At 35.8% G+C, this 72,089-nt stretch overlaps 1 protein-coding gene across 1 annotated transcript; it reads left to right on the top strand.

Moving 5' to 3' along the window:
* The first annotated feature begins 27,740 nt into the window (after positions 1–27,740).
* Positions 27,741–65,622, top strand: XPNPEP1 (X-prolyl aminopeptidase 1). The gene is made up of 21 exons (XM_070946424.1): positions 27,741–27,792; positions 33,228–33,327; positions 36,762–36,882; positions 37,644–37,707; positions 40,388–40,492; positions 41,182–41,274; positions 42,098–42,241; positions 42,574–42,669; positions 43,502–43,583; positions 44,479–44,689; positions 46,632–46,721; positions 46,890–46,940; positions 47,893–47,951; positions 48,921–48,998; positions 52,358–52,429; positions 57,380–57,440; positions 59,114–59,183; positions 60,040–60,213; positions 60,603–60,679; positions 61,619–61,717; positions 63,984–65,622. Exons 3-21 carry the CDS (start codon positions 36,766–36,768, stop codon positions 64,110–64,112), a joined length of 1,872 nt encoding a protein of 623 aa, XP_070802525.1. The 5' UTR covers positions 27,741–27,792; positions 33,228–33,327; positions 36,762–36,765; the 3' UTR covers positions 64,113–65,622.
* The last annotated feature ends 6,467 nt before the right edge of the window (positions 65,623–72,089 follow it).

Genomic DNA, 72,089 nt, shown 5'->3' with positions numbered 1-72,089 from the left:
TCACAAACAAGGAATTACAATGTGCTTCATTACCCCTAGGATGTACCCAAATTACCTCCAGTGTAAGAACTACTTAGAGGAAGTGTTGAAGATCCAGTTTTCTGATTTTCCATGTTTACAAAAAAAATTGTCTAAGCTTACCCATACAAATCGAATCTAACTAACTAAACAGAATAATGAATTTGCAATTAATTTTTCCATGTATGTATAGAAGGAGAAAACGATTTAGGTTCACCAGAAGCTTTTAGTTAATGCATACACTGTTGTAGCTACAGATGCATACACTGTTGTAGCTACAGAAGGTGGAAGAGGTTTAGCTGTTGGAAAAATACACTTTTAGGATTGCTTGTTGGGAACCACTTTCTGAAACAAATAGTTACATTAAATGTGAGATAAAGAATAGGTGAAACTTTTAGTAGCAGCAACTGCAATTTTAAAATTTAATTTCAAATTGTAAGAGCTAGAAATGTAACTCTGGAATAGGAACCTAATTACTTGTATCAACTATTTAGTACCTTAAATTGACTAATCCTTATCAGTCCTTATAATCCGTCCTTATTGTTCAAATTTGCTCCTTATTAAGTAAAACGTAGTTGGTATTTTCTTCCAATTATTCTGCACCTTAAACTACAATATTATTTTTATACGACAATTTTCAGGATAAAGTTGTTTTCCCCACTCCACCCCTATAAATCAGTACCCAGATCATCTCTCAAATGTAAAAAATTGCTACATTTCAAGTAAATGTAGAATTCTGTATAAGACATTCTTTTCAATGAATAGATTTGTTTCTCCTAATTCTCCTCCTTCCCCCAATACATCATTTGACACTGAAAACACAAAATTATATTATCAGCAAAATATGAAGCCACTCATTTGATACTAGGTTATATGCTCTGTTTTGTCTTAAAATACTTCACCTGATTTTCACTCCAAAGTCTACCAGTGCTTCCTTTAGTTCACCACTTCTCTGAACACACATTTCTTTCAACTGGTACGTGACTGTACTGTCATGTACCATCTGTGGTATTCATTACAGGTCTAGTTTTCTGTGCATTGCCTTGGCAACAAGATTTTACAGCAAGGCACCCGCTTTGAACTTGTCCAGGTCTCTAACAATGTGCACCCAGCATGTTTTACTCACTAAAACATATCAGGTTGCTGTGACAACTGTTCACAATATACAGTATAATCTCACCTCCTTTGCTTTCTATGCTGTATCTTACATTGTTAGCTTTGAGATGATTTCAAGCTGCAGAATGTCAGTTCTTGGTTCATTAATCTTTTCTAAATGAGATCAGTCTTAAATAGTGAAATGCCTAAAGAATTTGAAAGGAGATAACTACATTGTGTGGTCATAAGTTCAATTGATGGGAAGGGAAAGTTCTCTCCAGAGGAATGAGAAGAACCAGAGCTAAAAGAATAAATATTTGGAATCTAATAATGGAATGTAGTATTTTACATTTTTGATAGCATACTTTTCATTCAGCATATGCATTCAAGGCATTTAAAAACCTTTACATCTTGAATGTACACCAGTGTTGGTTTTTCATGGGATTGTTAATGGATTAGCAATTGAAATCTGTGAATACAGAAAGAAAAGCACTAGTTTCTTTCCTTAGTTTTGATTTGAAAGTTACTGTTTCTAATTGCCTTAATGAATTGTATATATTGGACAGAAGATCTAACTTTTCCAGTCACAATGCTTACTTTTAAATCCTTTCTCCAATGTAAACATACTTTTATTAACTTAAAATCTGTCGTTTTCTCCTCTATATGCTTTTCTGTAATAAAGTAAGTAGTCAAGTCAGGAGTTACTCAAAATATCTGGTACAAAAGTTCTTCCATGCATCTAAAGTATTAAATATGAAAAATATTCCAAACCTAACCCTAGCTTAACTTTATGAATCAACCTAAATTTTTAGATCCATGACTGAAGCCCAATTGTAAAATATCTATGCTAGTTTATGCTTGTAATTCCCTTTATTTTCCTAGAAACCTCTCTTTGTGTGTTTTATAAGTGATCCAAAGAATTTAGGATGAATAGTTTTTTTAAAAGAGCTTTCTTTCTTTTCTTTTTTTGGGGGGAACTTCAAAAGGAATTGAGGAATACCAGAAACACATTTTGAAGCAAATTGCATGGTTTTAGCACACTGCACTTTTTCTCAGCCTAAGCAACCTTAAGATGTATGGACTTCAACTCTCAGATTTCCCTAGCCAACGTGCTGGGTTTCTGCCTGTGTCATACTTCCTTGTAGATTATTCCATTCAATTCTTTGTGATGTATTCTATTTCTCCCTCCATCACCAAAGTTTCTGATTGACTACCAGCATTCTGTGTATATGGGCTAATGACCACTTTCTTGAACTGTTTGTAGTAGGCTTTTTCTTACCCTATTTTTCTGCAAACTTCAGATTTCTCAAATTTTCTGATTATCTTTTTTTATGTAAGTTTAGTGGGGTTTTTTTTTTTGATATATAAGAACTGCATTCGTTCAAATATCACCATTAGATTATGATTGTGATTCAGAGTAAGATGTACATTTTTACGTGCATTAGAAGTACATAGAAGACTTGCGTAGAAGACACTCCTATTCACTCCTGAATAGCCTAAACTTCTTAACTATGTCTCTACTGCACAACTTTTCTGGATAAAACTTGATTTAAATTTAGAATGCTGCTGAACTCAGTAGCATATAAATTAAAAAAAAAATAGAGACCAAAATAATGAAGTAAACACAATGTATGTCTGAAAGAAAATATTCAGTAATATAAAATCCTGAAAGGAGCTTGCCACTCCCCATAGCCCAAAACCTAAGAAATGCATCTTTCTTTCTCCTAGAGAGAAATAAAGATACATGTATGGTTTCAATCTTCTACAACAAAGACTGTACAATAATTTTGAGGTTTATATTTTTTGTTTTTTTTCCCTAGTCTTCCTGTGGTTTTATTTACAATAGATTGTACAAAATAAACATGTTTATATGGCTTTCCACTGTGGTCACTTCTTGTACTTTTTTTCCTCCTCCTTCTAATGGTCCCATTACAGTCAAACATTTATTCAAGGGAACATAATTTTAAAGCCAAAATACTGAACAATAGGGAAGTTTGTTTCAAAATGTAACTCAGCAATAAGACAGGATGCAGCATATTTCAAGTGTTGCTTGCGTGTGCAAACAGGAACAGGAAAGAAGCTACAGCTTTTCCTTCTTGCTGAACAAAATTTTCATTATTCTCAGGCAGGAAACATTTATGGCAATGGTATATTTCATGTAGATTTATGTTTTAAACATGTTGCAATGTTCTTAATGTCTTGATCTTAATATGCATTTACTTAAAAATCAATACAAGGAACACTGAGACCTTTGAAACTTAATGCAATCTCTGTTTGATGCTAGAAAAGCCATAGGTTTTCTAAACATGGTTCTGAATATGAGATAGAAAATATATACACCATGGGATCAAACAAAATATGGTAGTCCTTGGAATGTAATGTTGCCTGGCCTGAATAAAAGGGGTTAATTTTTTAATTAGTATGAAATCTAATCCTTTAGAAACCTGAATATATGAACTTGTAGTTACGAACATTGTTTTAAGCTTTGGCACTGTGGCAGGGAATAGCTGCATCTGTGATAACTACCTGACAGATAAAAAGTTGTTGTCATCACTATCTCTCATGCATATATATCTCATACACAGAGAGATGACCCGTAGATTTTGATTAGTTCTTCCTGTACGATTTTTCCCATAACTGGAACTTAAATGGCTGGTTCTGACCTAATATTTTCCTGGCAAGAGTGAATAAAGTTCAAAGCCATATGGCTTTTGCAAGAACAATCCATGGGTAAAAATGGAAAAAACATGAATAAATAACAGTGTGGCATTGATTTCTCTGCTATTCTTTAGATATGTTTGGTCTACAATTCCCCTAAAGCTGGTTGGAAAAACCAGCTTTAGTGCACTGAAATAACTCTGCTCAATGGCAATATGGTCGTGTTGTTTCAAGACTTTGAAAGAGGAAAAGAATGAATGGTGAAAAATGTAAGAAAGCTGGCATAGAGGCAGTACTTTAGTTCTGTGAAGTGCTAAAAACAAACCAAAAAGATGTGAAACTTAAAATATGTAGCTAAGAAAGGATTATCCTGAGAATGTTCAAGCTGTTCTATATTTGATATTTCTGATGAATACATATTTAGCACCAAGAGTACTGAACAGCTGTTTAGCTATCAGTGCTAATCAGCTATTCACATGTCAGAATTAACAAGTTAATAGAGATAATTGGTCTTGAAATCACTGAATAGGCTATTATTAGAAGCATTACAGATGTGCTGTTTTTTATGCAAAATTCCTGTCTCTTGGTACATGTTAATATATCCTGAGCAAAATATAACTAAATTTGAATCATACTATATATTCTAGTGAGAAATTGTGAGAATTACATTTTTGGAATATTGATATTTCTTTTGAATTTAACAGCATTGTCTATTGTTCTCTTAATACATATGCAATACAGTATTTTTATTCAAAATGATATACCTGCGCCATTGATCTGTGAAGAAGCATGTCCACATGAATAATAAAACTAACTAAAGGTAGAAAAATTTGGGTAATTTCCTAGGGTTCCAGCTTGTTGCATCCAAATAAAGATTTCACAACCAACCATGGTTTATTTCTGGCATATGAGTGGTTAAAGACACTAAGTTTGTTAGTTGGAAAGCTGACCGACTGGGTTCAAGGCCCAATATAGCTCCTGTCCTTGTTCTAGTTACTGCCTACCTAGCAGTAGCAGGCAAATGTAAGTAGATAAATAGGTACCACTTCACTGGGAAGGTAACAACGTTCTATCCATTCGGCATATAGTCAAGTTGGTCAACTGACCATGTAAATGTCTATGGACAATGCTGTCTCCTTCGGCTAAGAAAATGAGATGAGCACCATCTCCTAGAGTTGGACACAAATGGACAGGGGAAATCTTTACCTTTATGAGTTTGACAAACCAGGCTCATGCAAATTTTCCATTTATATTTTGCTTGATGTGCTCAGGTGAACTGGGAACATTAAGCATACTGCATATGCAGTATGCTGTTTATTCATTGTGAAATCCAATGTGAACTTAGCCTATATTTCATGGAATAGTTTATTTCAAAGATATGCTATAACTTTATACGACATAGAGTAGATGCTAGAAAGTCAAGGATGGCTTCGGAATATTACTGCTTTGCAAAGAGTAATTATGAAATGCTGCTGTATATAATATATTTGATAATATATAATATTTTGCATATGTTATTACTGTATATAATGCCCTTTAGGTAGAAAGGCAGGTTATATATTACCAAATAAAATTGAATAAATCTCTATTAAAGAAATGAATAGATAACTTTTTAGTCCAGGTAGTAGGAATAGGCAATCTTTTATTACATTTATTGAAAGCTAATTACAAAAGAAGAGGGACTAACATTTTGGTGTGAATGCCTTCTCCTATACCAGTTGCCCCTATTTTGCATCTTATTGATCAAGCTATTGGGTACCTCTACTTGGTTAATGACAGCCTGTGTGCAAGAAGATCATATCATTATATAAAATGACACAAGAGCAAGGAGACCCAGTGTGCTTCCACAGTGACTGGAACTGAGTTGCTCTTTGTATCTGATGGCCTTGTTCCCTGACAAAGGGACTTCTTGAACCTCATCTCAGGGCTGAGGTTGTTCCAAGGCTGTTGTTTATTGTTATTATTTTACAATAAATATCCAGGTTTTTTTTAAAAAAACAATAATACAACAGGAGGTTTGCAAATAGCATATCAAATGTAAGATATAATATAATAATAAACATTATACAGGAAAGCTTGAAGAAGTGTGAAGGAGCCATTGTTATTGTTATTAGATAACCTTTTCAGAAATAAGTAAGGTTTGATTTCATAGATGGAAAGCAATGACTTCCTGATCAGAACAAATAAACTTACAATTGCTGTTATAAATTCTGTCCTGCATTTAGTACAGTATATAGCAGTGGTTCTCAACCTTGGGAATTTTAAGATAGTGGACTTCAACTCTGAGAATTCCCCAGCCAGCCAACCATCATAGCTGGAGAATTCTAGGTACCCTTGCCAGGTGTCCACTATTTGAGCGGACAGTCTGCTTTTTTCACATTATGTTCACTATTTTTTTTCACAAAATAGTGGACATTTTTTTTATTTAAAAGCTTTATGATGAAATGGTACGTAATCTAAAGCTGTACAGTCTAAGAGAATAAGGATAGGAGAATCACATTTTGTCTTTTTTTTCATAAATTAGAATGAGACAAAGATCAAATATCCATTGAACCTGATTCTCCGAAAAAATTAATGATGAGATTAAAATAAAAATATATTATAAAATTATGTATAATTCACATTTTTAAAATGTATTGTAGCTTGTGTTGATTGACCTAAAATGGCGTCGAGTGATGAGAGTGACAGTGGCGAGATTTCAAATTCTTTAAAATGAAAGAGAGGAATGTGCAAATACACCAAAGACTGGGAAGCTACTTTTGCATGGATTACCAACAACGAAACCGACAGAACAAATACGACGGCCTACTGTAAATTGTGTCAGAAATCGATCACAATTGAATATAATGGTATAAAAGCTGTCACACAGCATGCAAGCACAAAAAATTATTTAGATAAGGAGAATATAGCTTCCAGCAACAAGCGAATCAATTCGTTTTTCATTATTAAAGACTCCTCTTTCAGTGAGAAAGTGATTGTAGCTGAAATGGCTGAAATTTACCATGGGATCAAACACCATTTTCTTTCCTGGCTCAAGATTGCGGTATTAAGTTAATGAAGCAAATTTTTGATGATTCAGAAATTGTAAAAAAGATGTCTTGTGGAAGAACCAAATCATCAGCTATTGTCAATGAGGTTTTGTATCCTTTTTCTATTGAGTTGGTTCTCAATGATCTTAAAACTGGAATTCCATTTTCTCTCTCCACTAATGCATCAAACAAGGGAAATCGCAAAATGTATCCCATTGTTGCACAATATTTTACTTGTGAAGAAGGACTGTGTGTGAAAATTTTAGACTTTTATGAGGATTCTTTTGAAGATTCTACATCAATAAAAAATCAGCTGTGTCGAGTTCTTAGTGATAACAAATTGGAAATAAATAATGTTTCAGCTTACTCAGCAGATAATGCATCGGTCAATTATGGAGTGAACAAATCTGTTTACCAAAAATGATTCCTGGAAAATGACAATATTGTAGCTGTTCATTGCAATAATCACATTTTACACAACAGCGCAAAAAATGCATTAAAGCAGTTATCTTTTGATATCGAAAATGTAGTGCTAAAGGTTTTTGCCGAATTTTCGAATTCTGCGAAGAAATGAGAAGAGTTGAAATCATTTTTTGAGTTTTGCGAGTCAGAATTCCATGAAGTTTTGCGCCATGTTCCAACACGTTGGTTAAGCTTGTTTAAAGCGGTCGAAAGACTTCTTTTAAACTGGATACCTCTAAAATCGTATTTTATTTCTCTTGGATCTGATGAGTGCCATAAGGTTATCTGGAACCTTATTTCGGATCAGGAAAATGAACTCGCAAAGGACGATGAACCAACAATTTCAGAATTGTATTTATATTTCACGCACTTCTTCATGTCAATAACGCAAGACACCCTACTGAAACTGGAAAGCAAGAAAATTCTTGCATGTGATCTTCACATTATCATGTGTAAGCTGCGTGATTCTTTGCAAAAAAAATATGATGAACAGTTTTTTGGAATGAAAGTTTTATTTGCCTTGCGTAAAAAACATTTGCCTGAGAATGCCGTGCAAAAGTTCAAGAAAGAAGCCATCAACGTGTATCAAAGAGTCATTGCGTACCTAGAAAAGTGGTATAATTTCACCGATTCAGTATATGAGACACTAAGTTGTTTCAATCAATCGCAATAATCCTCCAACTTTAGAAGAAATGACGAACATCTGGTTATTATCACCATGGTGAGAAGAACTTCCACCCAACACTCTCTTCGATTTCTGCCTTAGAAGAAGTTTATGTGCATCTGCAGGGTGATTTATCCCTTGATAAGTGGATGTACTTTTTCAAGAAAGAGCCAGCTCCGAGTTTACTGAAACTGTTCCAGTATTGTGCATCAATTCCGATATCAAATGCAAACGTTGAACAAATTTTCAGCGTCATGGGAAATTTGTGGACTGACGAACGTAACCAACTGCTTGTACCATCAGTTCGAAGTGAACTTTGTATATTTTTTAATATTTCTGAACGTTGTACTGAAATTAAAGAATTATTCCTTAAACACAAAGAATTGATCAAAGCTGCGCAGTCAAATAAAAAATACACACGACAGCAAAGTAAAATGTAATTTAATATTTTACATATTATTATAATATATTTGATGTTTTGTATTTTAAGTAAAGTTTTGAAGTGATTATTTTAATACGTGTTAAAATGTTTGTAAGAAAATATATAATTTAATTGTAATTTTTTTTCATTTTTTTACTACTTAACCCCCCCACCCCACTTGTCCGCTATTTTTTGGAAGCAGACTTGGCAATCCTAATTCTAGGACTTGAAGTCCATCTATTTTACAATTGTCAAGGTGGAGAAACACTGATATATAGCTTACATTCTATTAATACACAAAGAACAGACATCGGCTCTGTATCAGTGTATATAAGTATGCTATTCATTGGGAATGCCAGTGTATCTACTAGTTATCGCCCTCACAGGTAATTGGCCAACTTGAGCCAAAGTGAAATGTCTTTCTTGTGAAATGTGCAAAATATTTTAAAAGTATTTGGGTGTGGACTAAAGAGAATTACAGTAATTACTGATTTACAATGCAGCTTGATTTCTGCTATGGTTTTACCAGGAGCGAGAGCAGCTTATGCTGGAAAGGAAAAGCCTCAGTAAGCCAAGATTAGTTTGTCATGTTAAGGATGATTCAAACCTATCTAATAAAATAAGGTGAACCAAGAACGTCCCCCAAAGAATTTGCTTCAGCCAATATTTAAGGTGTGTACAGTAACTCAAGCCGCAAAGGAGAAGTGGTCTAATTCTAAGAGAATAAAAGAATTGAGAGTGGAATAAGGAACTTAGAGTGAACTACATTTAAACTGGAAGCATCCCTGTAGATAGGTATCTGCACACTACATAGCTTCAAATCCAAAATATTAGCCTTCAATAGTTTAATGGCTACCAGTACATAGTAAATGTCATGTTCACTTCTATATGTAATAATGTCAAAGGATGCTTTTGAGGCTATAATAAGAAATCTTCAGCTTGATTGGCCCAATAAGTAGAAGATTCATTTTTTTAAGTATGGTATATTTATGTTGTTTTATCATAAAAGATCAAAAAACAGAAAAACAAATGAATAAACATAACCAGCACATACATCCAGAACTAACAACAAGAAAGAAAGAAATTTGGTGTACAAAAAAGGAGAAAAAATGATCCAAACATCGAATAAATTTAACATTAAACATATAGAATATACCCTGCTGAATGCTGAAAAAAAGAAAAAACAGTATATATACATATACTGTTTGTGACCTTTCTACATGTTAAATACAATCACATATGGTTAAAAGGGATTTGGAGATTGGTGTAATTTTTAGCTTTTACCTTTTGACTGTATGTATGTATGTGAATATATTTATATACTGGTATTTAGCTTTACCTGTTGACTGTTGATGATAGATAGATAGATAGATAGATAGATAGATAGATAGATAGATAGATAGATAGATAAAGACAGCTATAGAGATACATACATAACATACGTATGTATGTACGTACAAAAGAACAGTCAACAGGTAAAACTAAAAATTATACTAATCTTCAAATTGAAGTCCCAAACATATAGAGATCAGGTTAACAAACTTGTCTACACAACAAATAATAAGAGCGAGAAGAATAAACTGATTGTCTTTGCATAGGCTAGTTTCTTACATTCTTCTGATATACCAGAGGCATTGAACAACAACAAAAGACAACTGAACTTCATACATTTTGGGTGCAGATAGGATAGGATAAGAGCTTTTTTAGACCACAGCTCAAGCCCTCTCTATTTGTACAAACATACTCATACTTCTTTGCTGGCTAAGGTGTATGGACTCAGAGCCTTAATCTCTCTTTTGAAAACAAATCAGTTAGCATTGAAGTTGATTTTTGAACTTTAAAACTACCTCCTAACGTCATAGTGATAAGACTAAAGTAATCAAGATTTATCAGGAAATCAAGAAACATTCTTCCGTAATAATAAATGTTTGATTGTATTTCAGTTCAAATTTATTTTTTACTTCAGCCCCTTTACATTTTTCAGTGGTCCTTGCTCTTTCCCAGTGATTTGAGAAAACAATAATGTACGTAGATACACCAAGAGGAAGTCCATCTAGCAAAAATAAAAATACTGTACTTTCAGTGCTTGCTGTTATTTTCTAGAAAGATTAAATGCCATATAACCCCATTCATTGACCAGTGTTCATTTTTAAATTTTAGACTAGAATTATATTGAGATCCTAAGCTGTATGCTTTGTTCTACTCTGTAATAGGTTTTCTACTTTCCGTCACAATGCTATAGCAGTTCCTAGATACTTCCCACATGTAGGAAGGTCAATTGTTTTCATTATAAAGAGTGTTGATAGATTGTGTGTTTACTTAAAACATAACTGTAAACTCAATAAAGTGCCCAGCAATAGCCAGATTTTATTTATACAATTCTATATTTAAGATCTTGCAGAACAGAACAGATTAGTAAAGACAGAAGCTAGGGAGGGGCATGTGTAATTCAGGTGATCAAAGTTCATTGGTCTGAACAATTCATGCTGTTTTTCAAAAGGTTGCTTGGTGCAGTCTATTGTGGGACATGTACAAAAATGTACTTGTACTATTTTAATATGTGATTAAATCTTAAATATTTGTATGACATTGCAGTAGTCTTGATGGAGTAAATGAACTTTTGCTTTAAAAACAATATAAGTTAGTGCTTTTCAATTGTAAAGTCTGTTTCTACAGTGTACCTGAAATGGGACAAGAATCAGATACTATTATTTTAAACTCTTTTTAGAGAAGAATGGAAATAGTGAATGTTAAAAAATGAATGCAAAAGAAAAATTTGAAAGACGATTAAGTTTTCATGTATTATGCATATGGGAGAATAAGTAACACCTGTAAGACCCAAAGCCTCTCTTTCCCATATCCCCCATTAATTATGTTTACATTTTTGCATCGCGATGCAGTCTGTTTTTTAAAAAAACTTTAATAGAAAAAGATTACCTTAAAATAATTTTGTTCGTACTTTTTTTTTTTTTTTACTGAAATGGTTTTCACAAAGATAGGACACTGGGCTTATTTAATTTATAGGAATTCAGAAAGATTGCAAGACATATAAACATACTTACATGAATGCATTCTTACTTCCAAACAAGGAGGGGTTTTAAACTAGGAAGAGTATTTTTTTGTGTTGGCTATGTTTAAGTGAGATCTTATGGAAGGGTTGCTAAGGAACCAGAACAAAACAAAACAAAACAAAACAAATATTTTGGCCCAGGATCTCTCTCTCTCTCTCTCTCTCTCTCTCTCTCTCTCTCTCTCTTTTCTTTCTTTCTTTCTTTCTTTCTTTCTTTCTTTCTTTCTTTCTTTCTTTCTTTTCTTTTCTTTTCTTTTCTTTCTCTCTCAAAAAGAAACATATAATTTTATTATTTCAATTCATGGCCCATCCTTTAACTGACAGGTTGCTAAAATAAAAAATAAAAACTGAGATAGCATACAGTTTAATTACACTTTAAATGAATACATAATTAATCTGCTGGGACCTACCCCACACTGTCATTCCCACCTTGTGACAGGATGAGCAAAGCCAAAGTATCAGTATTTTGGAAATATTTTGGAAGGTTTTATCATTCATAAAACCATATTTTATGAATGAGATGACTGGTTCATTATTGTTTGTTTTGAAAGACATTCCACCTTTGACTCTGACTTTTGGTATATCATTTGGAAAGAAACACTGAAAAGGAAACCCAATTTAAAAAAATTACTGGAGTGATAAAAAATAATCTAGTCTGATAATAAAAAGTCATCTAAAGGTAAAGTTGATGAAAATGCTGTAATCAGAAATATTCCAAGATATGTAATATGGATTTAAAGCCAGGTGGTACTATTTTATTATATATATATATACTTTTTGAAAAATGGAAATTGCTGAACTATGTCATCCCAACTATATATACCTACTCTGAAGTAATTATTTTACTCAATCGATCTTGTTCTTAAAGTTATACAGATTACAATTTTTGTAGACTCAGCTCATAAACATTTATTTGGAAACAATTCTGGCATTTATATCGAGTTAAGCATTTCAAATGGATAGCCTGTTAAGAACTGTTATTTTCTTGTGCAACTAAAGGAAATGCAGTATAACTTACTGAGTTGTGAATGCTTTCAGATCAAATTAGTCTTTGTCAACTGTGAGAAGTGTTTGTCCAAACGGCTCACTATTGAAGCAAAGAATAGGTTTTGTTGACTAGTGGCATTACTTTTTTAAAGCTAATATTAAATGTAGATCTTTCCCATTGGCAGGCAGAAACAGGTAAGGAAATTAGCAAGAGGTTCAGCATTGCAGCATTGTTTTGTTTGATGAATAAAGCTAGGAACAATGTTTCATGGACCTGGATGTTGTCATAACTTAAAGATAAAAAGTTCCATATGTTGTAGCTTACTCCATATGTAGTCTGTTAAAACACAAGGGTGCACACTCACACAAATACAATTTTCATCCATCCATCCCCTAGTTTGGTAAATGCAGATGTTGAAATCTAATGGTAACAATCTCTGCTCTTTCAATCTGTATTAAAAGGTTACAGCAGTGGACTGGAGAGGAATGTAGCAAAATTACGGAATGCTTTTCCACAGAAGGAGTAATCATTCTGTTGAATAAAAAGTCTTTGGGGTTTTATTACTGTTGAGTATTGAATGGCAGATTTGAATGAACCAATCAGGGACAAGAGCGGGAAATTCATAGGGCTGTCAGTGGACAGCTCCTAGCTATAAAAGGAGCTGCTGCAGCTAGGATTACCATTGCGATTTACGGAACTAATAGAAGTGTTGGAGTTACTACGTGTCCTGTCCTTTTCTTGCGCCCATAACTTAACAATTACTGTTTATGAAAAGCTACCGTATCATACAAAGAAATGAAGCAGGAGCAGAGTACTTGTTTTTAAACGGAGCTCCTACCCCATGCCAGCAGTTTATTCTTCTTTACAAGATTGTTTGCTTTACATTTTTAAAATTAAAATATTTTACAAAAAGTTCAAAAACTACAGAAATATGTAAGAAATAAAAAAGGATAAGAACAAAAGTGAAGAAAAACATATAAAGAAATGACTTGCAATTGTTTTTGCAGCAGTTATAATTATAGCAATTATATACAATATGCATCCTTCCATATTGTGCATCAGTTCCCTTCTTCCCCTAAACAACCCTTTTTAGTCAATAAATCCCAAAATCAGCAGTTAGAAACAAAGAAACCGAAAGTTCATTTTTAACCATTTTCAGCAAAAAGTCTTACGTTTTTTTCAGTCTTTTTTTAAAAAATAGTTGCCATTCCCTCCTTAATCATCTATTTAACCATTTTGTCAAACACAGCCATCTTCATAAGCCATTCCTTCAATATTAGTATTTCTATAGTCTTCTGTTTTTGTGCATATAATAGCAACACTGTTGTTACATGATATAAGACCAATTGTCCATTAGCTTTTTTAGTTGAACATCCATAAGAAAAATTCCCATTTCATCTGACTGTTAATTTTTAAATTTCTCTGCATTGCCACATATTTGTGTCCAGTATTGTTCTTCATGGGTCCTCAATGAATGATAAGAAAGAAAGAAAGAGAAAGAAAGAAAGAAAGAAAGAAGGAAAGAAAGAAAGAAAGAAAGAAAGAAAGAAAGAAAGAAAGAAAGAAAGAAAGAAAATGAATTTGGAATTAATAGGAAATATAGGGTTATGGGCTGGGCTGGAAAGTTAAATAATTAAAATAACTTGAAAGAAGATGACAGAAAACTACTTCTGTTTTGTTACCAAGAGAGCATTATGAGGGCATCCATGTAAGTAAAATCAAACTCAAATTAAATCTGTATATTTTCCTCATGAGAGACAGCTGTACCTGACAAACTTGATTGATATTTCAATGCTAAGCAGGTTTGGATGGGAAGTCACTTGGAAACCCAAAGAATCAATCAATGAAACAATGAAAGAAACAAACAACTTAAGTAAAGACAATTATCAAACCACTTCTGTGTTTCCATAGAAATTGCCTGTGTAATCACTACAAATCAAGTTTAACTTGAAGGAGCCTTAATCTTTTCCACATAGTTTATTAAGTTCAACCAAAGTAAAGGCAAAGTAAAATACAACTATAGTAAAGTTGGTTGAGTTTATACAACACGCCAAACATTGTCTATGATTTATTTTCTGGATTCATGCAATACATTAAACCAAATCAAATAAACCACATGAAAATTTAACATAATCTACATAAACACCTCTAGGCATTTATAAGAAAGAGGATGGATTGTTTATTATTGTAAATGACTAAGATTCTTTCAGGAGTTTTACTGGTCTAAAAAACTTTTCGCTGGCAGATGGCTGCAGGACACCATCACGCAGTAGTGGGTTCCACTTACCTTCACTACCGGTTCGGAACTGGGAGCGCACGCACGCTCACTTCATTTATGTGTGGCGCTTCTGTGCATGCACAGAACCTTCTGTACATGCACAGAACATCCGTGATGACGTCCTGGTGGGTGGGCGGAACCTCCTGCCACCGCCACATCCAGTTCGCCCAAACTGGGGCAAACAGGTAGAAACCCACCACTGCCGTCACACGGACAAAAATGGAGCCTCAATGAGTTACATTGAGCTGGCCACTCCCATGCTGCCCACGCCCACCCAGCCCTGCTATTAAACACAATCATGATGCAGCCCTCAATGAAATTGAGTTTGAGTTCCCTGCTTTAAGCAATGACAATCTAGCCTGTAGGGTAATGTCAATGATGACATGAAATCACTTGCACACTTTGCAGTTATTTGATAGATGACAATATTTACAATTAGAATTCTGCACAGAAATCTGAATGAAAACCTTTGAAAGCTCCAGATTCCACAATCCATCTTGAACCTTGAGGGCAACTCATTGTTAGCACTAGAAAAGCTATTTAAATTGAACAAAAAGGAGACAGAGACCAATTTAAAAAACAAAATCAAACAAGGAATTTACCAATCACACCTCTGGTCACAAACATGTTTCTCCAATGGATGGCAGCAAAAGAACTAGTATCCTTTTGTCTAAGGATAAGTTGGTAATTGGCTGTCTAAAACCTATGTGAGCTATATTTTGGATAGTTCTGGGGCAGTGAATAGAGAAAGTCTTTGAAGTTGGTCTGGATATCAGCAGGCAGCAGCTATCCATTGAGAAAGGTATATGTTGAACAAAGAAGAGATATGTGGCTCTGAAGGTGGCACTATACCACCAGAGAGCATACAAGACTGATCATCAACATTATGACAAGTACTGGCATCTAAATTGAATTGTTCGGTTTTGAGAACAAGAAGCTCCACAAACTTTTTCACTCTTCAAACTGTTGTAAAACACATTTAACTTTAATAGAAATGGAATTTTGCTTCCTCTCTCATTGTAGTTCAATATCAGCCCTTTTCATCTGCTAGCTAGATGAAGATAGTAAATGAAATCAGCTTTAAGTACATTGCTTAGGCTTGCACTTTACTGTACATTAAACCATAATATGATTGGTTTAGTTTGGTTTTAGTTTAGCATCTGGTATGAACCTAGCGAAATATGATGAGACACGCTTAAGCAAATAATGGCTTAGTGAGATACAGTATGTGACCTACAATTCAACTTCCTGTATTTGACCTCTGAGACTAAGAGCCAAAACATCTTTCAATATACAATCTGATTCCCACAGTGTGTAGCAGAATGACTGCAGTTATTCAGATAGACTCAGTTTGAAATTGTTATTACTGCTCCTGGTTTTTGTAGGCAAGTAATTGGAAAAGATTTATTAAAATAAATTATATAACTTATCTTTAGCCTGAATAGAAGGAATAAAATGAAAGGGAAACTCTCTATAGTTGTTGTTTTTTAAAAAGTTATATATCAGAAATAGAGGATGCATTACATTTTGTTGTTTTAACATTCCTATTTTGAACCACTGTGCAATTGCATTATTACGATACTTATATACAAATATGCACGCACACGCGCACACACACACACACACACACACACACACACTCCCTCCCTCTCTTGGCCCTTGCCTTTGAGCTTCCTGTTCCTGTGCAAGAAATGTATCCTAATGGCTGTCAGACTCCCAAGGGGCAGGGGTCTTAGCTAACTTTGTAGGCTGTCTGTGTCCAAGGCTTGGTTGAATCTTGCTGGGTGATGCAATGAAGGGCAATTTCCTATTGTGGCTGAATGGCTTTGACCTGAAGGATAATCCCATCATCCTGGAACTGACGTCTTTTGTTTTATAGATAGACTGGCTCAGTCTTTTGTCTTGTAGATAAGCTGGCACCAAAATATCTGCTGGGAGCAAGGAGCTGAGGTCTTTTGTTTCTGTTTACCTTCAGATTTTTTATTTCTCTTTTAGGAGAAATATTCTGCCTTTTTAATATTTCCTAGAATATTTCATTCTTCTAGGAGAAGGGAGGGTGCTAACTTTCTACACCACTTCACAGTGCTTTACAGTGCACTCTAACTTCCTAATGTTGTATGAAGATAGGGATAATTGACACTGAACATACGTCCAAAAGTACTTATACTTAAAAAACTTGCAAAATGTGGCTGCTGAAAGCATGCAGTGGTTTGAGACCTGAGTTCAAATAGTGGGATACAGTAAAATTTCTCACCAGGGAAGAAATAAGTCTTGTCTGAAGATCTGCAGTATACTTATGGAAAATTAACTATAATGTAATTCTGAACTGCAGCACTAGAATCAATTGGCTCAGCTACTGAATGCAGATCATGAAGTAGGACTGAACAGCATACAAGTGATTTTAGACAGGTAGAAAGAACAAGAGTAGTGATGTCCTTGGAATTACCTAATTATTTGAAATCAGGTAATTTTAAATGTGAGAGATGATAGGAAGGCTGAGAACAAAATAGAAGCCAGCAGACGTAAAGATAAACAGGTGAGTCACCTGTCAACTGAGCTCATAAGCTCATAATTGGCAATTTAATCCAGGTAAAAAGAAACCTGGAAAGAAGCACTTCATATCATTTAAAAATACTGTCTTAATTACCTTAGTATAAATGAAGATGGGAAATTATTGAATGCACTCTTAAATAGTATTAGAGATATCTGACTGAGAGAAGTGTACTGCCTTTACTTAAATTCTAAAATAAAAGCCTGCTTATGGTACAAATGATACTGGCTTTTCATTTGTCAAAAGCACTGCCAAATCTGAGAACTTTCTCCATTTGTGCAGCGTGGTTCCTGAATAAAAGGCAATACAATATTCAATTCTACCATGATGGCAAAGTTATGAGCAGAAGAAAAAAAAAAAGAAAAGACTATATTTTTCTATAACATATTCAGTGTCTCTTGTTTTTTGAAACTGTTTCAGATCAGGAATAAGGAAAATGTATGGATGCTGAAAATACGTGAGACATGATGATAGATGCTATATTTATATAAGAGTGCTGAAGGCAGATAATTAATGTAATTATTGAAATCTAACCTTCAGGAGTGTTAGGTTAGATTAAGTATCACATTGTTGGGTACACTAGACTGTGCACTTGTGAACTTTAGGAAGATATGCATTGAAGTGTAATACAGTACACAACTGTACACAGTAAACAGCTTCTCATAAGCAGTGTGAAACACATGTTTTAAACCCTATGGCCAGTTTAGCTTTCAGTTTCTAAACTGAAATTATTACTAATATTATTAGTTGCAAATCTTAAGATCTTTAACTTTCCAGCTATAAAATATTGCTTTATCAGTAAAGATTCTGAGGATGTTAAATTCTCTAGCTGCCGCCAAATAACAAAATGTACAGATATATAAAATAGGCTTACAACTTTGCTGAGGATAAATCCTGTTAGTCATTTCCCCTACTAGAAAGCTTCCAAAATATTTGAAACTTTTCCCCCATCCCTATATTGATTTTGGAGGGTGGTGTTTGGAAGTGAATTGCAATAGTAAGAGGGATGGGATTAGAACATACTTTTTAAAAGGGTCACAAAGGTGTGACATTTAAGAGTACTGATAAGGAATTGTTTATTTCCTGATATGGGTAGGATAACAAAAGGGTAACATCCTTTGCAATGCCGGACATTATTATCTTCTGATATCACATCCTGCTTTTTAGGGAAAAAAATACAATCCAAATGAGATAGGAAAAGTACAATTTCATTTCCCCAGCTTCAACTGGTACATGCACATCAGGGTATACACGAACATACAATATAAACACACTGTTTAAAAATGAGCCTGCAGATATAGTTCAGATCAAGTGGCTCTAAAAGAATATCTGCGTTCTAAATCATGAAATGTGACTGATGAATTAATTATTTAATTTTATATTAGTTGCAGAAGCTTTTAGGCTTATCATAGTTTCTAAAAGCACAGAATTTAGCATAAAATAATTCCAAGTTTACTTAACATCTCATTCCACTTTCAGACATTTAAAATATTCTCTCTGCTTTATTCAAATATTGCATGAGTAGATTTGTAAAAGGAACATTAATCACAGAGCAAGTTCTCATTTATATCCATGCTAATCATTCATGTTAACTTTGCTCATTCTGAATCACATTACAATGAATATACTGTAGCATATATAATCTTTGAATCCAATAGGTTTTTAATGCAATTAAAAGTGGATCCTCTTTATTTTCAAACTCTAATTTCTACCAACTTATGTTTCATTTCACTGTAGGCTAGTAGAAGCATAGCAGGTGATTATATATAATATATGATTATTATTATATATAAATCAACCTTGAAAATTGGGACGTATAATTTAACTAGGGATTACTCTGTCATATTATTTCTGTTAAGTATTGAGATGTTTGGAACTGGTATTTCTTACTGATTTATCCCAAGAACACAGGGCCTGTTTTTATTGTTTCATTTTGTTCTGACTTTGAAAAGCAATGAAAGTTTTAACAAGACTTTCTTCTGTAATGTCGGCCCATTTGATCAGATCGCTGTGACCTGCCCTTTCTACTTTTTTTTTTTTTGGCTGTTCCACAAAGTTAAATCCAGCCTTTTCTATTCTGTAAAACACTGGCCAATCTGTTGAATTGGTGCTATCATCCATAAAAGATTAAAACGGTTAACAGTAAAAAAAAAAAAAAAAAAAAGTGGTATACCGGTAATTCACAAGCTCTGTAAAACATTTTTTAATTACTTGGAAGGTATTTTTCCATGCCTAAAAATCAAAAATTACCTTTCAACGTAAAGATATGAGATTGACATTTTACTAAATTCTCAATGTGATGATTTTAAGTGGGTAGGAATGCTGCTCTGTTCTCTAAGTATACTGTACATCAGTTGTTTCAGCTGTAAAACAAATTCATTTCTTTTTTCTTTTTTTTGAGTGTTCAAACTCTTGCCTCAGAGTTCAAATCAATCGAATCACTGTTATTGCAGCTTTTTTTTCTTTCTTTTAGTTTCCGTTCTTTTGTTCTTTTTCTTTTACAGACACATTGTGCCAGATGATTTTCATATCAATAATAGCTCTGTTCCTGTGTACTATTTGAATAATGAAAGAACATAAATTTGCCACTTTTGCCTTCAAAGGTAGCTGTGTGCTGTCTATTTTTCTTGATATTAAATTTGTTGTAGTAGAGGATGCTACCAATTTTTGTTTTTAACAAATCCTATCTCTTTGCCAGTCGTAGTTTGCTAATGAGCTAGTATTAGATAATTTTCTAACCTTTCCTGTCAAAAAAACCCCATCTTTCCCATCTTCCAGTTTTTGAAACAGAAAAAAGCAACCTCTTTATTCAGTTCAATTTTCATTATCTTAAATGAAATAACATGTTTGTGTCATATAATGTGATATCCAAATAATTAATGTTTAAACCAATTCTAGATTCTTATGTTTGGTGTGAAATTCCATTAAATGCTTTATTGCAGAAGTAGTTTATTAAAATAGATATTTTATTTCATTGAAAAGTTATTCAGTGAAAGAATAATTGATAACTATGCTGGATGAAGAACTCCCACATATAAAACTCCCACAAACTGCACCACAGAAACCATGTTATTGTATCTCAATGTATAACTTTAAATCTCTTTGGACAAATGGAGACAAATAGCTTTCTTTCAAAAGTTTTGATGTACTAGAAGCATTCCAATGAACAATGCAGATGCACTGAGGAAACAATATAACTTTAAGATGTACCAAGAGCTATCTGTTAAATATATTGGCTTGTTACAAGGCTTTCATAAGTTAGAAGCTCTGATGCAATCAAATGCCTATTCACTCAGCTATGCTCCACATTTTCCTGAAATATGGAGATCTCATATTTTTTAAGGAATAAAGATCATGAGCAAAATGTCTAAAAGATGGAAATAATGAGGAGCTACCAAGTGAAACACTGTGGGAGGAGGAGAAGGTTAGGCTAAATTTATTTCAAGTGACAATCTTAATGCAATGTTGATATACGAGGCGGAACTGCACATCATTCACATATGCATGTGACAAAAACCAGATGGTTACTTTTCCCAGTGGAAAAAAAAAAACAGCTTTGGAAAAGGATTTAGAGAAGAGAAGGCAGCAGGAAGAGAAGTTTTTCCTTTTCTCTGACTCATTCCATAAGATTTCTACCCACCCATTGTTTTTCTCTAGAAAAAGAGCTTTGGTCAATTTGCTGGCAGAGATTATTCAGCATTTGCTTTTTAGAACTTTTTTTGCAGTGTCATTTTTATGGTTTAGAAATAACCCATTTTAATGCATTCGGATATTTTTTCTTTTCATTGTTGGTTGCCTTGAACAATTTGCCATTGACTAAGTGTGAATATTTACAGACTTCGGGTTTTAGTGAGATTTACTCCCTAGTTAACAGCTACAGCATTGTAACTTTGCTTATTTTCAAAGGCATCTCTTTGGTTGGAAAATTACTTTTCCTTCCAGTTCTTATGCTTTGCTTAAAGAAAGCCATATTATTCAAAGCACAAAAAGCACGTCCATCATTCACAGTTGCTTGTGATTAAGTATTATTTTCTTATTCATGCTTAAGGGCTGTATCGTTCTATTTTTATCTTGCCTGTATCCTCACTATGGCCTGTAAGCCTATGCCACACCTTTAATCTTTTAAGCTTCTCAGCAAATAATGATAGTCTCTCTGAAACACCTTTAAATATTTGCAGGGGTAGGATGCTACTGTTCAAACTAATATGAGCTTCTAAGATGAACACACATTTACTCCTATTCAGAAATTATTGTAAATGCTGCAGTGCATTCATCGCTGTAATGATATTGTAATAATTAACAAATGGACACATTCTGCTACATTTAATAAGAAATATCAAAGACATAACCCAACTTGCTTCTGTTTATAGGAGTTTAGGGGAATTTAATTTATTCTGTGGACTGAATTATTTCCATAACCCTATTTTTCCCCTGAGTAAGAAAGAGGCATGGGGAAGAAAGCCCTGGAAATAATAATAGGTAATTCTTAAAATTCAAAGAAGATGTTCCAAGTAACACACCCAACCAAAGAAGACTCCGGGGCAGGCATTTCCTCAAAGTTCCATTTTATTAGAGATGTCATATTGGCACATCTGGGAAAACCCGAATCTGAAAGCTCCTGAATCTTCCCCTCCCAAAGGAAAGTCAAAGTCCCTTTTTTAAATACTTACTTGATCACCTTATGAGAGGGGGGTGCGCACCCCCCAGCTGCACCCCATTTTTGCTAGCAGAGGCACTGTGGGCTGGTCATTTGCTATTTCCAGACTGGTCTCGTGGGCCAGATCTAAGCACCACGTGGGCTGGATCCTGCCCATGGGTCTTGAGATTGACACCTCTGGTCTAGCACAATGGAGGCACTGGAAATTCATTGTTATAGTAGCTGTGGGTGTTATTCTGTGATGCTGCTTAGGGCTTTCCATCAGTTTTTTGTGGTACCTGTGAAACTCAGGGAGTTAAAGCCCACACATCTTAAAAGTTGCTGAGTTTGAAAATCACTGATTTAAAGTATGACATGGAAAAATAAGGCCAGTTTTGAGCATCACCCTTATATCCCAGAATTCTTTTCTGCCCTGCATATAAAGGTAGTCCTCAACGTACGACCACAATTGAGCCCAGAATTAATTGTTAAGTGAGAAATTTACTAAGTGAGAAATTTGTTAAATGAATTTTGCTCCATTGTATGACTATTCTTGCCACATTTGTCAAGTTAATCACTGCAGTTGTTAAATTAGTAATATGGTAGTTAAATGAATCTGGTTTTCCCATTGGCTTTGCTTGTCAGAAGGTTGCTTATCACATGACCCCTGAACACTGAAACCGTCATAAATATAAACCAGTCATCAAGCATCTAAGTGTAAATCATGTGACCATGGAGATGCTACAATGGTCATAAGTGTGAAAAAAAGTCATAAGTCATTTTTTTGTGTTGTCCTAACTGAACGGTCACTAAATTAACTGTTGTAGGTTGTATCTATACTCTGGAAGAATCCTCAGAAAATTAAAATAAGAGACAGCACAGTAATGATTTAATTAGAACTGTGTCTGAAAAATTGTTTGGAGCCTCATAAAAGTATGGTGCCCCCCTTCTGTTCAATAAAATATATATTTTTAAAAAGGCTTCTGAACAAACCTGAAACCAATTACTTAAGAAGTTTACTTACTAGTTACTAGCACTTTTTACTTACTAGCACTTTTTTTCAGGTTGGTGTGGAGGTCTGGAAAAGACAGATGCTTTAAGGAATAGTAGAGAATTGCTGTGCTCATAAAAGGTCCAATGCAATTCTTTTGGAATATTTTTAGAAATGTGTATTATTTAGTAATGTGTATTACTCTATTATTTAGTAATGCACCAGCTGCCCTAGAAAAAAAGAGAAACAAATGGAGGTGATACAGATCACCTCCATTTTGAGACTAGATGGGGAAACACAATATCGTAAGTTTGCTTCCTCATAAGTGGACATTTTGTGATTGACTACATTCCCTATTTATTTTCCCATTTGGTGAAAATAAACATCATTCCTCCCCTTTGAGGGACCATAAATCCAGATGATCAGAATTCAGTCACCTGCTGCTGCTGTTTGAAGAGACATGAAATGTGGTTATTTGTCCTTAGCTTCTTGACTCTATTTTAGCTATATAATGCCTGATCTTCTTTCTCAGATGAAGTCATGTATTGTTTTGTTGGGGTAATATGGAAAAGTTTAGTTGGTAATGCTTATTGAATTTTCTTAATAATACTCAGTTACAAATTTCTGGGAATATTTTTTTAAAAAAGTGGAAAAAGTTTTCCAGGCATCAATTGATCAAATGTCACAAACATAGTCATAAAATTATTCTAAATTTGCTGCTTAGTTGATGGATGAAAGAAAATTCCTCCCAGATTTATCTAGTTAGCAATAAATTTAAACAGATCATCTGCTCTGTTTGAGAGATGCTGCAAGAGATGTGATTGGATAACTCTATAAGCAACATTGCAAATGCTGGAGAAAATGGTAACTCCAGACCAGGGTGTCAAACTTGCGACAAGAAGTCGCAAGTTGACATATTGCAATTTTCCCCTTTGCTAAACGGGGTGGGCATTGCCAGCGCGTAATCATCTGGCCTGCAGGCCACAAGTTTGACACCGGACTATGACAAAGTTTTTCTAACTTGGAAGCAATTACCTTGGTAGTACAGTGGTTTAAAGCACCCTGTTATTAACACAGCTGCCTGCAATTTACTGCAAGTTCGAATCTTACCAGGCTCAAGGTTGACTCAGCCTTCCATCCTTTCTAAGGTAGGTTAAATGAGGACCCAGTTTGTGGGGGCAATAAGCTGACTTTGTATAAAATATACAAAAGTATGAAGGCTATTGCTTAATGCATTGTAAGCCGCCCTGAGTCTCCGGAGAAGGACGGCATATAAATCAAATTAAAAAAAAAATTACCATACTGCAAGAGTCCCTTTTGCTTTCAGTCACAGCAGCTCCATCTACAATTTCATGTTAGTAATGATCTGTAACAAACTATTCTTATTAAAGGAACCAAGTTAAAACCACTGTGAAACTTTTCTCCAAGCAAAAAAAACTGCCAGAGTACTACCCGTGAGAGAAAAATATGGGATGGGAAATCTGTAGTCATTACTTCAGTCAGTCTGAACTTAGGTAAGGTACAAAGAAAGTGAAAGATAAAATATAAAATCTCTTTATTTGGAGAGCTTGTTATTGCTTTCTTAAAATACCAAGAAAAGCAGAATCAAATCATGCCTAAAGAAAACTAAATAGAGGTGTTAGACAAATTAGATAAATTATTATGTGAGAATAATATCAGGCACAGGATATGAAAAATTTTCTAATATAGTGTAACATAAAATTGCTAGTTGATGGATGACACGGAACTTTCAGTAATGATTGGTTCATTCTCTACAAATGTATCTGTTTGATGTAATTGGATGAGGAGATGGGTTCTAAATACCTTCGGCAACACATTTGCTAGATTTGCATCTCTGAGTAAATTAGGAGAAGCAGAGCAGATCCTGGAGGTGAAGTGAAGAGAAGAATCACTTGGAGTCATTAAGTTCTCACAAACTCTTATTGAATTCCATTAACTCTTATCTAGTACCAATTTAGTGTTGACCATTAATTGACTAGATTTTTATGTATAGGCATGGGCAATAAATCAGCTTAACTGGAACTTATTGTGTGGCCTGATTCTTCGTGTCTGACAATAAGCCACAGTTGTCTGGACTATTGCCCCACCATAAAACATTGTTTACAACTCATAAAGACTAGTTCATGCATCCCAATAAGCCCAAACCAAACTACAATGTAGCACAGTTTACACTGTGTAAACTGAATTACTGAGATGAGATTAGATTTGTCTTCCTATTATGTGCTTCCTATTATATTTGGAGACATACATCTTTCTTTTGCAAGACCAGAATACTAAACCTTATTCCAGAAATGCTTAACAACTGCTCATTTCCAATGGTATTTTTAATTTATGGCAAGCTTTTTACATCTCTCATTAGATATTTCTGTATAGTTGCAGAGCAGGTTGTTATCAGAAACACAAAACAGGTCTGATGTGTTGTTGTGCTCTTTGGATCTAGATCCGTACATGTTTGGTAAAATGAGAACCAACATGAGGAGGAGATGCAGAAAGATAAGTTTTGAATCATTCATATATGTACATATTTCAAGCCTCTGCAATTCAATTGGGAAGTGGGGAAAAAACAGCTGTTGTAATGTTGTCTGAATCCCAAAGCAAAAAGATGTGATGAGGTTAAGAATCTTCTCCAATGGAAATATATATTTCCCCCATGGGCTGCTGAACTAAGCAAGTTTCTAGCAAAATTGGAAGCATTCCAGTACAAAGAAAAAGTAACCCCCCATACCAAAAACAGTAGAAAGATAGGACCATGCTTAGCTAGGCATGCTTTGCAATCATGCCAATTATAATGAAGATATAAACCAGGTTTATGTTATCTGGGTCACAGTAATCCAAAAAACCACTATATAGCAACAAAGAGAACAATCAATTCTTTGATGGCATCTAACAGTTCTTTGCAATTCACACATCACAACCCTACGCTAAATGTAAAGTACAGTACTTTTAAGTGTGTTAACAAAACAAGTAGAAAGCCTTTGAGACATTATTTAGCACATTTACATAGTGAGCTTCTTGATTATTTATTTATTTGTAAAATTTGTCGACTATCTTGTTGCAGGGCTACTTTGAGTGGCTTACAACAATAAGGAAAAATGAACTGTAAACAAAAAATTAAAATGAATAATAAAAAAATGACAATACATCAATACAATAACAAAAAGATGCACAGGTGGGAAGCATAAAACAAGGGGAAGGAAGTGGAGTCTGCCGTGAATCCAGCAGTCACCTTCAGCATGGAACATCCTCATTTGGTCCCCAGGCCAACTGGCAGAGCCAGGGCTTCAGGTTCTTGAAGAAGGATAGGAGGCAGTTCTTAACACAAAGTTGGGTGCTGCAACCGAGAAGCCTTTTCTTCTGGAACCCGATAGTTGGAGTTCTTTGACTGATGAGATCCATAGAAGGCCCTCTCTGCCAGAACAAGGATGGCCTTGGCCTAGTGGGATGATACAGTTTATCTAATAGCCATTAAGGGCTTTAAAAGCCACAGCAATAGCAATAGCAATAGCACTTAAGACTTATATATTGCTTTACAGTGCTTTATAGTCCTCTCTAAGCGGTTTACAGAGTCAGCATATTGCCCCCAACAATCTGGATCCTCATTTTACCCACTTCGGAAGAATGGAAGGCTGAGTCAACCTTGAGCCGGTGACACTCAAACTGCAGTCAGCAGTCAGCCGAATTAGCTGCAGTACTTCATTCTAATCACTGGAGGCAGGCTGGAAGCCAGTGAAGTTTGAATAGCAGAAATGCACTATGGACCATCCTTAGTGCCCCAAAGACTGCTCTGGCTGCCACACTTTGCACTAGCTGAAGCTTCTGAATGGATTTCAAGGGTAACCCCATGTAGAGTGCATTGCAGTAGTCCAGATGAGAGATGACTAGAGCTTGAGTAACTGAGCACTTGATGGCTTTGTAGGAAAAAGACCAGTTTGATCTAGTGGTTAAAGCACCAAGTTAGAAGCCAGGAAATGTGATTATATTATTGTTCAAGTAGAGTTGAATTAAGCATACTTGGAATGACTGTTTAAATATGAATGATTTGCCTCTCAAATATATATATTTATGTTTTTTAAAATAGATATAAATTCAACTTACAGAACCAAAGAATATTATATGAGAGGCACAGCTTCAGAAATATTACAGCAATTTGATGTTTCCCAGATTTTTTAAGACTACAGAAGAAATCCTATGCTAGCTGGGGATAACTTGTTGGGAAAAGAAGTTTGTGTGGATGATGGGAGTTCTAATCCAATACATTTGGAAGACACCGCGTTGAGTATCCTCCAGGGATACTCCGCCTCGTCAATTTAGTACAACAGATAGACGTTCAGCATGGGAAACAGCAAAAAGAAATGCACCGCCATTTAAATCTCTGCTTACAAAACACATTAGGCGGAAACGTGGGCGGATTAACACAATATGTGAAATGATGGTTCGTATAGTCCTGCTTTGCTGACCAAGGTGTAGTGAGTAGTAAAAGCTTTGCTTTTAAAAATTACTAAAGTCCGCACAACACAGCCAGCTGAAATGCAGGTGGCTTTTGATTCTGTCTTCCCGATCCCATCTGATCACCCGAGATCGCTCGCTTTGTTTTAAATTCCGCAGCTTTCTTAAAGGACACCCCTACCCCCCCTCCACAAAAGCAAAGAAAGGGGCTCAGCTCTGCAGGAGGAGCGAACGAAGCGCACTGGCACCTGTGGATCCTAACGTTCCGCTGGAGGAGCCAGCCCTCCCGGGGAAAACCTGAATGGGAACCACTGAAACTCCTCCCGCCGAGGAAGGGAAGAAAGACGGCGAGCGCTGGGAATCGTCGCTCCTCCCTCCGGTGTTCACGAGGTCCGAGACGTCAGTTGTGCATTGGCAGTTTCCGGAACCGCTGACATGAGAGCCCCTTTCTTGCAAAGTATCAGGTGAGAAATTCAGAGGTTGAAGCGGGAGCGATGCTGTTTTCCCAAACGGGATGGGAATCGTTCGTGAGCTGGCGAAGAAGCACACGGTGGGGTTCCTGGCAACCTGGGAATGAGGCTCGAACAATGATAAACCAGATGGGAGTGCAGGGCTTATATAAATGAAGCTAATTTGGAGCGACAGGAGCAGAATAGCTAAGATGTCAGGAATGCACAGAAAACCGGAAGCGTTTTAATCAATTTAGTGTCTAAATTTCTTCCAAGACCTCTAGAAATGCACATACGTGAATAGCTTTCTCTAATTCTGTGTGCCTATTCATTCAAAAATAAATTTCAGAAACTTCAAGGGGGCCTTTGCCTGCTCATATAACATTTTTGATTGGACGTTTCTCATAGAAAAATGAATTTCTCAAGTACTTCTCACCTTGCTGGCTAGCTTCAGCTTCCAGAAAAGGCTTCCTTTGAATGCCAGCTATTCAAAGATGCGATTTTGGCTTAGTTGAAAGAATGAACCTAGCCATTGTTTGCACAACTTGGGTTGTGGTGAGGACCCACAGTACTTTCTGGGCCGAAGGTAAATTTACAGTTCAAATTGTGTTCAAGGAGGTTAGCCTCATAACTTTATGTTATGTCAGAAAGGTGTTTTTTCCAGAATACTTGGATAAGAAGCAAAATGTGTTCAAAGAAAAACCAGAAAGTCCAGTTGCCTCTTGAAAAAGCACCTTTGGGACAACCATGACCTGGATGGCTAAGAATCTCCATAGACATTATGTCAGAAAGTTTACACATGCACATCATGGTCCAAAACTGCCATTAGGTCCTTGCATCCTGACATCTGATGCAAGGAGAGAAATTGTATTTTTTGCATCATTATGACACATGTTTCATTACTCCCCCCATCCCCACTATTTTTGGCTCATGCAAAAAAGTAGAGCCAAGATAAGTGAGTAGAAGAAACATATCTACAATTTAATCCAAATTTAATTTGGATCAGATCAATTAGATTTGATAAACTTAATTCTTCCTGTAGCTAAGCCATTTCCCTTCAGTTTGATGTCAGCATTTGCAAAGATTTTGCAAAACTTTGTGGGCCTCAGGTTTGGGCATTCCTGGTTTGCAGGTTGGTGTCATATATGAACCAAGTTATCGGAAGCAGCCTTAGATATTTTTGTTAGAATCGGGGCTAAATATGAGATGTTCTTTAGCCACTACTGATTTGCTAGGAAAGTTATTTATGTTAAAACATAAATAACAGATAAAAGTACCAAATATGTTGGTGCCAATACTATCAGACTAACAACAGAATAATAGAAGAACAGAATTAGAAGGGACCTTGGAGGTCTTCTAGTCCAACACCCAGGTCAACCAGGAAACCCTATACCATTTCAGACAAATTCTTAAAAACCTCTACTGTTGGAGCATAACTTATGGAGGTAGGTTGTTCCACTGATTAATTCCACTATTTCACTATTTTTGAAAAAATCCAGAAAGATTTTTGTAAAAGATTTCTCATGCATATGTTGTTATCATTACGATTATATAGTCAGATGTTAGGATTTGGCATTTTTATCTACCTATCAAGTCTTTCCTAAGGACCTGGAAGGGGCAGATGTTTTTGTTTGATGATGTTTAAAGCTATCATCACAGGATGTAAGCTGTTCCAAGTAAAGCTGCATTTTGCAATTGACTGATGGTGATTTTTCAGTGTCTATGGTGTTCAAGTGGTGCTCCAGATGTTTTGAGATTGCACCCAAGGCGCCTATTCTTTTTGGTACTATCTTTGCTTTCTTTTGTAAAAGTCATTTTACTTTTATTTACAGCTCTTCATAGTTTCTGATTTTCTTCAGTTCTTTCTCTTCTCTTCTGCTACCTCCAGATCCTATCCAGATTTTTTCATATCAACAGTTGTTAAATTTTATTAATATTACAGGTAGTCTTTAACATTTGAAGTTACAATAACACTGAAAGAAGTGACTTACGATCAGTTCTCACACTTATGACTGTTGCAGCATCCCAATGGTCACATGATCAAAACGGAAATTGATATGCATTGAAGATGGTTGCAGCATTCTAGAGTCACATGATCATCATTTACAACTTTCCCAGGGAAACTGGATTCACTTAATGACTACTTGATTTGCATAAAGACCGCAACAAAAAAGGCAAGTGATTCACTTAACCACTGCATCACTTAGCAAAAAAAATTCTAGTCTCAATTGTGGTCATAAGTCAAGGACTACTTGTATTATATCCTACCTTTTCGTAGGATATAACTTACCTATTATTATGGATGGTTACATCCAGATGTAACCAGATGTTACATCTGGAAGTAACCAGCCATATGTTTAGACTGGATATGGCATTTTTAACCACCTATCGAGTCCTTCCCAAAGACATGGGATATGATTTATTATATATACAACAATGTAAAGTCACAGCTGCCAGTTCTTTAGCTGGTATTTGCCTTCATACGAATCAAGTTCTTCCCAAGAATGTAGTATTTCATAATATATTGGTTTAATATATACGTGAATCCAAGCAGCTAGCCTTTGTAATGTACAGATGAAAATTTCGTCAATGCACAGAGTTTCTAGGTGATATCTTTCAGTTTGTTTTTCAGATCTTGATATTCAGATCAGATCAGTTATACACTAGGAACAACTTTCATCCTGCAACAATACCTTTAACATTGTCAAACAACATTTGTCTATTCCAGGTCCTTGGGAAGGACTCAATAGGTAGATAAAAATAGCAAATCCACTCTAAATATCTGGCTGACTGTGTGATGAATGGACTCTGGGTGGCATACAAAACTACAAAATGTATGAAAAACAGCTAAGAACCAGTAAATTGGACAGACAGCTCAAGCTAAAATGATCTAATAACAAAATAAGCAAAACAAAAGAGACCTTAAACAAATAATAAATATCACACTATAACCCTGTGAAATGGACTGGTCTGACAAAGAGTGACTGGGCTAAAGTCACCTAGCCGGCTTTCAAGCCTAAGGGTGGGGCTGAACTCATCATAGTCTTCTGGTTTCTATTCTGCAACCTGAAGCACAATTAAAAAATTATCTGCTCTAGCATTAATTAAAATTTCTTTTCCTCAATCCCAAACTCTAAACAAATACTTATGCCCTTATGCTTGATTTACTTTAAATCCATACTTCTGCACTTCAACTCTCAACATACTTTTCATAATAGAGAAATCAGAAACATGTACAATTTTAAATGAGTCAATGTAAACTCTTAACCTTCCAATGTAAAACATAAACAGTGGGTAACCTAAGAAAAAAACATTTGAAATCCAATATTTCTGGGAAAACATTCATAGTTTTGGGGCTCTTCATTGGTTTTAATTGTGCTACCGAAAGGATTAAATGACAGTTCTTTCTAAAGTACAGTCGATATTTCTCTCATTTCATTATTCTCCATATATAACAAAGAGTTTGTCTTTCTAATCGCATTTTAAAGAACATTTTGAAGAAAAAACAAGCCAAGTTTCGGTGACGGTTTCTGAAGACTTAAATAATTCTCTTGTTTTGCCTCTTACTTTTCAAGCATTAGTTTTTTGGAAATGAACTTGCAAGTCAAAGAGAATAGGTTTTGGATAATTAATAATATTGACATATTTACAATTTAACTGAATGTATGATTATATTTCATATACTGCTTGATATAGAAAAGCAGTGTTGGAATTATATTGATTATATTTCTATTGATATAGAAAAGCAGTGTTGGAATCATATTCAATTAACTAAAACTCAGCTTCCATGCAAAATTGGTGCACATATCTAGGTTTGGTGCTTCCATATTCTATTTCAATCATATTGCATGTCTTGATGAAATCTTCAGTAACTAAGCTGCTTATCTTTTGTTTAGGTGCTGCCTCAGAGGGATCTATGACAATTTGCCACAGCCAAGTCACCATGGCCAACTCGCCATGGCCAACTCATCATAGCCAACTTGCCACAGCCAACTTGCCGCGGGACAGCTCGCTGCAGGACAAGACTTACACTAATATCAAAAAAAATGGTGGAATGGAAGCATTAAAGAAAGGATACAAAAGGAGGGACAGAATAAAATGTGAATGACAAAAACTAAAATATTTTTTATTCGTTTTAAATAGTTGAATTGAAATTGTTAAATTGTCCTCCGGCAAGTTGGCCCATGGTGAGTTAGCTGTGGTGAGTTATCCCTCAGCAAGTTAGCTATGGCGCGTTGGCTGTGGCAAATTGTCCCATTCTGGCCTAAGAGCATCACTGCAAATCCATTATTGCCACATTTTCTCTGAGGTTGCAAGTCCAGTGGTTTTCCATTGGTGGAAGCTCTACATCTCTTAGATTTGCCTCTTCCCTCTTCTTTCTTCAAAGCAAAGTGCCGTTGCACTTTGCCACTATCACTTTTTTCTTCAGAAGCAATTGGAGTTTTCCCCCCCTTTGGTTTCACTGTGAAAACTTTTTATTTCACTACAAAAACGAGCAGAGCAAGGAAATAATAAAAGTAGGGATGAAATAAGGTGATGGCTGGAATGCCAAGTATCCTCCAGTACCCTCTCTTCCCGTTGACCTGCTGGTGGCTTTTTTATCTTTTTCTTCCTCATTATCCCCATTCCAAGGAGAGGCAAAGCGGACACTGACAAAGAAGTATGAAATTATTGTGTAGGAAGTGCCCAAATTAAGGAAACTTCCTGGAGGCTGCAAGTATTAGGTGGTAGGCTGTGCCAAATTCGTTGGGGGGTTGACAGATTGAGCTGCAGTGAAGAAAGCAGGGGTTGTACTATAAGGTGTAAAAAAAAGATTCTGTTCCTGTCTCATGTATTTGCAATGAGAGGCAAGGGTTCAAGTGGAAACCCTGAAAAAAATCCTCCTTTTATGGAATTCTTCCTACTGGTACCTTATCAAGGGCATTAACTGATACTTGTTCCTGGAACAAAAGCTAATGAATAAGTACTTTTCTGTATCTTTTTTTTCCTCTTCTGAATAGCTCACAGTGTCTTCCTATAGAATACACATTGTTCTTTCAAATTTGTTTTCTTTTTTTCTATATGAGTTTTAGGCTTTTGGCATGCTACCCTTCTGATTTGTTGGTTGGAACTATGACAGTGATCCAAATTGATCCAAGACTGGTGTATATGCCTATAGCTTCGGGCAACTGAGTGGAGTTCATTGGTTATTATGTTCTAAACAATCTAATCCTGTGAAATATGTTAAGAGTTTGACATGGGCTTGGGCTTTCTGGCTGAATAATCTAGACTGAAGTCCAGGCTACTCCCCCTCCCCCTCCCAATGTCACGCTGCCTTCTGTTCTGCTATTGTGAACTGGTACAGTCTATTTTTGCAAGAGTCATTATCTGCAATTATCCATTATGAGAAGAAAGAGGTTATTGTGGCCAAAGTCTGCTTACCTTTGAAGTTTTGCCCTTTGCTTTGTCAGGCATTGCTGAGTTAATGAAGAGCAAGAACAGAACACAGAAGTGATTTCACTATCCAAAGCTGGGAAATTTGGGTTTCGGAAGGATAACTACCTGGGACAGGTAAAATATGGGCCATATAGATGATGTTAGATAATGCTTGTCAAGGTTTATTTTATAGTACACAAATACTTAATTTCATTTTTATTTGACTTTATTGTTTGTATTATTGCTTGTTACTCTAATATCAAATGTACTGCCTGGTTGCAATGTGTATAGAATGAAATGAGATCATCTGTATGCTTCAGAATGTAGAAGTTTGGTTTAGTGACCCATCCCAAAGAAATGGAAAGGGAGTAAAAATGATAGAAATTGAATAGTGTTATGGCAGAGGCCTCGGAGATACATCATTTGAAGTCAATGTGATCTTCTCAAGATGCAGATTAGGTAGTAGGCACATGACATAAAAGAAAGGAAACCAGTAGATCCTTCCTTCCTTCCCAAAATGGAACTAACTATCTGTGAGAAATGTTGTGCTTGTTTCATTTGGCAGAAAAAAATGGGAGAATATTTTACAAGCCCAAGGAACATGAACAGGAACATGAGATAAAAGTCTAAGGATATAATTTTCAAAGATGTAAAATAATAGTAAGTAAGTAAGTAAGTAAGTACCCTCTAGTTTCCTTTCTTTTATGTCATGCACCTACTTGTATAAATAGGAATCTACGAGTAGAATAGTCATAAAGTGTGGTTCTAAAGTAAACTTAACTAAAGAATATATATATATAATTAGTGGGCAAACTGATTAGAATTATACTAGGTATCTGAAGGATAATGAAACATTAGTCTTATGCCTGGCTTATTTACTATCATATTTTTCACAATGTTGCTAAATTAAAGTATTATTCTGAACATGGGAGGATTAGATTCTTCATATCAGCAAAAGCTAGTACCTAAATTTTAAAATTGTATTTCAGTCTTTATTGGTAGTGTGCTAGAAAAAGCTTGGTTACAGTATAGTAGATGCCATGTTTCAAATTGATTTTTGCCTGCTAGAGGCAGTTTCTGCTTCATTAGTTGATCAGTGGCCATGGTATATATTGGAGTGGGGATATGCAATCAGATTTATCAGCAGTGGAATTTCTGTCGAACAGCAATTGCTTCAGTTAATCTAATGCATGTTGAGGCACCATAACTTATGTAGGGATAACAAATAGAATCCTGAAAGGGAACGCAGGAAAAAATGGATTTAATGGCGGCTGCTAGTGAATGCTATGAGACCTGGAATTCTGGGAGTTGAAATTGAAGCTTCTACATTTGGGGAGAACCAGCTAATGAAAAATATTGTTAGAAGATAATTTTCCAGAAGATCACAATCTCTCTTAAATGGTCTGAAGAAGAATTAATTTGGTCTGGCAGTTTTCATTTTTTGCATTATTAGAGTAAAAAACCCTCCCACCATTTCCAAATCTACTTTATAACATCATAGTTTTCCAAGGGACAGAAATGTTGTCTTAGAATTATCTGGATGTGATAAAAAATATTGAATTAGGAAAAGTGCCTTCTAGTTAATGTACCATGGTAAGTGAAACACAGACTTTGCAAAAGTTTATTCAGAAACAATTAGTGTGTGAGTAGTTTGTTGTATATGTCAGATTTCCCTGCCTTCTGCTTTTTGAAGGAGTATCAACCACCTGCGAAATTAATTGTTTAGATACAAACCTCAGTTATTGTGTGAGGACAAACCAGAGCATTAATCAAAGTAGTCTTATAAAGAACAATTATTCAGCATCGGTGATCAATTGAAGGCTGAAAATACCTTGCACCATACTCTTTTATGCAACATAGCTATGTGGTGAAAAGAATGATGGTCACAAAAGGCTTGTTTGAACAAAAGGTGTACCTGATCCCTGAAAAGTCTGAAAAATAATCCTTTCAAAGAGCTAGATCTTAACTCTGTTTTGTCTTTGTGAAAAAACAAAGACGGCAAGTAATAATACAGCTTCATTGTTTTTTCAGTTTTATTTTTTTCCTCTGGGATTAGGCCTCAAATATCTAAATGGGGTTATTGGGAATAGTTTATTGTAAGACTTTGTAATATAAAGTGTTACGTAGGATTGTGTGGTATATATTAAGTGCCTCTAATATGGAATGTATCATTTCAGTGCTGCATAGGAATGACATACTACTATCGGTATGTGGAGTTCTGTTCCAGAATAATGGTCAGCTGGTCAGCCATCCTGCCTGCCTGCCTATGTATCTGCCTGTCTATTTATCTTCCTATCATTCTATCTGTCTGCCTCCCTGCTGCCTGTCTGTCTGTCTATCTACTTATCATTTGCATGTTCCATATTGGAACTGCTGAACAGGTCCAGTACTAGTGTATGCCATAGGGTCAGTAACTTTGTGAGGTACATTAGAAGAGTGTCTAAGAAATCGGTCTAAGAATCTATCCCAAGGTTACCTGCTAAATTTTGTGCCTGAATGCAGATTTAAACTTGAATCTCCTAGTCTTAGTTCAGCAGATTAACTACTAATCTATGATTTCTTGAATTTTGAGGGGATTGTGTAATGTAATATGGCTAACATTGCTAGATTCAAACTTTCAGAACAAACAAGTATTTACGCCTATTATGGAAAACAATCCTTTAACAATTGTAGAGCTTGCTATTTATTCCTGGCAAGGACATGTAATATCATGGAAGAGGTGATAACTCTCAGAATTTTCCTATGACTGAAAACAGCAGCAGCTTGTGAATTATTTCCTTCCTGTTCTGTGTCCTTGCCCTTCTCTCATGTCTCAAAGCATCTGCTGCTTTTTAATTCCAAATGTTTCCTTATATACAGCTTCTTCCAGGCTGCCCTCTTTCAGCTACCCACTGCCAAATAATTCAAGATGATTAACGTAAGATCTGTGAGAGTTTATCAAGGAAGTAATTGTAAGGTTTGGTCCATGATTAACCACTCCAGTGTTTCTCTGACTGGGCATTTAGTGAAAGACTAAAACTCAAAGAATTCTACTGATTGGAAAAGGTTGATGGCTTTTCTATTGTGCCCCAAATACATAGAATGTGTTTCTAAGAGCTCTCTTTCTCTCTTGTCCGCTAGTCTTTTCATAGAGAGAGAGTTTGGTTCAGTGGTTAAGACACCACTCTATAAACTAGAACACCTTGAGTTTTAATCTTGTCTTAGACGCAAAGCCAGATGGGTAACTTTGGGCCAGTCACTCTCCCTCAGCCCTTAGAAGGAGACAATGCCAAACCACTTCTGAAATTTTGCCAGGAAAACTGCAGGAACTTTTCAAAACTGCTGACACTGGAGTCAAGATTGACTCAAAGGCATGTGCGCACGTACAAAGTCTTTTCAAAGGCAAGTCAAGACCACTTGAGCGGTAATTCCAAAGGCTGCTATTTCAGCAGAACTGCACTGTGCAAGGGTTGGAAAGGACAATAAATATAAATTCAAGCAATTTCAATTGAAAAATTCTACTTGATAATTTTCTGGAATTTTAAAACTTCAGTACCAAATCAACAGGGCTCTTGTTGTTTTTCTAATAGGACCATGTTTCCGAAAATAACTACAGAACTGCTGAAGCAGCTTCGGCAAGTGATGAAAAATTCCAAATATGTTTCTGAACCCATTCAAGCCTACATTGTGCCCTCAGGAGATGCTCATCAGGTATTGGATTGTCTTCTGCTTGAGAAATGCCATTCAGAAAAAAAGTAATTCAGACAATAGAAAAACCTGTGTCTCTCACCAAACAGACTGCAATGAACAGAGTTCCCAATTGTAATTTGTGCTGTGATATCAGTGATCATTAACAAGATATACTGTAATTTCAGGGAGGCAGTCTTTTGATATAAATATTTAAATCTGAAGCTTCCATGCAATCTCAAGTATCACATGATTGGTATTCAATCTTGCATAGACTTCCTCGCTGAAAAGCAGAACGCAATAGGTTGGATTAGGTTTATGGTTATTGTGGCAGTGATGAACTCTGTGGCCACTCCAGATCCATTGTCAAAGGAAAGCAAGTTAAGGTTTCCCAGGACTAGCAGCCTAGGGAACTTTACATCTTAATCACTGTTAGAAGAAATAACTTTTTAAAAATGATACAGATATTTTTGAGATCATAGTTAAAATTAATTACCATATAGAGATCAACTGTAATGCTACTTAATTGATATTGAAAGAGAAAGGGAAGGTTGGAGACAAAACTAGGATTACCCAATGGAAGTACTGTATTCTTTTTGGTGTTGTTCAACCATATTCTTAATGATACAAAGACATCTGATGAAGAATATGCCAAGATCTTTCTGTGCGTATTTCAAGACTGACAGAATAACAGCTGGAAAGCAAAGCTAATTTATGTGCATTTTCTACTACTTTGTGTCCCTTTGATCATCATTAGTTTTGCTTTTTATTTTTATCTTCCTCAGAGTGAATACATAGCACCCTGTGACTGCCGTAGGGAGTTCATTTGTGGATTTAATGGTTCTGCAGGTAAGTTTTTAGAATTGTGTCCAGTCTATTAAAGTTGTTAGTTCTGTAACATCCAGTGCCAAAATCTCTCTTCCAATTAATGGGGCCCTTAATGGGAACCTTTATTTTTCTCACTAAATTATAGAGAGAAGTTAAACTTCTGCATTTTTCTTTTCTTTTGAATGTCCTTTTCTTTGTCTGTTTTTACATATAGATGTTCTGACAGACACCTGTAAAATACAGTCCCCAAAATATCACTTGGCATTAAAAAAAATGAACATGCATTCCAGATGTTTCATATTTCTTTTTGGGTTAGTTTCAATTTTGACTAAAGGGAGAAAATCAAAAGTTTACATGCTCTCTGCATAAACTCTTCTATACTCAACGGAATAGAATAAAATACATAAATGTTATTTATGCTGCCACTGGGATGCATTGAGGCATTGACATGTATTTAGTTATGTGTGGAGTGATATAGATACATCAGATGCATTAAGTGAACATTCTAGGCATCTGTTTTTAACATTTGGCAATCCCATGTCCTCACTGGAAAAAAATGTTAAGTTCTACATCAAATCTGACAGGGTTTTTTTGTTGTTTTTATTTTATTTTTAATACAATAAAACGTCAGCTGGTCATAGAGAACTACCCATACAAATTGACTATTAAAAGTTCTTTCAGAGACTTTGATGTTGTACTAATTCTGTATTCAGTGATTAAAGTAAGTAAAAAGAACCTTCTTGAATACCACATGTGAGCTTCCTGCTTGAAGAATATTACAACTTTTCAACATTTTTGTGGACCACATTATGGTAATCTGTTAAGGCCATCAATGATTGGCTTTAACAGATTAAAGTTATCAATGATGAACAGACTGTAGACAAGAAGAAGGTGAAAGATGGGGAGTTTATTCACTTCTGACTCTTCTTGATGGACATCCTATAAGAAAGATTGTCTATAGGACCACCTATTTTCTTTGTTTCTACCCACACACAAACTCATTTCTTTTTTCTTTTTGATTCCTGATAGAAAACAGGTAATCAGAAAAGAAAGAGACCACACTTTCTGAATCTTTCTAGATCACTCTTGTTTTCCGCATGTTGGACCAAGTAGGCCGGATGACCTAAGGAATATCACTTCCGGACTTCAGATTGTGCTCTCATTGCATATCTGGATATATTACAGTCAAATCTTCCAGGCCATATTCATATGCATCCCCAACAACCCTGCTTTCTTTTTTCTTGTGTTCAAGTAAAATTCTATGTATATTTATTCAAAGTAATCCCTAATCGGGATTACTTCTAATAAGTGTGAATGAGATTGTGCAATTCTATCCATGACTATCCAGAATGGGTAAATACACATCAGACTGTAGCCTTAGATATAGTTAGAGCCCTTTCCTTCCCCCTTTCTCTCGTTCCCCCTTTCCCCCTGTGTATATCAGGGAGGTGAAATTACAACACTGTTGATATATCATTTGTATCTATGCATACAAGAGAGAAATGATTAGCTCATTTCTGAAGAACTGTTTGGTTTTGCAGTTTACATGCTGGGCAGAAAAAGATTTGAAAGGTTTGAATTGTTGCTTTCCCTTTCAGCATACACACCAGCTGGACTGGTGATGTAATACCAGAGTACTAATGAGCTTTTGCTGACCCTTAGATGACTCTCCAATAAAACAAAAATCCTGTTAGCTATTTCATAGAGAACTTGCAGCTTTCCTTTTTCTCTGTCCAAGGCCTATGAAAATAGGATTCTTGTACTCAGAGATTTGCAGTAAACAATATCAGTTAGCCAAGTTTAGTTTCCCTAAAGAACATTTTCTGCATCTGAAATCACTGAGCATTGAACACTAATTCGTTCTCTCTCTCTCTCCTTCCCTCTCTCCCTCTCTCCCTCTCCCTCCCTCCCTCCCTCCCTTTGTATGCATGCGTGTGTGTGTGAGTGAGTCTTGCATCAGAACAGCATGTTCTGTTTAGCAACATTTCTTGTGGCTTCAAGCATTGCACTGTAGTCTTAAGATCCGGGTTTAGTTTCAAGCTGTGCCGTTGATTAACATGCAGTGCTAACATTGTCAAGACACCTTTTCTATGGCTTCCTGTTTGCCTGCTAAGAAAAATAAGATTAACAAATTTTATATACCTATATATACCTAACAAAGTCAGGTATATATAGCTCTGGTGGACCTCTAATTATAAGAAATCAAATCATCCAATAGATTCCCATCCTTTAATCATAGAGCAAATTGCCTCTCACAATGTTCCAATTGGCATTTTCCTTACTTTGCTGAAGTGACATATTTTAATGGTTTGATCTCCAGTGACCAATCAGATACTTTTAATTATCTTTTATTTCCAGCCTTTTCTTCTGCCTTGGCACAAAGAACTTTGTTTTACAGGATCAGCATTTCTTTTTTCATGTGCTCAATATTCCATTGATTTAGAAAAAAATGATTTCAACTATTTTTTTTAATGCTGCAGGGCATTCTTGGTTGGTGTCATCAGTGGTTTGGCTTAGCGGGCCAAACCTTCTTCTTCTTCTTAAGCTTTTTTCAGCAAGAACTCCAAAACTCCATCTGGGCTTGAGATGTTTTAGTATTAACATCTGATTAATATTATTTTTCTTGGATTTATTAAATTAAAGCAATGCCTTCCAGTGTCTCTGTAGTTTCAGTTCTGCTATCTTCTCTGCTTTCTGACAGGAACTGCCATTATAACAGAACAATATGCAGCCATGTGGACAGATGGACGCTATTTCCTTCAGGCATCCCAACAAATGGATTCCAATTGGACACTCATGAAGATGGGTGTGTGTAAACCCAAACCAGGGTTTTATTTCATCTTACCGAGAAAATTATTTTAGCTGACAAATATCCAATAGCATTATGTTGAGAAACATCTATTGACACACCATCAAACTGTAATATATCAAACTGTAATCTGTAATATGAGAAAAGGGAATAATTATTAAGGATAGAATACATTCTATTTAAGCCATAAAATTCATGTAAGTGAAATTAGATTTTTAACTTAGTTTTATCTGCTTTTAAAAAAGTTCTTCTCTGACATGCTACAAGACCAGTGAAGGCCTTAAGCCTAATACATCTCATGAATACCTGCTTTGTTTGAAACAGTACTTTACATTATGTAAACATAAGTTCTTCAGTTAAGGAGTTCCATTTGTTATTAGTTGACACTGTAATTCCTGGTTTTGCCATGCTAAGTGGACTACAGGCAGAAATCAGAATAAAGTAAAGTAAGTAAAATTAATATTCATAATCATACTATTTAAACAGAATGTTGACGTTGCTAGTTCATGTGAATGTTACAGAAATAGGGCTTGTGTTTTACTTTCTCAGGTTGCTTTTGTCCATCCAGGAGAAAGCAGTGATTTCTATGTAGGGAACAAGGCGATTATCCTATCCACTTCATCTTGGTTTGAGTTGGCCTTGCTTTAATGTTTGCAATCTTGTCTTTTGGGATTTCCTTTCCTTAGGACTGAAAGACACTCCTACTCAAGAGGACTGGCTTGTAAGTGTACTTCCTCAAGGTTCCAAAGTTGGAGTGGATCCTTTTATTATTCCTGCTGGTGAGTTTGATCTAGTCTTTCATCTTAGTGTAAAGGGTTAAATTTTCCCACCTTGCCCCAATGTACTATTCACCAATCATCTTTGTTCAGTGTGCAGTTAGTGGTATATAGCAATACTTATATTCCACTTCATAGTGCTTTACAGCAGTCTGTAAATGGTTTACAGAGTCAGCATATTGCCCCCAATAATGCGGGTCCTATATAAAGTATTAGCAATAGCAATAGCTCTTAGACTTATATACTGTTTTACAGTGCTTTACAGCCCTCTCTAAGCGGTTTACAGAGTCAGCATATTGCCCCCAACAATCTGGCTCCTCATTTTACTGATCTCGGAAAGTTGGAAGGCTGAGTCCACCTTGAGCCTGGTGGGATTTGAACTTCCAAATTGCAGACAGCCAGCAGCCAGCAGAAGTAGCCTGCATACTGCATTCTAACCACTGTGCCACCAGGGCTCACTCGGTAATACCCCACCGAGGTATTTCTAACTTTTCTTTAGGATGATGTATTTGTCGTATTTCTATCCCGCCCAACTCCTCTATCATGATGGATGACAGAGTACAGTTACCTGGCAGGATGAGGTCTGCAACATGCCCTATCTGCTGGAGCAAGTGGGTGGGTCAGACCCATTGGTTTGAGATGGTTCATCAGGTAGCCTGGTTTCATGCCATGGAAGGCTTTTCAGGTGATAACTGATATCTTGAATTGGACTCAAAAAAACCTGGCAACCAATGCAGCTTGCGCAACAGCAGTGTTACAAGGAGATTATGTATATGCATATCAGGAATGCATTATGTAACAGATTATTTCTCTCTGCCTCTTTCAGACCAGTGGAAGAGAATGAACAAAGTCCTGAAATGTGCTGGCCATGTTCTTGTGCCAGTCAAAGATAATCTGATTGATGCCATATGGGTAGATCGGCCACCACGACCTTCTAGGCCTCTGATGACACTAGGTTTTAGCTTCACAGGTAAGAGGAACCCAAATATGTTTGTGGATACAGCACTGAACATGGTTTTCTAACAAGATACCCTCCAAATTTTCTGATTTTTTAAAAGCCAACATCTGGCAGGCATCAGGTCAGCAGGCTCCTTTTTTAATTCTATCTTGACCAGAGGCACAGGAAATGGGATGGTCCAGCATGAGATTTTGAAACCACTATTGTGACTTTAATATTTGCTAACTCATAGAAATAGCTCTGAAATATAGGTAATGCTGCCCATTTGCAGCAAGCAAGTCCTTAGTTGTGCACATGCCTGAATTCCATTTTGGCTGATCTCTAATTTTAATTGTTTGTTGCAGGGATCAGTTGGAGAGAAAAGATTACAGCTCTGCGGGGCAAAATGACTGAGAGGAAGGCTCTCTGGTTTGTTGTGACAGCTTTGGATGATGTGGCTTGTGAGTATCAATGTGGGTCATTCAGCATTATTTTGTTGCTATGTTGAATGATTTCTGGGCATTGGCAGTAAAAATACTTCCAGCAATATGTCCGGACTATTACTCCATTTTTTTTTTCTTAGACCATGGTTTGTCTACACACAGCTTGTTGAAAAAACAAACAAACATAGTAGGCTGGACTTATAAAATATAGTGAGCCTAAAGCCAAGATTTATAAATTACACAGCTGACTTTTCATAACATCATAATCCCAGAGCTAATGAACCACTAATGAAATGGGACTTAGTGCAGTATGAAAATACTGCACTAAACTGTGCAGTAGCTGGTCAGGAGCAATTCTTTTGAAATGCAGAGATCAGAGGAGTTAGCTGATCAATGCAATTAATAATGAAGAAAAGAAGGCTGATAGTTCCCAGTAATTTTAAACATCTCAGCATTAGATGGGTGAAAAAGTCCTAACTCTTGAAGATAATGGGTACTTTCTTGAAGCTGCCATTCTTCCAAGACTCCCATGCATAGCACTAACTGCAAAGCTGCATGTCTGCCTAAAGCAAATCTTCAGTGCCTTTTCTAGGGCTAAAGCTGTGGTCAGGCTTTGGGTGGGCTGCTATAAATCAGGATCCAGAAAGAAGGCCAAGCCAAAACTAAATTTGTTGTCATTTGATTCTCATTTTTGGTTTTCTGTACCAAACTCTATCAGTGCAGCCTAATAGTGCCATCTTGTGGCAGAAGCTGTGAAAGGATCCAGAAATTATATCTGGATCAGGATATTGGTTAAAGGTTGGTTGGATGTTAATCAAGGCTCTAACGCTGTCTTTTTATTGTGTTACAGGGCTTTTTAATCTTAGAGGGTCTGATGTGGAATACAATCCAGTATTCTTTGCTTATGCTATCATAGGGATAGACACTATCAGGTAAGAACTATAGCTTTCTTACTAGTTTTACTAATACTTGGCTGTTTTTTTTTTTAAATGTACATAAAATTTTTAAAAACAAAGTGTTTCTATTAACATATGTGTATTTCCAAATCAGCATCAATGGATATAATATGTGATGTCTTCAAAGACCATTAAGCAATTTTATTTTATTTTTTGAAGCTCTTGATTGATTTCCTGTGATAATTTCTGCTTCATGTTTGTCTTAGCTGTTATTAACAGTAACATTATGAGCATTATGTGGCACAGTGGTTAGAATGCAATATTACAGGCAAACTCTGCCCACAGTCAGGAGTTCGATCCTGACTGGTTCAAGGTTGACTCAGCCTTCCATCGTTCCGAGGTTGGTAAAATGAGGACCCAGATCGTTGGGGGAAATATGCTGACTCTGTAAAATACTTAGAGAGGGCTGTAAAAGCATTATGAAGCAGTATATAAGTCTAAGTGCTATTGCTATTATCCAGCAACTCATAGATTTCATCACTTTTTACTCAAACATTGTTTACGTAGAAACATTGCATTAAAATTATCATATATCATTATATTGTTACTTGCTTTTAAAAAGTGTTTTATGGAGAGTTGAACAGAATGTTATGTATTGTATCAGAGTTTGATAACTATTAAACTGTACCCTGAATAGAATCTGATTTCAATATCATCCCTATGTAATATTTATTAAATTTACTTTTCTGAGAAGTATTATCTTAAAGACGTTATAGTAATTTATCTTAATGTGCTTAATGACATCAAGCTCATTAAAACTTTCCCAGTGACTCTCCATAAATGTAAAGACACAGTTGTCTCCCCTTTATTAAATGGGCAGTTTATCCCAGAAATGTCATCTTTTGCTTCTTTTCCCATTCTTCTCTTTTAGGTTGTTTATTGATGGCAATCGCTTAGTAGACACAAATGTGAGAGAGCATCTGTTCCTGGATTCTGCTCAGGACCCCGAATTGCATGTACAAGTGCTGCCATACGATTCCATCCTAACTGTTCTGAAATCAATTTGTGAAACTCTCTCTCCACATGAGAAAGTTTGGCTCAGTGATAAAGCCAGCTATGCTGTAACTCAGGCTATTCCCAAGGTGTGTACATACGAACAGGCAATTTATGTCCAAAGCCAAGATCTCGGGAAGTTGCTAATGCTTTCTGGATAGATGAAATAACTAGTACGTTAAAATAATTTATTCAAGAAGTGTGTTGGATTAGAAAAGGTCAGGTAGATGAGATTATCAGCATCTAAAGGGGGGGGGGCAGTGGGAGGGAGAGGTGGAGGGAGGGAGAGAGACAGAGACAGAGAGAGAGACAGAAAGAGACAGACAGACAGAAAGAGAGAGAGACAGAGAGATACAAAGAGACACCCAGAGAGAAAAGAGAGACACTGTGTGTGTGTCTTGGATATTTTATAGTTCTGATAGGAAGGAAACTCAGCAGCCTAAAATTGCATTTGTCTGTTTTTGTTGCCATATCCTACCACTGACTCAGGTTCAGTTTGCAATCAGTCTTCCAAAACCCTTTTTACAAATACTCTTACCAAGTTCTGTATTCTTGGTGCACTTGATTTCTTAAATCAGGACTTTTGCATTTGCCTCTCTTAAATAAACTTAAAGTAAGAGCTGAGGTGATGCAGTGGTTAGAGTGCAGCACTGCAGGCTACTTCAGCTGACTGCTAGCTGCAGTTCGGCAGTTCAAATCTCACCAGCTCAAGCTTGACTCAGCCTTCCATCCTTCTGAGGTGGGTAAAATGAGGACCCAGATTGCTAGGGGCAATATGCTGACTCTGTAAACCGCTTAGAGAGGGCTGTAAAGTACTGTGAAGCGGTATATAAGTCTAAGTGATATTGCTATTGCTATAAATGACTTTTTCTTATCTTCATCTTCATCTTCTAATCAATGAAGATAATTTTGATTCCCTTCATTACCTGTTTTACCCAACTTTTATCATTTACAGATAGAAGAAGCGTCCCCTCAACTTTTTCATAAAGTCACTAATACAAAAAATGTTACGTGATCAAGGCGTGAACCTGTTTATCCTTAACTTCAATGCTTACAGTTAATTAAGTAATACTTACATTTAACTAGTTTGCTAATCAGAACATCATGGAGAGCTGTATTTAATGCCTTCCTAAAATTAATTTATATTTGTAGATGTTCAACAAAGTTACCTCACTTTTTGAAAAAAGAAACAAGATAAGATTGATCTGGTAGTCTGTTATTGTGACAAAGGTTGGGAAAGGTTTTTTGGAAACTAGCAATTCATTTATTTCATCTTCTATTCCATTATGTCTTCTTTTTTGTATGGATGCTGGACTTGAACTCCAATGGCCTGGGCAATTAATATTTTAATATTGTTTTTGTCAGAATGCAAATGTTGATGTTTGCCATACTAGAATATTGCTAAATTGATGCAATATCAGAGACTATTTTCTTGAAAATGCTGACTTCCTTTTTCCCCTCATTGAACATAGGGACAAAATTTGTTCTCCTTTAGTTGCCTGCCAGTTCTCTAGTATTTTTTGCAGATGATACATAAAGGTTTGGCGGGGCCATTAGGAAGTTCCTTCAGCAGCCTATAATGCAGTTCTTCTGACCTTGGGAATTTAAATTTTCAATTAAAAATTTATTCCCTGAACATGTCTTTCAATTTCAAGCCTTAATATTGCTGTTTATTCTGCTGTTTACAATAATATTTCACACGTGGGAGAAACATGACCCAAAATACTTCAATAGCTCCATCCTTTTGTTTCTTATCCTTTAGCATTTTGATGCTCTGAGTTCTGGTCAAGAAGGATATAAATGCAAAACAGAGAGTCTGGGAATGAGTAAATTACCAGGTAGTAGTAGTAGTATAGCCTTTATTGTCATTGTACATCATATATACAATGAAATTGGTATTTCATTGGTATCTGGAAACAGATGTTGATGTTGAAGAAAATGTAGCTTACTGTAGTGACCATGCCACACCTGTGCCATCAGGTACTTGGAGGCCTGACCAAACTCTGCTTTTTTGTTTTGTTCATGTTTCAGGATCACCGCTACCTCACCCCCTACACTCCCATCTGCATAGCAAAAGCTGTAAAGAATGTGGCAGAAGCTGAAGGCATGAGGAAGGCTCATGTAAGTGATCTGCCCAGTTTCCTAAAGCAACAGCCTTCTGTGCAAAAAGCTGAAATAATGAGATATTATGGGAAGAATTGCTTTCATTACAATTGACTGCTGAAACATATATGGTGGTTCCAAATTCTTCTACACTTTTAACTGTTTTATTTCTCCTTTTAATGACAGATTAAAGATGCTGTTGCATTGTGTGAGCTATTTAATTGGCTGGAGAAGGAGGTACGGTTTTACGGACCTTTCTTATGGGAGGGGTATTAGTTGGATTACTTACATGAATAACATAACAGCATCATAGATCTAGGAAAGATATAGCCAGCCTTGAGCCATTATGGGTAATGACTAATGTGGGTCCTGAACAGAGGTGTAATGTGAGTCCAGAAGGGTCATCAAATTATGGGCCTACATTCTCTGGGGGAGCACAACCTGCTATCCTGCAATCAGTAAGTTTCTTAATAAGTAGCCATTCTGTCTTGTTTGGGTTGAGGCTGTGCCTGTTTTTCCCCATTCATATCCTGAAGGCTTCCAGGCATTGTATGTTCTGTCATCTTTCATTTGGCACAGAGTGAAGATACTGGGTATCACCTGCAAATTGATGCTACCTCACTCTGAACTATTGGGTGACACTTCCAGTCTTTATATCCAGCTATGTAGATGTTAAGAGTTGAGAAAATACCAAACTCTGGGACACAAGGAAATGAACAAGGAACTGTCCTCTCCCCTCTTTTCATCACCAACAGAATTTGCAATTCAGGAAAGAGTAGAAGAACCATAAAATGGTGCTTCCAACTCTCATAAGTAGTGCCAAAGGATAGCGTGGTCAACAGTGTGTTGAAAGCCAGTCTACTACTATTGGCAATAGTCCAGTAGGATAAAAGTAATCACATTCCTCCCTCCAAGCCCTACCAAAAGTTATCTATGAGAGCAACTAATGAAATTTCCATTCCATGTCCAATATGGAAAGTTCCCGATTATGTCATTGAGATATATTCTTCATAACTGATGTGTAGACATTTTGTAATTATCAGTCCACCTATTGAATGCTAGTATGTAATGGAGGGGAGGGAAGCTAATAATGGCATATCAGAAAAAATGTAAGTATACAGAAAATTAAAGTCTGACTGAGGATATGCTATTTTATTAATTTAATACAACTTTGTCTGATGCTTGCCAGGTTCCCAAAGGCAACATTACAGAAATCATAGCAGCTGATAAAGCAGAGGAATTTCGTAGGTAAGAAAAAAAGACTAACGTGGGATGTCCTGGGTTACTGCAGTCCATGTTCAGCAAATTGTAGAGATGGCAGGGACTGTTAGATGATTTCACATGCTAAAAATGAAAACATTTGCATATGCCAAAAAAAATGAAAGTGTTCTTTTAAAAATAAGCCACAAAATCTCATGAGCTTTCATGTGAGAGCAGATATATTATACCATTTGGCGGTCTTTCAAAATTTTACCATTTTTAATTTTAGAAATTACAATGTTTTGAGGACTGTAAACTTAACTCTATGTACTTTTAAGACAGAATTAATAAACTTGAATATATAACCTATTCTGAAACATTCCAGCTAACATTTTACTGTCGTTAGTGGATGGAGAGTAGTGGATGGGACCATTAATCTAGCACCTAATTCTCCTTCCCTTTCAGCTTTCCAAACTTTGGGTGATTTCCTACCTATTATTAATCTAAAACAGTGGTTCTCAACTTTTTCTTCACCAAGGATCCCCTTTAAATACCTTTTGTGGCCACGGATCATGGCCACAGGATTTAAGATTTAAATCATAACTTTTCTTCAGTCCTTCACAGACCCTCTGAAGACATTATGGACCCTCCCAGGGGTCTGTGGACCACAGGTTGAGAACCACTGTTCTAGAGTAAGTTGAACAAGTCCTGGCTTGCATGACTAAGTGGTTAGGTTCCAGATCTCCAGGATCCAGTTCACCTCGCTGAACTGGAGTTGTGAAAGATGAAAATTTTGGTTGGCCTTTGTTTCTTAGTATTCCGAGTTGAGTACGTTCTCCCTATAATAGTTTTTAGTATTTCAAATCCCACCCAGCTAAGGGGGAATGACAAAAGAGCAAAAGAGGAGAGACAAATAGGGTACAGAAGAGACAACTGAAGGAAATACGGCTAGGAAGAATTTGAGGCTTTTCCCAGTGATTTGGGTTTTTTTTTTCATGAAATGTATGTCTTTTTCAGGCAGCAAGAGAATTTTGTTGACTTGAGCTTTGCTACCATTTCAAGTACAGGCCCAAATGGTGCTATCATTCACTACAAGTAAGAGCAATAAAAATCCTTGCACTTAACAGCTGATTGTATAACCAAAAAGACGTATAGCATGATGGTATCTAGCAGTTTAGTTCAAATTAAGGGATACATTGATTACTATAACTGGATTGTGACGAGCAAACCTTTTCCTTGCATTTCAACTCATCAAATATAGTCCTTACGTTATTTCAGGCTTCTTAGACCTGAAATGATAATCTCCATTGGTGGTAGCGTTATTCTAGACTTCTGGCTATTTAATTTATGTAGGGATTAGAGAATTAGAATCTTTATACTGCCTTGGACTCTCTTTATACTTGTTTGTGGGAGAAGCAACAAAGAATCTGACTTGTGCCGTGGCCAGCCAGAGGTAGAAGCTGGCTTTTAAGATTTTGTTGCTTTCTCTTCTGGCTATTTGTGTGTTCAAAATTATTACTGAGAAACTGTCAACTGTGATTGTTACCATAGAAGTCCAAAATGTGAGGAGTGGTTTACCCCTGTTGCCAAGGACTGCATGACTTAGAATTTGGAAAACTGCCCTTTTAAAAGAAGACTGAAAAATATCTTCAGTGAACAACTTAGTCTTGGTCAGAGTGCTTGCTGTAGAATAGAAACTAAAACAGATTTAAATGTTGGTTAAAGATGAAGGAAAAGGAATTGCCACATTTGAACAGATTCCTCCATATTTACCTATTTTTTTGAAAGTATGTAACTACAATGCATTACATGATAGTTCAATCCAAGGAATTAAGTTGTCAATATTTATTTATTTTGATGATTTCAGCCTTCCATCTCCCATCTCATCATAGCGATTCTGGGTAGCTAACAACAGATAAAAACACTGTACAAAATAACAACTAAATAAAACATATAGAAAATCTATAATAAGTGCTGAGATAATAAAAAAAACCCACATCTGATAAACTATGAACATCCCACAGGGTCCAGCTAACCTAAATTCCAGTGCCTGGGAACAAATCCAAATCTTTAAAGCTCTTTGGAAGACTGACAGAATCAGGGCTAATCTAATCTTGGAAGATAAGATGTTCTGAAGAGCAAGTGCCTTAACAAAAGAATCTCACTTTCTGGGTCCCACAAGATGATATTCTTCCAATAGATGAAACCTGCAGAATGTCTTTGCTGCCTGATCAAAGGAGGTTGGTAGAAATGATCAGGAAGAATTATCATGTAGCTAATAAATTTTACAAACAAACAAACATCACACTAATAATCTGGCTCCATGCTACAAAAGTCTTTATAGATGATAATACCACCTTGAGTTGACCCAGAAGCATATTGGGAGTCAGTGCAGTGCAGTGCAGTGCAGTGCAGTGCAGTGCAGTGCAGGAGGTATAATATGAATACGACAAAGTGAGCCCATAGCTACGGACACCATTGCATTCTGGACCAGCTGAAGCTTCCAGATGTTGTTCAAGAACAGTCACATTTGGTCCCCTCAGTTTTCTCAGACACCGAGAAAATGCATCCATAACCTCACTTGGTTGTCTATAGTAGAAATGTACAGCTGGGTATCATCAACATACTGATCATATTTCACCAGGGACATTAGGTCCCCTGATGCTGCAGGGCAACGCTTTTATCAACACTCTTTCCCCAAAAGAAAAAGTTGTAGACAGGATGGACTTTATTTTATTTTATTTTATTTTATTTTATTTTATTTTATTTTATTTTATTTTATTTTATTTTATTTTATTTTATTTTATTTTATTATTTTATTTTATTTTATTTTATTTTATTTTATTTTATTTTATTTTATTTTATTTTATTTTATTTTATTTTATTATTTTATTATTTTATTTTATTTTATTTTATTATTTTATTAATTTAATTTAATTTAATTTAATAATTTAATTTAATTTAATTTAATTTAATTTAATTTAATTTAATTTAATTTAATTTAATTTAATTTAATTTAATTATTTAATTATTTAATTTAATTTCCAATTTATATACCGCCCTTCTCCCTGAGGACTCAGGGCGGTGTACAGCCAAGATAAAAACATAGAATACAAATAATAAAAAGCAGTTAAAAATATATATAAATTTTGGCCCGAAAGTTAAGAAATCACAGACTGATTAAAAGAATTTAAAAATTTCTTCTTAAGCCAACCCGGCTTTTATTTTATTTTTATATATTTTATATATTTTATATAATTTTATATTTTATTTTATTTTATTTTATTTTATTTATTTTATTTTATTTTATTTTATTTTATTTTATTATTTTATTTTATTTTATTTTATTTTATTTTATTTTATTTTATTTTATTTTATTTTATTATTTTATTATTATTATTATTTTATTTTTATACCGCCCTAATCCCAAAGGACTCAGGGCGGTGAACAGCCACAAGATAAAAATACATCATACAAAAGTTAAAACCATTTAAAAGTACATTAAATAATTTTGGCCCAAAAACGAATTTAAAAACACCCAATTTTATAAAACTTAAAAGCAAATTAAAAGGGAGAGTCAAGCCAGACCAGCCTGCTGGAATAAAAATGTTTTGAGGGCGTGGCGGAAAATGCGTAAATCTGAGATCCTCCATATCTCCGGGAGGAGTTCATTCCAGATGGCAGGTGCCCCCACAGAGAAGGCTGTCCTCCTGGGGGCCGCCAGTCGACACTGTTTGGCCGACGGCACCCTGAGGAGCCCCTCTCTATGGGAGCGTACTGGTCGGTGAGAGGCTACTGGTGGCAGAAGGTGGACTCGTAAGCCATGGTGGTCCTAAGCCATGGAGCACTCTAAAGGTGGTGGCCAAAACCTTGAAGCGCACCCGGAAGACCACCAGGAGCCAGTGCAGCTCGCGCAGGAAGGGAGTCACATGGGAGTGCCACATCGCTCCCATAACCACCCGTGTGGCTGCATTCTGGACCAGCTGGAGCCTCCGAGTGCTCCTCAAGGGGAGCCCCATGTAGAGAGCATTACAGTAGTCCAGGCGTGAGGTGACGAGGGCATGATTTCCAATGTAGTTGAGTTTAGTGATGGCTTCTTGAAGATGATGTTAACCACTATCTTAATTAACATCAGCAGGACAAGTTTCTTCCTCAATGAAACAGGTGTGTACTGGATGATAGTAGCTATTGTACCACCTCTGCCCTAAGATTTGGTTAATGTTTCTGAGAGAGAATAGCCCTTCCAAGCCATCCAGGTTTTGGTTAAACATGAACTCTATAGACATCTAGACTATTATATGTAGCAGACCAACAAAATGTGTTATTGTTAAGCATTATACATGCATGGCAAAGTTAATCATCTAACTGTATAATTTAAGCAATAATTTTCACAAATTGTTTTCATAAATAGGATGTTGAAACATTACATTTGTATTATTATTATTATTGAATAGGCCTTCTCCTGAAACAAATAGAACTTTGTCCTTGAATGAGATCTATCTCTTGGATTCTGGTGCTCAATACAAGTAAGTAGGTTATTATTCCTGCAGTTTATGCTTCTATTTCTATTTCAAACAAATAAACCTGCTACAATATTAAGCCCTTTTTCTGATATATATTAAGTAGGAATAAACTGTTTAAATAATCTCAGATTTGTTCTAAAGAAACATAGTGAAAAAATAATAAGTACAATTATTATTATTCTGACAAGGGTTGGGAAAGGGTTTTTTTGAAACTAACAATTCATTTATTTCATCTTCTATTCCATTATGACTTCTTCTTTGTATGGATGCTGGACTTGAACGCCAATGGCTAGGCAATTAATATTTTAATATAGTTTTTGTCAGAATGCAAAAGTTGATGTTTGCCATACTAGAATATTGCTAAATTGATGCAATATCAGGGACTTTTTTTTCTGAACATATGTTTCCTGCAAATAAAGAATAAAAAAACATTGCAGTGGGCAAAACATCAGAATAACATTATTTGCATAAGTTTAGCTTAAGGGATGCTTAAGAGGTAGAATGAGGCGATAAACAGTAGACAAACAGCTTAATGAAAGACATAATCAAACTTTGCAGAGAAGATAAATTTTTATTGAAGTCTATGGCAACCTTATTAAATTAAATGTTGTTTTTATTTTATCTTTGTTTTCCTTATGATGGATCAAGTCTGAAATAGGATTTGCTTCCTGCGTAGATGTTGTCATTGAGAGGACCCTAGTTCCTAGGATAACATATAGAAGTTTTAATGACATTAGTTTGATGTAGAAATATAACTTTGTTAAAGATTTATTAAAGGCTAGAATAGCACTAGCAATAGCCCTTACTTATATACCATTTCACAGTGTTTTACAGCCCTCTCTGGGAGCCGCGGTAGTTCATGTGGTAAGACGCTGGGCCTGCATACCACTGAGGTTGGCAGCTCAATTTCCGTGAGCGAATAAACCACGTAGAGACAATAAAGGAGCCTCCCCCAATTGCCTACCGGCATGCAGGCATCCTGTGGGTAAAGATAACACCGCCTGAAAAAATTCCTTTCAAGAGGCAGCCAGCCACCTCAGTGATATCTGGCTAATGTGTGGTACGCTAAAGAAACAAAAATAAAAAAACCCCAGCCCTCTTTAAGCGGTTTACAGTCAGCATATTGCCCCAACAATCTAGGTCCATATTTTACTGACCTCAGAAGGATGGAAGGCTAAGTGAACCTTGAGCCTGTCAGGATCTAATTGCTGGCAGTTGGCAAAATTAGCCTGCAATCCTGCATTCTAACCTCTGTGCCATTATGGCTCAGTAAGAATGCTTAACATTTGTAGCATTTCAGCATTGTGTATTTAACATCAGTCTTCTGGCTGCAATCCTGCAAAAAAAGCAATGTTTTGTTACTGCATATGGGAAACTGAGATGGTAAGAGAGCAACATTCTCAAGTCTGCTTACTGAGCTCATGGCAGAATGACAGTTGAGCTGGGGATGACTTGAATTGTAGCTTGCCTTCAGATGTTGTGGGTGCTTCATCACTGGAGGTTTTTAAGAAGACAACCACTTTTCTGAAATGGTATAGGATCTCCGGCATGAGCAGGGGCTGGACTAGAGGACCTCCAGGGTCCAATCCAGTTCTATTTTGAAAAGATTTAATACAGATTTAAATTGTTTTAGTCAGTTTTGAAAAATGTTGCAGACCTGACCTGCTCTTTAGGAGAAAATTGTTTCTTCAGAATTTTGGCATTTTTGCCAACATTCTTAGCAGGCCTTTGAATGGGAACTGTGTGAATGTTCTTTGATAAGACGTACAATGGAATCTTTCTCTTCTCAGACAGTCTAATTATTGGTTCCTTCAGATTTACAAAGAGAAGCAGCCACTTGAGAATAATGAGTTATCCATCCATAATATTTTCCAGGCTTTAAGGACAGCAGAACTGAACTAGCTGAGGCTGCAAAGTTAATGGAAGGACTTTTCAGGTCAAGGCATGACCTGAGCGGGGCAAAGTGCCTGGAACTCTGAATATAACCAATTTGGAAAAAAAAAATCTTACTTCAATCTAATGTCCATCAATGTTGATGAAGTGGTAAGTGGACTGAAATAATTTAAGTCCACACATTTTCTGCCGAAGTGTATATAACCCAGTGATGGCGAACCTTTTAGGCATCGAGTGCCCAAACTGCACGTGCGCGTGCACGGACATGCGCAAACATGCATGAACATGCACAGACATGGACATGCGCAAACATGCACATGCATAGACATGCGCAAATGTGCACATGTGCAGGCATGTGCGCATGTGCAGCAGAGACCCGAAGACCAGCTGGGCGGGTGGGAGGTAGGCCATCCCAACACCAGCAGCGCGGCAAGAGGTAAGATCTTTTTCTTTCGTGAGCTTCTGTTTCGTCATTTGCAGGAAACAGAAGCTCATGAAAGAAACACCACAGAGATCTGACCTGGGGTGATGGTGCATGTGCCAGCAGAGAAGGCTTACGTGCCACCTCTGGGACACGTGCCATAGGTTCGCCATCACGGGTATAACCTATAAAACAGCCTTCCTAACATCTTACTTCCCAAATATATTGATAATAGTCCTCAGAATCCACATTGAGTCTGCAGACTGCCAATCTTAGAACTGCCGTTCAGGGCATACAGAACATACCAGATTAGTAAAGGTTTCTGAACAATCATAGAGATGACTGGATTATTTTTACAAGGCCAGTCTTCTAAATAAATAAGGAAAAATTGTATTATTTCTAGGAATAATCCAGCAAGTATATAAAACAATAATATTAGACAAACTTTGAAAATTTCTTCCACTGGATCCAGATTTTCATGTTTTTGCATCCACTTCTTTTTTTACTGTTTGTCAAAATCCAATATATTCTGAAGAAATTTAACATTTGCTTTCTACTTTGTTGGATATTGGTGATTGTTATACACATCCCCTACCACTATAGATGATCAGAATTCTTAGATTCTTCTGGTTTTGGAATCTTATTAAGTAACTCATAATTTTCAAATCTGGACTGATTATTTGAATTAATTTTCCAAATTGAATTTGGTGGAATTCCTTCAAACTTTTGAATTTGATTAGTTGATTCTTGAAATTGAATCAAGTAGAATCAGTAAATTTAATCAAATCAAATCAATCAGAGATACGCCCTACACATTTAGGTTGACATCTATGGTTCTACAGTCCTATGAAAGCACAGGTCCCTAAGTTTTTTTCACTTTATACTATGCTAACATGATTTGTTACTCCAATGTTGATTAGTTCAACATAAGGTAATTTATTGTATATCTTTTATTTTCTTAGTGTCAAATCGTGTAATTGCTCTAAAATGCTGCTGTAGTCTTACATAAAGAGACATCCTTGTGTGCGTTGCAGAACTAGGAAGAACTTAGATAATTCAGTATTTGTTGAAGCAAGGCTTTTGCTCCTAAACATTCTGAACAGCTTTGGGCTAACAACAAGAACATGCAGACAGCTTTCCAGACAGAAATGTTCCATAGGCAGAGAGCAGGAGAGATGTCAATGCCAGAAAGGGCAGAGGGCTATGCAGTAAGATTGGTTAGAATAGAATTTCCTTCCTTTTTTCTTTTTTTGCTCTAGTATACTGGCAAACTAGGGGTGAGGTGGCTCAGTGGCTAAGACACTGAGCTTGTTGATTGAAATGTCGGCAGTTCAGCGGTTCAAAACCCTAGCACCGTGTAACGGAGTGAGCTCCCTTTACTTGTCCCAGCTTCTGTCAACCTAGCAGTTCGAAAGCACGTAAAAAATGCAAGTAGAAAAATAGGGACTACCATTGGTGGGAAGGTAACAGCGTTCCGTGCACCTTTGGCGTTTAGTCATGCCGGCCACATGACCACGGAGACGTCTTTGGACAGTGCTGGCTCTTCGGCTTTGAAACGGAGATGAGTACTGCCCCCTAGAGTCAGGAACAACTAGCACATATGTGCGAGGGGAATCTTTACCTTTACCTTACTGGCAAACTAGTAAGAAGGTGCTTTTGAGCATACCAATTTATAGGGGGAAGGAAACCACATTTTGGGAAGTTGTAGTATTAAATTTTTAAAATGTATTTAAAATTAATTTGTATCATCTTGTAGCTGAAATATTTTTGAACGTGTAGGGGATCTCAGAATTCTGAAGAAACATTGTAGTTTAGGAGTTTGAAGATCATCTGTTTATATGTGCTGAAAATCAATACTGCTGCAGTTATATTTTTTCTATCTTGCTATTCTACCTTCTGTGTTTACATTTTATGCTGCCTTGAAGGTCTGCCAGGCAGATTCCAAGTTATAAATCAAAATGATTCAAGGATATTGACTAGATTTGCATATTATGCTAAGCCATAATGCTATTTGTTTTGGCTTAGTATGTTTCAAAAATCTATTCATTGCTGTTTGTAATGCCTGTTTATATAGTTTAGCGTATTGTCTGAACCAGGCTGCATGACAGGTAACAAAGCCCAATTAAAACAGATTGTGCTTCATGAAAGGTAGGAACATAGTCATATGAAAAAATAAAAATATTATAAAGTTAATAATAGTAGTGCAAATAATAGTAATGCAAAATAGAAAAAAATAAGCATGGTATCAGCATGACAGTATCTATTGATTATTTGTTCATTCTGCCATTTGGTAGACAATTTCTACGTTTTAGTTTCCAGAGAAAGGCTGATGCACAGAGTTCCTTTATGAATAATCTTATTCAAACTCTAAAAAGCTGAAGGAGAGCCAGTGGTCTTTCAGTGTCTCTGTGAGATGATTTCATTGTGTAAAACTACTTGTCAGTAATGAAAAGGCCTCTTATAAGTGATCAGGGCAAGCAGTGGCTATTCTTCTGGAATCTTATTCATGCTACAAAACTGTTTGAAAATGTCCACAAAATATATTTTTCCTTCACTGTGTTATTAGTTTTAACCTGGTTTTTCATCTTATAATATTGGCAACATCTTTTTTAGAAGTTCTTTTTGTTCTTTTTTTGAAGGGATGGAACTACAGATGTGACAAGGACTATGCATTTTGGAACCCCATCGATGTATGAGAAGGTATACAAAATATTTTCCTCTCCCTAATTGCCTCTCTCCAGCAGCCTTTAATCAGTAAACATTCTAGGTTACATCATTTGCTAGATTGCATTTATTTAATGTAGGGAACTATCCGAAAATCAAATCTGATAATATGAATTATCCCTTAAATATTATAGATAATATAACCTTAGAGATCCAAGACCATTCACCATCATTGATGCCAGCTTCCATAAGGAAGGAGTGATTCTTTGAAAGATGTCTGAAAGTGGAAAACTTTAAACTAGGGAAACAGCAAACAAGTAACTCAGTAGAATTAAGATGGCATCTTTTGCACTCCCAAGTCCTCCTATAGCTAGCTAGCTTTGTATACCATGTATCCTCATTTACCTTTTTCCTATGTACAAGTGCATCCTGTTCCAGCATTTCTGTATTAGCCCAGCTTTGTCTGTGTATATAGTTGATTGGTTGACTATGTCAGTAGTAGATTCACAGATTCACAGATCCCCAGCTATCGTGTTGCCCAGCTGGTATGTTTATTATTCTATCTTCTGCAGCATCACTGAGTATAAGCTGTACATAGTTTTTATCCATAGGTCATTACAATTTATCTTTTATTTTGATCAGTTTCACCTTATTGATCTTGTCAGTGCAATTGGTTCATGATTTCTTTTGAAGTTAACTCAAATCTTTGGACAAATAACTGAAGATGAAGAGAAAAGAAAGAAAATGAAGAAAAAATTCTATTTTTTCATCAATGTAACTAGAGTTTGGTGTTGGGGAAAAATAATGATCTAAAAACAAAATCAGCATACATCAACTTGTTTCCAGTTTTTTCTCCTTTCCAGTAGTTATTAAGTCAATTATTTTTACATCTACTTTGAAGACATGCAGCAAGTTAGATAGGGCTTCATTTTTCTAATTAAAAAAGCTATCCTATTTTTAAATTTATTTTTAAGTTAATACATAAAATGCTATTCTTTTGGTGTAAGCAACATTAGACAAATCAAGAAAAAGAGTATGTAGTCAGTAAAGAAAATGGAATTAAGGTAACAAGAAGAAATACATCTAAAAGTAGTTTATACACAATTTATGATATCTCTGTATTTTTTTAGCTACTTGCTTTCTTCTTATCTTTGCTTTCTCTTCATCCATATAGCACCTTAAACTTCTTGTTTCTCTTTTTTGAGGAACTCATCAACTCCAACTAATCATGACTGCCTTGATTTTCCCCTTCTCTCAACCCATTCATTCTTTGCAATTTGTACCCATTCATTCTCTCTGCATCCTCAAATCACTTCAAGGTATTTTGGCATTAGTCATCTACTTTGCAAACCAATGCATCATTCTCCACATCTCTAAAATTGAGAAATATGTCCAGTGAATTAGCATAGCTTAATAATTTTCTTCTTAATTCTTAATACAAATGTATAGCAGAGCCAAGGAGAACATTTATGGCAAGTCCATGTAAAGACTGATTGTATGATAGCTGGATTTTTTAGCCTACAACCTCCATTCCTATTAGTTTTAAAGAGATTTGTGGATTATGCTGCTCTTTATTATCCATCAAAAGTAACTGCAATTTCAAATATATTGACAGATATTAGTCCAGAAATGTATATAAATGCTCTGGGCCACAAATGACTAGACATTTGTTTTTATTTGCTTTGTTTACTGTGTTTTTTTCTTTGCAGGAGTGCTTTACCTATGTCTTGAAGGGCCACATAGCAGTCAGTGCAGCTATATTTCCCAATGGAACCAAAGGTTGGGTTTTAAAAAATTTTTTTTTCACTTTCTATTAAAGTGATCAGCAGCTGTGGTGATGTCATTTTCACTAATCGGAGTTGGAAGGAGATATTTAGGGCATTGAGTCGAAGAAATTGAAAGTGTAGACTGTGTTAGTAGAGTTTAGTTCACATTCTGAGTGGCTTTGAGTGGCTCAGCTCTCAATGATTCACTTGGTGATGTTGAGTCTTCAGTTGTGTCGCATGGTGCACTCACTCATTGTATTAGCCATTAACAATATTTTTTCTATGCCAGAATTGATTGACTGTATTAAAATATGAACTAGGGTTTACAAACAATAACATCTCACCAGATTGTTATGGAAGCTTTTAGCTGGTGTGTATATTGTGTGTTGTACTTTCAGTATGTTATAGTTGAAATTTTAATGAAGTAAACTTTTTTCTTCACCAATGTGCAATCCCTATTGTGGGATTGGAACTTCCAAGAATTCCACAATATTTAGCTTCTTCTCTGGATCATGCTATACTGGCAAGTTTTCCAAATTCAGTTCTTTAAACTAGAAATAATTTGTGACATGATATGGCCATTTTTTATCACTGATACTAAATTCAGAGTATCACAAATTTATTTTTTGTTCAGATAATTAATATAGGGAAAAATCACTAGATCATCACTAATTACTTTAAAGAATTAATTTATGGAAAAATCAGTAGACGTAATGGCCAAATCGGCAGGTTCCAGAGGAGAAACAAAATGTCCCCCAAACCATTTGCTATTACAATCTTCTTGATTAAAGAGTTAAAATATTACTAGAAAAAAGGATAGTTTGGAGTTGTTATATTTCTATCTTGGTAACTTCTGTTTTGGTATATAGGTCATCTCCTGGATTCCTTTGCTCGTTCTGCATTATGGGATCAAGGCTTAGATTACTTGCATGGTACAGGTCATGGAGTTGGTGCCTTCCTCAATGTCCATGAAGGTCCATGCGGCATTAGCTACAAAACATTTGCAGATGAACCTCTGGAAGCTGGAATGATTGTTTCTGATGGTAACTTATCCCTGTTGATTATTATATGAAAACATGTATAGATCTCTTTGGGCAAATATATTTTGCTCTCTCTATATATATATCTCAATAATCCCTAAAATAGTTCTGTAAAGTCAATTATTCAGTTTCTGATAAGGGTCATCTCAAAGATGTTTTATTAGATTAGGTGATAGAGAGTTACCGTTGATTTATATACCCATCTTGTATGCACTGAGGCCTGACATCCTGTATTCACTAGACATAGCACACTTTTTAAAAATTAACTATATGAAATTTCAGGAGCTGTTGGCCAATGAATACTTGAACATTTCTTATTAGTGAGAGTTTTGCTTTTATTTGTGAGAGTTTTATTCTAAATAATTTTTTCCCCCTTAATTGTGTCTCTATAGAACCTGGTTATTATGAAGATGGCTCTTTTGGGATCCGAATTGAAAATGTTGTCATTGTTGTTCCAGCTAAAACAAAGGTGATAGATTCTTCAGCATCTCCAGGGCATGATTTTTATGTGCAATACCTCTCTGATAGTATATTTAGAAGTTTAATCCAAAATAAATAATCCCTTTAATGCAGGGGTCCCCAACCCCCGGTCCATGGACCAACATCAGTCTGTGGCATGCCAGAAACCAGGCCGCGCAAGCAACAAAGCCCCATTCACGGGATGCAGGTAGCACACAAAACCACGCGCCCTCTGGTCCCTGGAAAAAACTCTCTTCACAGAACCGGTCCCTAGTCCCCTAAAGGTTTGGGGTGGGAGGAACTGCTTTAATGTAACAGTATATAGTTCCCAGCATATGGCTCAGAACACAACATGATTTTGAAATGTATTCTATTTACATGTGTTCTTCCCTCTGGAAGGCACAGCATGAGGGCTTTGGACACCAATTGCATTTGAACATCTCCTTTGATGCCTATTAAGTTTGATTCTTTTTATTAAAGAAAATTAATGGGAAATTGGCATCGGTTTGCTTAGGAGATAAAAATGGTGGCTATCTATAGTCCCATGCATTAAGAACATGCAAAGTAAGCTGAGCTGAGACTGAAGCAGGTCATAAAAAACAATATCAAAACTGGTTTTGAAACTGGCATGATAACCATTTTGTGAGAGCACCCTAACGACCCAGTATGCTCACCAATTCATAGATTTTGACTATTCATCTTACCTAATTGCTGACAAAACCCATACATTTTACATTTGATCAGAACAGAAATATTCATTTCACTATGCCTACATACTTCTATGCTAGATTCCTTGGTTGGGAATTTTTTAACAAGTGGGGAATTTGTTAAAGTTTGTTTTAAGGTTTATTTCTTTAGAACAGAGCAAGACTGTCTGGCAATTATACATACATATATTTGTTCCTCTTGATATGAAGAGGACTACTAAGTGGCCTTTTCTTTTTCACAGTATAACTTCAGCAACAGAGGGAGTTTGACGTTTGAACCATTGACCCTGGTCCCAATCCAAACAAAAATGATACTTTTTCACCTACTGACTCAAAAAGAGGTAAGATGGGTAATAAATTGCATTGTGGTTTATTTGGAAGCTTTTATCCTGAACTTTGAAATCAAATCATAATGACAGTATTTATTTCTTATTTATCGCCAAACTTATCTCAGTCATTTCTGTTATAAAACGAAGATAAAATAAATAACACCAGGGATATTTGGAGAAGGAGTTCAAGATGGTTGGATAGGAGAATCTACTAATTCACCAAGAGTTCAGAATATAATGTATCACATTTACTGTACAGGAAGACAGCCCTGACCTTAAGCTGACCAACTCAAAGATGATTAGATAAATACTCCATTATCTGTACTCAGTGAATTTAAGGTGGTTTTAAACATGCGCAGTTGCGCATGCATATGTACAAACTCTTAAAATCACCTTACGTCACTGGTACCACATCGTACATTGGTATTTTCCCTGCTTTTCTACACTTTTCAAGCACCCAAAACAAACACATGATATACAAATTTAAAACAAAGATTAAAATTATTTATTAAATTTATATGCAAGTTATATGAGGTACGTTTACTTAATTGTATAATAGTGGCTTCCAGATACTTTATCCAAACTCAGATTCAAGTTATAAAAATTACCAAACATAATTTAACTATCATGCAACATATACACTTGCTCCACCACCAAGGAGGAGCTAGACAACTGCAAAGATGCTGTTAATATCAGTACCTACTAAAGGCCAGGAAAAAGTTGGAGATATTAATAAGGAACTGCAGAGTCATCTTTGGGAGGGGCTTATGCAATGTGAGTAGATTTATTTATGGATAATAGCCACAGAAAGTTTGCCAGTAGCACTGAAACTTTAGCAAGGTGAAAGCTATGAATTGTAACATAGTAGAAAAGAATGCAATTCCTTCATAGAGTTAACAATATCATTATGTGCTCCATTTATATCTTACTATAATGACCTGGATTTCCTAAGTATGTAATCACGATATACATTAAAGAGAGTGATTATAAACTTCTTCCAGAAGTATAAAAACCTTTAATAATGAAATATATCTTGATCCCTTTCCCGAAAAGCCTATTATTACTACTACTCCTGGGAACATTGGGCACCTAGTGAACAAAACAACAGCAAATTGTGCGGATGCTTCTAATGGATAAGAATTTTTGAAAGTAAGGAAAGTAATTAGGAGCCTGAACAATCCCTAATTATTCATAGAAAACACTGGCAAGTTTAAAACTCAAAACCAAAATAAAATAAGTCAGTCTTCTATATATTGTATATAGGTTATGCATTTAATTTATGGGATTTGTGCTGCGCCATTCACACACGTGTGTGTGTTTTAGAAAGTTTATTAATATTCCCCGGCAGTTCCCCTCACCCAGCCTCAGAACTGTCCCAAATAAATCCAGCCACAAGCAGGGCAAGATTAATCCACAAGGCAATGGCCAATAGTCCATAAAACAATAGAAAATTGTTCCAACAAGTAAGTCCACCAAACAAACTTTAATCCACCAGGCAAAACCAAAAATATATCCACGAGAGCTTACTTGGCAAGCTAAGTTAGGAGTCTCCAAGGCACCAAGTCAAGCAGGAAGCATGACAAACACAACTATAAACCAAACATGTTCCCAGCAATGCCTCCTTCTGCCTGCCGTGATAAATAGCTTTCTGGTACAGCCAATCAAGATGGGTGGGGCCTTCTCCCAAGTAATCTGGCAGATCTCCTTTCCTCTTGTCTTTTCTCTGCCCTGTGTGCTCTCGGATTGACAACAGGAGACATCTCCTCCTCCTCCTCTTTACTGACCTGCAAACTGTCCCCAGCCGAAGCCCGCTGTAAATCTCTGTCAGCCAGCAGTACAGAGTCATTAATTAACCAATTCCTTACGTGCCAGGAATGAGCTCATCCTCCCTCAAGCCAGCCTTTAAGGAAAAGTCAGAGGAATCGTCCAAGAGAGACATCACAGGAGCAGATAAAAACTTCATTACTATCATAGACTATCAGAAATCTAAAATACATCTCTGGACAAATAGATTGCAAAATCATGTGTCATGCAATGAAGTCTCACATTTCTGTCAGATTTCTTAATATTATATCCTACCCCACAATTCCCTATGTAGTTGTGCCTGACCTCTGAAAGAAGGTCTGTATGGCCCCCATCTGCAATTGTTTAGAAGGGCTGTGAAGAGTCGGTTTTTCACCAAAATCTTTGATGAAGCAGAAGTCCCTTCCCTTCATCTTGCTTGCCATTTTTTTAAATCTTTCTTTTAGACAGTTTCTTTCTTTTTCTCTCCTTTTAGTGTGACTGGCTGAATGACTACCACAGAAAATGCAGAGAAGTGATCGGGCCAGAACTTCAACAACAAGGAAGGCATGAAGCCCTTCAGTGGCTCATTAGAGAAACAGAGCCAATCTCTCAAACACACTAATAGTCTATTTCTATTTTTGGATGTAATTCCTTTTTAAAAATACATGTTCAGGACTGCTTTGGCTTTACGATAATGGTTTGGGAAAAGGCATGAATTTTTTAAAAGAATAATAATCAAGACAAATAGAAGAGAAACAATGGGCAAGATAGAGGGTGAAAAGATATATTCCCTTGTGATGTTCTCTCTGTTTTTTCTTTTTGATAATGAACAAAATTAAATTCAGAGCTGTGAAATCTGTGTCTTAAAACAATGAGATGGGTTAGTGGGAAAGAACACATGGCGGTGAAACTAATCTCTGGATCAGATTGATCAATCTGCTTGTATAAACAATGAAAGTAAGAAAACCTGCCATAATGTGAGTTGACCCTTGGTGCCAATTTTCTAAAATGTTAAGGACGAACGGTACTGCATCAAAGGTACACATACAGTATCTGCTAAAATTAGTGCCTGCATAGATTTAGGTTTCCTGAAAAATAGAATTTCTCATAACTATTCCTGAGACATTTTAGCATCTGGCTTTGCTACATCTCACACTTCAGAAAGGCAACTAGTCACTGCATATTTATCCTTCAGTAAAGGAAGTGCCAAACAATACACTGCTTTTCTGGAACATTCATCACAGATCATATACCATCCAGTGCATGCAGGCTGTATCCCTATGCCTGTCTTCTCTGAACTAAGTCCATTGCATTCAGGGATTTTTATTGCAAGACACTTAGGACTGCAGCCTCAGCAGAATATGTCTTGATAGTCTCATACCATCTCAGAGCATCTCTGAGCAATTTATTTTTAGTAGATCCAAATAATAAATGGAGCAATCTGCAATTGGGTAATGCCAATTGTGGAACGGGGTGGTATCCCCCCCCTTTTTTTCTTAGTACATTAAAAATTCTGATACTCTTTTGGACACAGATAACAATATCCACCTTGCTGAAGCATGCAATATAACACAACAGAATTTTCTCATGACTATGTATTTGGGTTCTAAATGTGTGTAATAAGTAAACATAGTATAAGCAAATGTAAGGATCTTTTGACTGTTTGAATGAATTCTTTATGGGTTTTATTTTTTTAGTCTGCAAAGAACTCCAAGGATCTACAGGTGTTGACCCTTTATTGAAAAGTTTAGTCTAACATTTTTGTGATAGCCTGGAGTCAATAGAATATCAAATCCCTTTGATTAAAGTAGACTATACTTTTCTTCAGCTTTCAAATTTTGAGAAAGGTGCTGGGCAAAATGTAGTACATGTTATTTTGGGACTACTCTATATGCAATGCTCTGCACTAAGAGCATCCTGGATCTGCAGAAATAGTTCCAGAGAGAGAACTCAGATTGCCTATTTCTTTTGGGTATACTGGAAATGAAAGTTATCACATTTTATGTGTCCTAGATTGGGGAAGGGTCACTAGTACAATTTGTGTATGTTTTAAAGCACACTTTTCTGTGGAGGACTGTGTTAACATTCAAGTGTATCAATTAATTAAAAACAGAAATTCTAAATAGTTCAAATTTGTTAATGTGGTGACTTATAGGATGACTTATGAAATGCTAACATGAGGTATTTGAATTTTAAAAGACATTTAAGAGACTATTGTAAGAAAAATAGTTCTTCCAGAAGCATATAAAAATGCTTTAACTGCCACACTATACACATAGTAATGCAGTTTGGGAAAGAAAATGCAGTAGTAGTTTATTTAAAACCAAGTGTGACAGTAGCAGTGTGATTGGTCTAGAAAAACAAAACAAAATACAAGTGCAGTTTTAGGTTTTATCAACAGAAGTATATTTTCCAAATTATGGAAAGAGTTGCTTCACTTCAATCTGCACTCCCATACCCCACCTCAAAATAATTGGGCCAACTCTAGGCATTACACTTTTGAAAATGATTCAGACAAACGGGGGCAGTTTTCGACAAAACAGCAAGGATGATTAGGGGATTAAAACCAAATTCTATCAAAAGAAATGGTTCACTTGGAATAGACACCATAATATTCTAGAAATACTTGAAAAATATTGTACAGAAGAAAAAGGCATGTTCTCTATCCAAGGGTATAGACTATGAATAATGGAGAACATGTCTTGATTTTCTTCTGCATAATATTTTTCAAGTATTTCTATGTAGGTTACTAGACTCCATTTTAACTCCTAGGAAAAATTTCCTAACAAGTAGTTGTACTAATTCTTAGAAATGACAAATTCCTCTTCACTAGATCTTTACTAGGTTCTCTTCACTAACCAGCCATCGGTCAGGGATTCCTTTACTGAGGAAGGGATAATTTTGATTCCTTTACAGAGCAGTGGTTTGGCTTCAGTGGCCAAAATGACCTTCCGTGATCTGATTCCAATCACGGTGCATTCAAAGCAAAGCATGAATTGCTGTGCAGTGAGATGAATGGCAAGCCAATTTAATAAATAATAAAAAATGAGGTAAGCCAACAAGCAGCAATATAAATTTTAAAGCTCATGAAAGAGTTTTTATCTTTATATCTCGTTATCTTAATGTATCAGAAATATATGGAATTGCAAAAGAGGATGGTGAAAAACCTGCACATATTAACAGTAGAAAAACACCATTAAAAGGTGATTTCATTTATTTCTTGAGCTGCTTTCCTACTTTTCTCAAAAGAATTCATGTTGTTGGAGAAAATTCTTCCACATTTTTTTCACTGCTCCACTGAAAAAGGTAAGCTGTAAAAAGCACATGTCTAATGAAGCTCAGAGAGATCTTCACAGCTTGATGCACTAATCACCAAGCATTTTGTGAAGTTGGTAGTAGTTACTTTCAAAAAAGCATCTTGCATCACTGAAGCAATGTGATTAGTAAGCATGGAGGGAATGCATGAACGTGAACATGTTGTTGAATTGTTTTACATCATCTGACAGCCTGATAGCACTAGTGATGGGCCAGATAGTCTTTTTTCACATAGTATGAGTATACACATAAGCTTCTTCCAATGCTTCTGCTATTCCATCTGCATATGTACAGCACATGTGCAAAAACCTGTTCTGCTTGTTAGACGTATCAGTCAAGGCTGGAAAAAACAACCCAAGAGGGCATATTGTTCCAGTGGGACAGCTTCAAAGGGATATTTTGCAGAAATCCTTGAAGCAAAACCCCTCTTTGCAGCTTTTCATGGGCCAGCTGATGACTAAATCATATCTTCCCCTGCTTGTAAGGCTACATGTTCAGTCTCATATTGAGTCAACCCTTCCTTCACCAGGCAATATGACCATATATCTGAACAAAGCAAGCATTGTCTTAAAGCAAGGCTACAGACAAGGACTATGTAGGCAAATGCTTAAGTCACAATTAATCAAAACCAAAAGTGGGACTAATCTGCCTGTCACTTCTGCTTTATCTTGTCCCAGTCCTGTTCTGGGTGATCATCTTAATATTCCCAGAGGATCATTAAATAGCATATGAATGATTTTAAGCAGAAAGGAATTATAGTGGTTTTGAAAAACTACATTGATTTATTAAGCATCGCAAGAGAATGACAGAATCTGAAGTTGGTTTTAGAGTATGAAAGCAACAAATGTTATCTGAGTAAATATATCTTGCTAAGAGGAGTTCAATCATATTGTATGAAAAATATAATTATACTAATGATAACAATTTTTATTGGAAATATCCCTCTGGAAGAAACAGAAGTGAACAAAATGCAGGGCATTTCAAGTCAGGGTTTGATTGGAGATAAAAGCTACCCCCCACCTTACTGTATCTGTAAATCTACTTTCCATAGATTTGAGTCATTCTTTTTAATGTAAAAAATAGTGTGACCCCTATGTCAGAAGAATTGATTATTCCGCAGTGGCAATACCTTACATGTACTGTATCTCAGAGACCAGAAACAGCCACTCATTTTGATAAGCAGAAAAGAGTTTTAAATAAGCACAACATCTTTGGAAGATTTCAGGTTATAACTGAAATTACAATAGCAGTAAGAGGGAAATGCACTAGAAAATTTCAAAGGAAATGAAGTCTTCTTTGACATTTTAATTAACTTGCTATTTTAATGAAACAAATTTAATACAAGAATTAAAATAAGCCACCTTCAAGTTGCTAAGATTGAAAATGCACTTTTGTTTTTCTTCCCTTGTACCAAATTAACATTATTACATCTGATCCATGCTAAGATAACAATGCATAAATTGATAACAAGTTGAGATGAAAATCCATTTGCTGATTGGTTTTTTTAAGGCGGACTTTCAAAACTCAGTAAAAGGCCTGACAAATTCTGAATTGTATACAAATCATACAATTCTCTTTTGGCGTAAACATTATTATACAAAGAGAAGAAAAAGAGGAAGAAATTTCAAGCCATAAAAATTAAAGTCAAGAGATAAAAAAGAAACATGGCTAAATCTAGCTAATTACAAAACACTCATAATACCTCTTTATATCTTTCTATGGTCACAAACTATTTTTGTTTTTAACAAACACTTTACACATTATCTTTTGTTATTTAAACTTTTAGCTTTTTCTTTTTTCTCATTTTAGGATATCTTCAGCTCCACCCAACCATAATTTTCTCAATATTTATCTTCTGCTTGACCCTTCATTATTATTTCATGTATTTGTTTTGCAATGCAATCTTCATTCTTGCTCTCTATCCTTTTTAGGTTTTGTTGAGTTTTACAAAGATATTACAATTCAAAGTACATAAGGACAAACCTAAGAAAACTAACTGAAAAAAGGAAAAAATAGACAAAATGAAAAATAAAGCAAAACCTTAGAAAAGGAGTTTTTAAATATTTTGATAGTAACAAACTCTCAATTTGGTCTTATTCAAGCCTTCACAAATAGCCCAATTCTGCCAGAATCTCAGAGGTCAGTGCCAAATGCTATCAATACTAATACAAATTCCAATTTAACATTTAGCTTTATTAAGTTATAACGCTTAATAATGGTTCAAATATTTTAAAGTATCATTATTTAAAACTTGGCTGAGATTACTAGTCCTATTTTCAGTCCTTCCCCCAAGTTTTTCAATTATTAAAAAATCAAGATTTTCCTTAGCATCAATTGTTCATGTGTGTTAAATTCAAATATTAGTTTTCCTTTTCATATGCTTTAATGTGTCAACTTGTGTTCGGTGCCAGAAAAATAAAGGTTGCTGTTGTAAATTATAGTAGTAAATTCCTACTGTATTTGGGACAAAAAACTTGCCAGCACTTTAAGGATACCAACTCTTCAGTTGAACTCATAATGGTAAATTATGTCTTTTTCGTTTTAATACATTACTGAAATTAACACATATGATATTTTTTACAATCAGGAAAATTAAACATAACTTTGTCTTTTGAAAGCCATAGGTTTGAAAGAGAAATCATGTGTTATTTCCATTAAAAAATAACAGCTTGTCAAATGTATTTTTAAAAAATAAGTGTCACCATTATTAATTTTGGGGTCAAAATATGTATTAATTTTGATGCAATATTCATTTACATCACAAATCCTTTATTTTGCTCCACAAACAGGGTTATTTTCATCTATCTTTTAATGTTCCTTTAATTTTGGTTAATACAGCTTTATGAGCAGGATGTTTTCTAGAAATTGTAATCATGTATTTTGGACACTAAATATCCTGATAATTATCTAACAACCCCATAATCCCTTGTGGGGTGAAGTCTGGGCAACTGAATGGAGCTAGCAGAGTGTTTTAATGACCGGATGTCCTTCCTGTTGCCAATGCGGATTTTTGTTCAGCAGATATATTCTCAGTGTGTCCAGAGAGAGAAATATATGCCTCTTCCTAGGATCGAACTTTCAGCCTCCTGATTGTGACATGAGAGCTCCACCTCTAGGCCACCTCACCACTCACTGTACAATTTCAATGAATTTAGAGAATCTGTTCTGAGAATTATTTAAGTGGTCTCAAATATCACCAACACATCTGTCTGTAGAGATTCTCAGACATCCAGGTCATGGTTGTCCCAAAGGTGCTTTTTCAGGAGGCAACTGGACTTCCTTGTGTTTTTCTTTTGAAGACATTTCGCTTCTCATCCAACAAGGTTCTTCAGCTCTGACAGGATAGTGGGGAATGAAAGGATTTATATTCCTTGCAGACAGCTGGTCATTTGCATCCTTTCAGAGAGCCATTGAAGAAAGTCCAGTTACCCCCTGAAAAAGCACCTTCGGGATCACCAACACATAGTAACAATGTTTATGCATTCCTAGGATATTATCAGAGTTCCAGCATCAAATGAAATAATAAAAGAAATGAAATAATAAAAGAAATGAAATACATGCTTGATGTGTTTCATGCTGCATTTTAATTCCAGGAGAAATACTCCCTTTCCAAATTATATAAATAAAGGGATTGTAATAATAAATTTCAATCCAAGAAATAAAATTCTATAGGTTCTTTATCATTTTCACCAGAAACTTGATTCGTACCATCTGTTTCTAATGATTTTTCTGCATCTAATGATGCCAAAACAGCTGTGTTATGTGTGTCAGCATATAAAGCTAATATCTCGATTAAAAGTTTAATGGTGCCTGAGGCTTGAAACACTTTCATGAAACCCAATTGTGAAGGATGAATTACTGATTTAGTACTTTCTGTAATGGTCTCGTCAGCGTGCCTGTTTAAATCTTAGCATCCCACATTGAGTGGTAACTGGTGCGTTTAAAACAATATCCCATTAAAATCTTTGGCAGTTCATCCTGAAAAATAGAGATAATTGTATACAGGAATTTCAGCAGCCAACATTCTTAAATAGTCATAGTGGTTCAGGGATTGTGAGTAAAGCATCACCCTAGGCAGTTATATTAGCAATAACAATAATGCATTATAATCTATCATATATGGAGTACTATAACAATCCAGCGAACAAATTTATTTGCCAATGAGTTTGATCCCAAACCAGGCAATGGTATACGTATACACAATAAGGAATCACTATAGCTATAGCTACACTTCTTTCCCCCCTGGAAATAAACTGAACCACAAAGTTGGAAGGAAGATTTGCCAGGTGTCATTGAGAATTGGGTAGTGGAGAAGGGGCGAATCTATTTTATGGAAATTTGCCCAGACAGGTTTTGTGTCATGTATCAGTCATGATCATGACTGATCATGATCCCCTACTTGAACTTTTTCTTAGGGATGAATTCATCCAGACTGTTGGTACTGAGTGATTTTATCTTCCACTTTCTGGGAGTGGAGGCAGCCCAGGATTTCATGGTCACCATGACAGTCATGGTCTAGTCCCAGCTCAACATTTATGTAACTTATATTGCTGGCTTACACTACTAGTTCCTGGCTTTACCTTAGAATAGATGAAATATGATTTGGTTCTGGGGATATCTCCATTGGTACATATGTTTTTATAAAGATACCACTTTCTTGTGACAAAAGGGTTGTCAACTCGTAATTGGTCAAAAGGGCTAATAAAGTTGGATTACTAGTGATCCAGAGGGTTTCCAGAGATTGCTTTTGAATTTTTACTGCTATCTGATTGCAGTTATGTTTTGGATGCCTTGTTAACTTTTGGGACAGAGAAGCAAGTAGGGCACTGAAGATGATTCGCCTAAGTGGCTCTCCCCATGCAGCCGAAGCAGATAAAGAAAAAATATAATTGGCTGAAAATGAGCTGCAATATGCCAACTCAATTCATAAAATGGGCCAATTCAAAATATTTCTTTTATTCAGATCTGAGCTGCTCTCTAGCTCTATTAAAATTTACACTCCATCTATAAGGACACAATGAAAAGGACAGAAGTATAACATTTTACAAATTAATTGCAGTTGATTACAAGGTATTAAAAAGAGAACACTAGTTTGGTCATATTATCAGGATAATAGTCTGATTGTTAAGGGGAAAATAATGAGCTCAAGTTTAAACTAACTTCTTTTTTGAGTGAAGAAGTGTACAGTTACTTCCATTTCTCTAACTAAAAATGCCACCATATGTGGAAGCTTGCTATAATATGGTCCAAAGCAATTAGAGTTTGTTTGGGAGACTGTTTTCAC

This window comes from Pituophis catenifer, unplaced genomic scaffold, assembly GCF_029215685.1.
Source record: "Pituophis catenifer annectens isolate HBS135680 unplaced genomic scaffold, rPitCat1.0.hap2 SCAF_6, whole genome shotgun sequence".
NCBI lineage: Eukaryota > Metazoa > Chordata > Lepidosauria > Squamata > Colubridae > Pituophis > Pituophis catenifer.
The sequence above is the reverse complement of the archived record's forward strand: the minus strand, read 5'-3'. Positions and strand labels throughout refer to the sequence as shown.

Excerpts from the sequence above, each read along its gene's own strand:
- XPNPEP1 (XM_070946424.1), top strand. The coding sequence starts at position 36,766 with ATGTTTCCGAAAATAACTACAGAACTGCTGAAGCAGCTTCGGCAAGTG. Across the intron at positions 42,242-42,573 it reads ACTAGGTTTTAGCTTCACAG|GGATCAGTTGGAGAGAAAAG; the intron begins GTAAGAGGAACC and ends TGTTTGTTGCAG. Across the intron at positions 43,584-44,478 it reads ATAGGGATAGACACTATCAG|GTTGTTTATTGATGGCAATC; the intron begins GTAAGAACTATA and ends CTTCTCTTTTAG.